The sequence below is a fragment of the Cajanus cajan genome, chromosome 3 (genome assembly GCF_000230855.2).
Source record: "Cajanus cajan strain Asha chromosome 3, NIPB_CcT2T_4, whole genome shotgun sequence".
Lineage (NCBI taxonomy): Eukaryota > Viridiplantae > Streptophyta > Magnoliopsida > Fabales > Fabaceae > Cajanus > Cajanus cajan.
Window position 1 is genome coordinate 67,175,142 of NC_138519.1, and position 60,948 is coordinate 67,236,089.

Here is a 60,948-nt window from a genome sequence, read left to right on the forward strand (position 1 = left end):
AGTTATACCGGTATAATTACAACCCCATATATATATATGGGGAATGCTAATGTACTCCCACCTATTTTTTAGTGGGAGTATGTTAGCAACCTACACCAATTTTTTAGGACAAAAAAACCACTCATTTATTTTGATTTGGTTAATTCGTACAAAGGATATTATAGTAATTTAATTTAATTTTAAATGAAAATAAAAATATTTTCTCTCTCTTATTAATTTCATTCTCCAATTCATTTATTTTTTCTATTAATAAATTTTTATTTGTTTAGAGAGAGAGGAGGGAGACATCAAGAGAAATGAAAGAGAAATGAGTTAAAGAAAGAATTTAATAGGAGAGAGATAAATAAGTTAGAGAAAGAATTTAATAAGAAAGAGAAATGAGTTGGAGAAGAAATTTAATAAGAGAGAGAAATGATTTAGAGAATGAAATTAATAAGAGAGAGAAAATATTTTGTTTTCATTTAAAATTAAATTAAATTACTATAATATCCTTTGTACGAATTAACCAAATCAAAATAAATGAGTAGTTTTTTTGTCCTAAAAAATTGGTGTAGGTTGCTAACATACTCTCACTAAAAAATAGGTGGGAGTACATTAGCATTCCCCTATATATATATATATATATATATATATATATATATATATATATATATATATATATATATATTCCTGAAAATCCTTTCTTTCAAGTTTTGTAGGTAAAACTTGAAAATCCTTCCTAATAAATTTTATGAATGAAATTTGAAAATCCTTCTTACAAGTTTTTTGGGTCAAAATTAAAAACTTCTTCCTTGGAAGTCTTTTAGATAAAACTTGAAAAGCCCCCTTTGCAAGTTTTTTAAAAATGAAACTTGAAAACTCAACACAAATTTTATGGAAAAACTTGGTAAACCCTCCTCCATATGACTCATTCTCTCTTTTAAGAGAGTGACTCTTTCTATAAGTAAGATGATTTTCTCATCTCAAAATTTTTTATTTATTTATCCAACATCTTAATTTTAAAAGAAAATAATTTTTTAAAATAAATATAATATTTTTAATTATAATCAATATCTTAAAGATATATAATATATCTCTATATCTGAAAAATATCTTAGAAATTTAAATTAATTTTTCAACATATAAATATAAAATAAGAAATATAAAAATACTGCAAATATAAAAACTAAAGTATAAAATGTAACACACGGACTACTTCAGTGACCTATCTGCCCTACGTGATTAACCGTATTTAGTGACTTATGATTTCTAACATTTGGATGATTAGATATATGATTTTCTTACTGAAATATAAAATTGAAAATTTTCTGGATTTTATTTTATATCATAAAATAAAGACAACATTTTAGGAAAGTCAAATTGAACAAGCAGGTAACCCTAAACGATGACATAAGGAAGGAAATGGGGTATGGTAAGGACAGCGAACGAGTTGTTTCTCGTGCCATCTCCGAACTCTCTGGGACCTGGACCACCTTGATCTTGACACGTGCCGACACAACCCATTACTGATTGTGACTTGTTGGTTCATCAACGCCTGGTGTTCTCCATTCGCGAACCTTCCACGTTGGCATGTTTTCACCTCATCGGGTCCATCAACGGCTCTCAATGTGTGAGCTGTAATGCACCGTCGTATCGTATCCCTTGGTCCCACTCCCACATGAATATTCGCCGGCAAAACTAGATTTGCCTTTCAAACCCTTCACAAAAGACAATAATTATATCACTCTAGCTTTTTCGCTTCCTTAATTTGCACTTCCCTTACCACTTGATTTTTCTCTCACATGCAAGCTACTGCTACTGAATAGGGACGCAATCCAAATTTTATAAAATTTAATTATATAAAAGTCACAAGCATCATTAATTGTTCACATCTCTAGATATAAAACTTAATTTAACAATATAAGCATTAAAACTTAGGTATATCTAGAATGAAAATCGTTAAAACTTTTTCGATTGAGATTCGGGTAACATGGTTGTTGATGTTTCCACAAATATATACCTAATCACATGGACTATGTCATCCTACTCAGATAGTAGTAACTTTTTTTTTTTTTTTTTGGAGGGGCAAGGAGATGGATGGATTACCACAAGCAACTTTTACGAGTACCTGCTACGATAATCCATGTATATAAGAATTCGTCATTTAGTTGTCCTTTTCTAGAAGTAAATTAAAAGTACATCGCTGTTTGGTAGCATATATGCCACCATAACTTGTGATTCAAATGAAAAGGGTACACGAAGGGTTGAAGAAATTTGTGAACCACAATGAATCCTCAAACACAAGGAATACAAGCCAATGCTAGCTAGTGAGAAATCTCTAGATTTTTTTGTTTCACTTTTCCTTGAAAACCATATCCAAAACAATGTATGTATCTATTATACGGGTTTATTCATTGATATATATTTTGAACAGGCACGTCGATATTATTATTTTTATCATCTAAGAAGAAGCGAAAAAAGTTGATTATGTATTGTTATTATCTAAACTTAGATAACCTTAGCTGTTCTCCCTTGTCGTTTAATTGAAGCAATGTAATAAAAAGCCAAATCAATTTCCAATTTCTCTCCTAGCCTTCAAAGGATCGGAGCAGTACTAGAATGCAGGTAATCATCAAAGGTAGATCGCTGAAAATACCTGAGAGTTATCAACTTTGAATCTTAATTTGATTATTAAAAAAAAAAAGACTTGAACGTACGACATCAATAACTAGCTAGGAATATTGAGCTAATGAGCATTGCATGTTTTAAGCATTAACGTACAATTGTATTTACAGTTCCAAATAAGTTTTCATGTCAAAATATATACGCCAAATTATTCATCAAGCATAAATTAAGTATCAACATGCATGGATTTGGAACACCATAATCATATATTTTGTTCAAACTTAAAACATTGATTATCATTGTTCTTAGGGGTGGGCAAAATGAACTAAACTGAACTGAACTTATAAAAACTGTACTGAACTTAAAAATAGTTCTCATGAAATGAACTAAATTAAATATTAATTCAGACGAACTGAACTGAACTATTTTTTTGTATCATTGAACTGAACTGAACTATACTATAAAAACTTGAACTGAACTGCAATTTAAATTGCACTAAATTGTTATGATATTTTGAATTGAACAATTTTGACTCATTGATCTATCAAAATAGAATACATTTGCCAACATTACTTTATTTTCCATTTTATTTAAATTTTTCAAAGAAAAAAATATAAAATTAAGTCAAACAAACTCAGTAAATTTTAAGCCTAAAAATAAGTAGTCCAACATAGCTCAATTGATCCGTTAGATTCGACAAAAATTGATATAATTTTTTTTTTGGATCACTTTTTTTTCTTCTAAAGTTTTGGTTATTAGACTATCGAGTTAATCAATTAAGACATAACATGTTAGACACATTTAATTTTTATCCTTTTATAAAAATAGTTCAATTTTTATAATTCAGTTCAGTTTTATAGTTCAGTACAGTTAACTTTCCAACAGTTCAGTTCAGTTCAGTTTTTTTTTAAACAGTTCAGTTCAGTTTTTTTACAAACAGTTCAGTTTTTTATAGTACAGTACAGTTCAGTTCACCACCAATTCAGTTCAGTTCAGTTTTTTTTGCCCACCCCTAATTGTTCTGATATGTTTAAAAGTTTGACATCACTTAGTAGTTGAGACTAGATGTAGTTTATAAATACCTTTTTTCTTAACTTACCGAGACATATTTTCAATAACAAAATCGTGACGGTCTAACGAGCTCTAGTGAATAATATCTAGCTTATTGTAGCTCTAATTAATGATATCAGCAGTTTTACAATCGAAAACATTGGGTTAGAAGGAGGGCTTAGGTCGCTATTGTCCCTTAACCTTGATTGGGGACTTGTTGGTATGTCTAAAAGTCTCACATCATTTAGTAGTCAAAATCAAGGGTAGTTTATAAACATCCTTCTCTCTTTATGTGATCTTTTCTTATTTCTTTTATGGTATTATTTTAATATGTTTCTCTGTGTGAAAAGGAAAAGAAGACTTTTTTTGTTCCCAACATATATAATGGTAGCTAATAGATGTTGTATTTATGATTACAATTTTAAGTAGGTATTGTTAATTTAAACTATTCATTTTAATTTAAGAGTAATATTTATTATTTCAAATTATTCATTCTAAAATTATAACAAATTGAGAACATAAGGTCCTTATTAGTAATTTCTTTGATGATAGTATTTTACATAATATACAAAAATATAAAAAGATCATACAAATTTATATAACGTTGTTTGGCCCTTCATGTTTACATTTATAACATCTCAAAATGAATATGCATTATCTAATACTACACTAGTGCAAAAGAGGTATTTTACGTAAGTTATTTTGGGGTTTTTATGTCGTACAAAAATCTGACGTTAAAGCGGGAGACGTAAATTTATGTCGGTTGTGATCGCCGACGTAAATTTACGTCGAACATTGCCAAGAACTGACGTAAAATTGTTGCAAGACATAAAACCAGAACAACCCATTTTGTTGGCACTCGTTGTGTGTTAATTGTGCATCTGGAACAGCCTGTTCTCAAACCAGAACAGGCCGTTCTAGTTGGAGAACAGGTCGTTCTCCCAAAACTATTTTAGAAGAAGTTTATCTGAACATGGTAAAACCAGATTCAATTGAGAACAATGTATAAAAACGAGCTATCCCAAGATTAATTAATTAGAGCTCACAAGGATACCAACGTTTTGAATACTAGGGTGAAGGAAGAACATATTATAGGCTTTTCAGAGTTTTCAATTCATTTGCAAAGCAGCATGGAAGAACTATACTTCCTAAAAATACACATATGCTTATAGTAATAAAGTTGAGGGAAAAGCATACTCTTGAGATTGCAAAAAAGATTGTCAGTGACGAACTGTGAGGCCGCAGTGCCACCATACTAGATTCTTCTTCTTCTTCTTACCATTCTATGCTATACGCCTACATCGCTGCTTATAATGGCTTCGCCGCCACCCTCGACCCTCAACAAGCCCACGCGCTGTGAGCCTCCGATTTTGACTTGGGCGTCTACGAAAAATATATATATTTTTTAATTCAAAATTGTATTAAATAATTATCCTATTTAAAGATATTAAATCAATCATAATTATGTAAATCAAAACAAGTTCATTCATACAAATAAAGTTTAGGAGTTCAAATTTAAAAATAACATATAGTACGATCAGTAGAATTAAAGATTGAGGGGTTTCAATACATTCTTAGAATGTAAACTCATAAAAAATTTAAAAAAATTAATTTAATTATAAAATGAATAATCCAAATTATATTTATAAAATAAAAAGTAAGATAAAATTATAGAGATTAAAATTATAAAATTTTAATAATGTTATAAAACACTAAAAAAGAAAAGAATTAATAAATAATAGAAATAAAAAAAATTATTAAAATTACAATATAGAAATTCAAAAATTTAAGACAAAAATATACTTAAAAAATAGTTCAAATTAAAATATAGAAATTCAAATATTTTAAGTGAAAAGATAAAAATATACTTAAAAAATTATTAAAATTAAACTATTTAAATATATAATCATATTGTTACAAATAAAATTAGAATATATAAAATAAAAATCAGTTAAGGGTATGATTATCTATTACTTTTTAGACAAAATCAGTTACAAGATTACGTATAACTTTATATTAAATGTGAATTTTGTAAATTCAACCGTTAAATTAAAAATATTTTACTCTTAAATCATATATACAAAATGTTATATTAATTGAAGATGATTTCTTATAAAACAAAATTAAATCTGTCGAAAAATTTATATTTTCGATGAGAAAAGTTTTGTAGGAAAAGATAATTTTTTTAATGAAATATTTTAGACAAATTTATATTTGTCCAAAATGTAAGAACTAATTTTAAATTTGATATGAAAATATTATGATATTATTAGATAAGATTTTAAGTTAGTATTTTATTAATGGTTGATAATTAAAAAATAAAACAAGGATAAATACATTTTTTGAATTTTATATGTTTGATTAAAGATAACTTACAAAATAATTCTTGGTAAAGTTATTCCGCTCAATAACTCATGGCGTGTGTTGAATTTTATCGATCCAATTAATTGTTAAATTAAAAGTTATTAAATTTTACTAATAATTAATATAAAAAATTAATTAGTTTTTGAATAAATTATTTGCTAATTAACAATATAATTGAAATATTAATTATTTTAAATTATTTAACTAAAATCTTATTGACAATTTACTATATGATCTTAATATTTTTGTATAACTAATATCTGGTTTTAAATTTGATATGAGAATATTATATATAATTAGATAATATTTTAAGTTAGTATTTTATTAATAGTTGATAATTAGAAAAAAAAACAAGGATAAATACATTTTTTGAATTTTATATGTTTGATTTAAGGTAAATAAATACATTAAATTAATTAATAATTTATTTAAAATATTAAAATTTAATTTATAAGTATGTAATAAATAAATATTTATAATTTTATAAATTATATTATCATTATAAATCATAAAATAAAATAATTTAAATTATAATTTTAAATAAAAATAAGTAGATGTTAATTATATAAAATAAGTACATATAAATAAATAATAATTAAATATATTATTATTATTATTAATTATTATTATTTGTAATATAAAATTATTATATATTATTATTACAGTACAAATATGAGATTGTATATTTGAAGATGACTTAAATGAATTAATTTGTACAAGTTATATTGACAACATACATATACATTTCGGTAGCCTACTAATCAGAACTTCACAGTTAAGCGTGCTTGACCTGGAGTAGTACAGGGATGAGTGACCTTTTGGGAAGTTTCCCAGAAATTGACCTGGAGTAGTACATGGATGGGTGACCTTTTGGGAAGTTTCCCAGAAATTGCACAAATAAGGATAAAACACGCTAAACAATGAAATATCGTGAAATAGAACCCTTGAGAGGCCAAATATAAGGGTTGTTACATTAATAAATTTATTAAAATTAAAAAAAATTATAATTTTCACGAAAAATTCCTTCAAGGTAATTTCCCACGGATATATCCGTGGGTAATATCCGTGGGTAATTACCCACGGATAAATCCGTGGGAAAATCTGTTAGAAAGTTACACACGGATAAAAATTCGTCGATAAATATTTCAGGCGAGCAATTTACCGACGGATTAGTGTCCGTCAGAAATGCACTATTACCCACGGATTTTTGGCATTTCCCACGAATTTTGACCGTCTGTAAAAACGAATTTTCTTGTAGTGTATATAAACAAATATTTTTTGTTTATCCTATTTGAACTCTAAAACTAGCTATATTTATATGAGCATCACCATATAGACCATCAACAACATCAATATTCTATTCTTGATGATAGGGAACTTTCATTTGATCTAACATTTACCACATATGCATCCCACAAGACAATAATTACATTATACACAAGTCAATTGAACCAAATAAAAAAAATCATAGAGAGAAAGGGATATGCATCTCACAAGACAATCATGGCATTACACACAAACTATTTGAACCAACTAAAAATTATCAAGAGAGTGGAGGCAACTATATATACACCATTACTAGCTTTCTTAAACCAAATTATAATGCATAAGAAGTTTGATATCGAAGCACTAAATCACGTAGTTGAGACATTAAAGTTTTCTTATGTTTATTTATAATAATCTAAAATTGAATTTGATATTTAAAAATATATATTCATTATTTTACTACACTGTTTGTTTCACTACAAGAAAATGACGATTTTGCGACGGTTATATGGCCTACATTGCGACGGTTAGAACTGCCGCAAAGACAACATTGCGACGGTTTGGGAACCGTCGCAGAATCGTCCATCACCAGGCAATTTTGCGACGGTTATCAGAACCGTTGCACAAACCGTCGCAAAATTGGAATTGCGACCGTTTCATCAACTGTCGCACCAAATGCCTCTATATTAACATTGCGACCCTTTCATCAACTGTCGCACCAACTGCCTCTAAATTAATATTACAACCCTTTTTTTACCCGTCGGAAATTATAATTTTTTATTTTATTTTAATAAATTTATTAATGTAATAATCCTCATATTTGGCCTTTCAAGGATTTTATTTCACGATATTTCACTGTTTAGCATGTTTTATCCTTACTTGTGCAATTTCTGGGAAACTTCCCAGAAGGTCACCCATTCCTGTACTACTCCAGGTTAAGCACGCTTAACTGTGAAGTTTTGATGAGTAAGCTACTGAAATGTATATGTATGTTGTCAGTATAACTTGTACAAATTAATTCATTTAAGTCATCCTCAAATATACAATCTCATATTTATACTATAATAATAATATATAATAATTTTATATTACAAATAATAATAATAATAATAATAATAATAATATATTTAGTTATTCTTTATTTATATGTACTTACTTTTATAATTATCATCTACTTATTTTGATTTAAAATTATAATTTAAATTATTTAAAATTTTTTTTAATTTATAATGACAATATAATTTATAAAATTATAAGTATTTATTTATTACATACTTATAAATTAAATTTTAATATTTTAAATAAATTATTAATTAATTTAATATATTTATTTACCTTAAATCAAACATATAAAATTCAAAAAAAATGTATTTATCCTTATTTTATTTTCTAATTATCAACTATTAATAAAATACTAACTTAAAATCTTATCTAATTATATATAATCTTCTCATATCAAATTTAAAACCGGATATTAGTTATACAAAAATATTAAGATCATATAGTAAATTGTCAATAAGATTTTAATTAAATAATTTAAAATAATTAATGTTTCAATTATATTGTTAATTAGAAAATAATTTATTCCAAAACTAATTAATTTTTATATTAATTATTAGTAAAATTTAATAATTTTTAAATTAACAATTAATTGGATCGATGAAATTCAACACACACGATGAGTTATTGAGCGGAATAACTTTACCAAGAGTTATTTTGTAAGTTATCTTAAATCAAACATATAAAATTCAAAAAATGTATTTATTCTTGTTTTATTTTTTAATTATCAACCATTAATAAAATACTAACTTAAAATCTTATCTAATTATATCATAATATTTTCATATCAAATTTAAAACCAGTTCTTACATTTTCGACAAATATAAATTTTTCTGAAATATTCCATCAATAATATAGCTTTTCCTACAAAAAATTTCTTATCGAAAATATAAATTTTTCGACAGATTTAAATTTGTTTTTATAAGAAATCATCTTCGATTAATATAACATTTTGTATATATGATATAACAGTAAAAGATTTTCAATTTAACGGTTAAATTTACAAAATTCACATTTAATATAAAGTTATTGAGTGGTGTAACACTTAGTAAAATTTACACGGATGTAATTATAAACCCCCTCATATATATATATATATATATAGGGACGGATGTACGTTTGGAATAGTGGGTACTTGCCCCACTACTATTTGACATATACATAATTTTTTATCTAAAAAAATAATATATTTTTAAAAATAAAAAATTATATTCTAATAAAATAAAAATATAGATTCAGAAAAAATGTTTATTTATTTTATATCTATCAAATTTTTGAAAGAAATTAATTCTCATGTAATAAAAAAAATTTCTTAATAATGAATTAATTTTTTAAAAAAGTTTAATTATAATATATATATATATGTATATATATATATATATATATATGTCTTAATATTAACATATATAATGTAATATATTAAAATAAAAAGTTTTTTGATAAAATAAAATTTTTACCATGCATGTTTATCTTTTGTGTTTTTTATTTATTGTATACGTTGATTGAAAAAATCAAAATAGTAAAATTGTATATATTGATTAAAAAAATCAAAATATGAAAAATCAGAAGATTTATGTTCTATTTAGAATTGTTATTATAAGATATATTTTAAAATAAATTATCATCTAAAAATATATATTAGATATTAAAAACATATTTATATCATAAATAAATTAAACTGGATTTTTATAAAATTTAACATATTTATTTTTATTTTTAATAGTGTTAAAAAGATGGACATTTAAAATAAAATTTATAAAATTTAACATTGTAAATTATTCAATAATATGTGATGTGATAACTCAAAAATTAAGTTATAAAATGATAATTATACTTATTTATATACTCTAACACATCTTACATACAAGATAAATTCATAAGTTTGTTGAAAGATAAATTTATATTCTAGTCACGATTTTGAAATTATATAAAGAAAAAAAATCGTGTACCTCATGTTAAAGAAAGTATATATAAAATTGTTAATAAAATATAAGTTCATTAAGATAATATACATAATACTTAAAAAAAAAAACTTTTAAATTCTAATAAAAACAAATGCTGAAAATTTTGCGACGGTTTATGACTAACTGTCACAATGTTAAATTTGCGACGGTTTATGATTAACTGTCGCAATGTTAAACTTGCGACGGTTTATCATAAACCGTCGCAATGTTAAACAAATTTTGCGACAGTTTATGATAAACCGTCGCAATGTTAAACAAATTTTGCGACGGTTTACGATAAACCGTCGCAATGTTGAACAATTTTGCGACGGTTTTGAAAAACTGTCGTATGAAGGGTCGCAATATCAAAGCGACGATGGTTTCTAGATAACCGTCGCAATTTGTCCGTCGCAATTTATCATTTTTCTTGTAGTGTTTCTAATGTGATGAAGGCAATCACTGTATAGGATCATGCATGTTAATTGGTAATGTTGTCACAATGTTTCTCTTTCACACACTTTCATTCTACAATATACAATACACACATCCACACAAATCTAACCAAGGATGTGACGATGTTTTTAATTGGTAATGCAGCCACCGAGGTTGGGGACATCGACGATATTGCCATCAAGGTTAGTTATCTTGGCAGGGTCGAGGATATGGTGCTCCTAATGGGACTTCTCGCAGATGAGTTTGTTGATCTTGTTGTTGAGGTTGCGAAGACGGTGCTCCCTGAGGCCCTCATTCTAGATCACCACCACTTTGAGCCCAATCTTGTGTATGATTCACTAGTGCCACTAGTTGGCTTCTTCATCTCCTCCTCCTTCATCACGATGAAACGATTCAATATTGACTACACCTTCTCCTCGTCGTGAGCCATCTTTTTCGGGAATGGAACCTAGCAGAATTAGGTTTTTGATTTTATTGATTGGATTTGGGATTTGGATGAGATGAGATGAGATGAGGGGGAACAAGGGAGATTGAGATTGCAAACATAGAGGCGCAAACAGATACAATGAGGAATGTGTTTCATTCATATTTATGGGACTTTTAAGATTGGTTAAATTTTAACCGTTCTTAAAAGATATGTCTGATACAACTTTTAAGACAGTGTATAAAAGAACCGATTTTAAAAGTGATATACAAGATCAATTCTTTGTATACATGATCTTAAAAATTATATTAGACATACATTTTAATTTCAGTTATAAAAGAACTGATCTTAAAAGTACTTTTAAGATCGATTAAATCACATTATTTACAAAATTGTCACCGTGACACTTTTAAGATCAATTCCTTTTTAACCGATCTTAAAACTTCGATTTTAAAATTTATTTTTTGCACTAGTGAAAGGATTTGCTTTCTCCAAACTTTAACGGTCAGCGGTAAAAAAAGACATGCTCGTTGACTCTTTACAGATGATCGCAACATCCAAACATAAGATCCACACTCCAACCTCTAGCTTACTATTAGTTTACGTCTTTCTTGCCTTAACAAAAGTGAGGGAAACGAACTACACTAAGAAGAGAACAAATGGCTTGTAAATGAGATATATCTGTGAGTTATAAGTCATCTATTTGCACTCGGGACAATATATTGTCCCTCGATTCGAGTCTTTTTTTTATTAAAAAAAATACCCGCATCCACATAATTTGGTTACAATAAAAAAAGGGTCAAATTTTCAAAGTATAAGATGACGTGTAACACTATTACATGTATCACAACATCATTGGTCTAAAAATATAAGGCCTTCAGAATCCTCTATCAATTTCCTACCTTTTATATTTGAATTAAATTAGTCCTTTTAAAATAATAATAATTTTTAATTTTATGAGATTTTAATTTTATAAGATAATTTTGAATTAATTTTTAACTGAATTCATAAGAGCTATAAAGATAATAAAAATTATATGAAAAATGTCTTGTAAAAAACTAGAAATAATATAAAATTATAGTTTTTAAATTTTTAATTATCTTTTAAATTTATTTTCATGTAATTTTTATCACGTATATAATACTTTTTAATTCAAACTTTACTTGTATCTAATAATTTTCATATAAATAAATCTAACGAGACAAATTTTAAGTTTTAAATTAGTCAAAAAAATATTCAAAATTATGTCTCAAAATTAAAAATAATCATTATTTTAAAAAGACTAAATTGATCCTAATTTAAGAGATAAAAGACTAAATAAACATTTTAAAACATAAAAGATCAAAATAAATCTAACAAATAAGATAAATGACTAAAAGTATAATTTAGTTTAAATATTTTAATATACAAAAGTTTTCTAGGTCAACGCAAAAAAATTAAAAACTTTGTAATTAACATTTAGGTCAGTGTGGATCATACAAATATGAGACTAGTTGTTAACATATGATGAAAAAAAAATATAATTCTAATTAAAAATATAGATGATATTGATTTTTATTTACTATTAATTACTTGGTAGATGACAATGAATTTACTTTTATATATCACTTATCTAAGAAAAATAATATTTTCATCTTATTCGTATATATTTTTATATAATTTTTACTTGGTAGATGCCAATGATTTTACTTTTATATACTTCTAACTCGATATATCTTAAATTTTATATTTTAATTAAGTTAAAGTTAAACTTTTTTGTTTAACTCGATTAAATAAACGTAGAAAGTTTAGAAAACATACATTTTACACAAGTCGCAAAGTTATTAAGCGGTGTAATACTGAGTAAAAATTACACCAGTATCGTTTGAACCCTCTCTTAATTAAATTGTTACGTCTCTCTCGGCTCGTTTAAATTCTTATACCAATCATTAGAATGTATATACTGAATATGTAAGGGTCCACTCGTTTAAATTTAAAATCGTATATAAAACTAAGCATTAAAGTATTCTAAATATATATGCCACCCAATCACGTGAAAGTCTTGAAAGATGTAACCTATTTCAAAGGGAATCGTATCATATAAGACTCTCCAATTAAAAATGCTTGGAACTTGATTCTTTATAAGGGTAAAAAAGGCTAAGGAGACATATAGACTGTGATTACGGAGAAATTAAGTTTATGAATCCAAAGAACAATTTTAATTATATATATATATATATATATATATATATATATATATATATATATAAAGTGAGAAAATTGTATTTTACAAAATAAAATATAATAATAATCATTAATTAAAAAATCAATAGTTGATATTATAATTGATTTTAAATTTTATTTTATCACAAATCTTAAATTCTTATAAAATCGGAGATTTAAATTTTGTTTTTAATATTGTAATTTTATGAATAAAAATATATTTAAGAGATTAAACTTATGAATAATTAATTAGATATTAGTATTTTTCTATTTTAAATAAACAATTCCATTTGATTAATAGGAAATGATTATTTTATTCTAAATGTTTTATATCACTTTTGTTATATCAACCCAAAAGGGAGAAAAAGTGATCATATATCTCGTACTAGTTTTGTTACGTGATCCACACAACAGAGGATGTTTATATATTATAATTTTCACTCAAGTCAGTAAATTATGATTTTCTATTTAACATGTTAACAGATATCTTCCTCGTATTAGACTATGCATAATCACTATCAAAATATTGTAAGTGGAATATCGTCGAGAGAATGAATTATTAAAAAACTTAAAAATAATATATTTTAAAACATAGAGTTACAGTTACCACCAAATTCTTTTTAGTAAAATGTTGAAAAACCTATTAAATATGTCTTTAAAACCCAGACATTGGACGAAGATTTGAAAAAAAAAAACAAAATAATACAACATTCTTTATATAAAATAATTATATCTATTTTATTAAATAAATTATTAATAAGATTGAAACTATTTATCTCACCCTGAATTATGATTTAAAAAGTATTTATGATAATTATTTTATTTATTTAGTCAATTAGTAAGTTTATTGGTAATTTTTTTAAATAATTTAATTTTAATAAAGGAGATGATTGAATTAAATATTCTTTTTTATTTGACGAGAGTGGTCTCTCTCGTATGTATCTTTTAGTTCAATGAAAAATAATGAAATTTAAAATAATTTACGTATATAAGTAATAATATATTTAAATATATAAATTATATTTATTACTAGAATTTCTCTTATTACATGTGACATTTTATGCGAATTTTGCATAAAAATTCGCAAGAAACGTTGTTCCTACAAATTTTTCTGTAAAATTTTATATCTAGGCAATATCTTCATGGACAATATGTTTTTGCGAATTTTAAAATTCGCAGGAAAATTTCTTGCGAAATTTTTTTGCAAGAAAGCTTCTTGTGAAATTTTCTGCGATTTTTTTTTGCAAGAAATTCTAAAGAAGAATTTCTCACGAAAAAAATCAAAGAAATTATTATTCAGATGTAATTTTTTGTACAATTTCTATTAATAATTCTTCAACTTTCAAATGCTTACAATAAATTCATCCGAAGCATTAAGAAGGTTGCTTCCATGCCTCTAACATGTGATAGATAACCTTTTAAACTCTTAGATTGTAAATTATAGGTCTAATACTCAACCATACAAAATCAACCTGTAAGGTGAGTGTTGCCCCAATTTATATACTCTTTAATTGATTTATTTCTAATCGATGTGAAACTGAGGAAAATCTTTTAATTCTTAACTTATAAATTCATGTATATAATTTTTTTTAATTTTCCTGGGGATTAAAATTTTCAGAAAATTTTGCAAGAAAAGTTACCTGCAAAATTTTTCTACCATTTAGTAAACATTACTTATGAATTTATTTTTACAAGAAAATCCGCAAGAAAAAGATAAAATTCTTACAATATTTTTTGCAAATTTTTACCATGGAAAAAAATTTCTACGATCATCAAAATTATAGCAAAATTCGCAAAAAAAAAATTTGTAGATTATTTTTCATAAAATAATTTGTAAGAAATTTCTGTAAATTATTTTTCACAAATAAATTGCAGTTTTTTTTTTGTAAAATTATTATTGTAAGAAAATTTGTAAAAAAAATCTACGAATATTTTTTTATAGAAAAATTCATAAAAAAATGATAATTTTCTAGTAGTGATTTAAAATTTAATAAATAAATATTTTAAATATATAAATAATAATTTAAATTTATGACAAATAATTTATATTATAACATAAGATTATTTTTATTTATTGATAATTTATTTAAAAATATTAAAATAATTAATAAATAATAAAAATGAATAAATAAAAATCAAATTAGATATACTTAGCTTCATATTCTCCTAACAGTGTTTCAAACTTTGATAATCTCAGACCCCTACATCCTCACTCTTGCATTAGATTTTGATTTAATTTCTAAAAATTCTTTCGTCCAATAATAATAATAAATCAATCATAATAATAATGATAATAACTTACTTCAATGTGTCAATGCTTAATGAGCACAATGACTTGGATTAAAATACCAAAATAATATTATGTGTGTGCAAATATCATAGATTAAAATGGTATTAAATTTAGAATAATCATAAAATAAAAAAGTAGACTCATTTTTTTTAACTTTCAAAATTGAATGAAGATATACAATTTGCTCACACATAAAGAACTTTAGAATTATGGAAAAAACAATTAAGTTGACAAAAAAAGATAAAATTGAAATAAAAGCTTTTGTGTATTCATGAAAGAAAGGTCTTACATGTATTTATAAAATTGATAGAGAAATAAAACTAAAAAAAAATAATTGACTCAAAAATAACAAACTCTCTCCCCCCCTCCCCTTCCTCAAGGTGAAGAAATATATATTTAGTGTTCCCAACTTGCATGAAGGGTTGAAAAGGATAATGTAGGCAAAGTTTTGGTAAAAAGAAAAATTAGTTAATGTTGACTTTTGACACGAATTAACTTTAGAAAGTTAGATTGAATAGGCTTGTGAATAAAATGATAGCCAATACCTATGTGTTTGGGACGTTCATGATGAGCAAGATTGAATGTCAAGTGGATTGTAGACTAGTTATCACAAAAAAAAGTCATAACAAAGAGAATGAAAATCTCAAAGTCTAGTAATAGTCATTTTAGCCAAACTATCTCACTAGAATCAGATGATAAAGATCAATATTTAGCCTCTACAAAAGATCTAGAGACTTTAGGCTACCTTTTAAATTTCAAGGATATTAAGGCATCCCATAGAAACACACAAAAATTAGTAGTAGACTTGTGAGTGTTTATACAACTACCCGAATCTGCATCTATATATGCTGTCAAATGAAGAGAACTATGCATGAGCTAGAAAAAATAAACCTTGGCCTAGAGCATACTTGAGATATTTTAAGATGTGGTGCACTTCATGTAAATGAGTAGTTTGAGGACTTTGCAAGTATTGATTAAGTTTATGAACAACAAAGTTGATGTTGGGCCTATGAATAACCAACTTTATCTGGACCCACAAAAGCAATGAAATGGACGTCTACTATGAAGAGGAGGAGCACTCAAAGTATGGAGTCAATACCATATAACAACAAGGAAGCTTGAAGCCCAAACAAGTTGGTTTTAGGATCCCAGAACGGGTTGTTCCAAAATTGGAACGGGTCATTCCAAGCTACTACAAAGACCTACAACCCTAATTGAGAACGGGTCGTTCCAAAACTGGAACGGAGTGTTCTAAAACTAGAACGACCGTTCCAAGTCAGTAAAAATGACCTAAATGCCTAATCTGGAACGAGCTTTTCTGAATTTAGAACGATCCGTTTTAGGCTCAAATTTAACGCATAACGAGATGATCCAGAACGGGCTGTTCCAAATCCGGAACGGGCCGTTCTGGTCAGGTCTGACATCTATAAATAGCAGACTCGGGCACTGTTTTGGGGGGGAATGCAGTGGAAGAAAAAAATTCATCGAGAACTCCTTATAACTCGAAATTTATCTCTCTTCTTCTCTCTTTGTATTTCTTGAGATCTGTGAGGCATTTGTATAGTGTGAAAGGTAGCCAAAAAGCACCTAATAGATCCTCATTTTTAAAGATTCAACGCGATAACAAGTTCAAGCCTCCCATTTGGTATCATATTCTTTTCTTGACTCTATTTCTTTTTTTTTTATTTGTTGAAAATAATTGCATGTATATAGTGAATATGATTTGTTGTTTTCAAAGTCATTGTTTAGAAAGTATTTAATATACAACAAATAACAACGTCGATTGAATAATATTTTTATCTTCGACGTTACTTGATTTTAAGAGTTTAATGATTAACCATTTGCTAACTTAAATTCTTATACAAGTTCCTATTTTTTTTTTAAAAAAAAAGAAATAAAGAAAGAGGTTTATTTCACATATAAATTATCTTCTTGTATGCAACGATTTATGATGTTAATTGAGTAACGTTTCTACCTTTAGTATCATGTAAATCGTAAAAGCTTATAGAATAGTCATTTGCTATCCTAAGCTTTGATGCACAAGATAAATTAAAAAATTATCATTTTATGAAAACAAAAATGATTATTAATAACATTAATTGAATAACAATTCTATCTTTAATGTTATTTCTAGGGTTTATTGATTAGTCATTTGCTGACTCAAATCTCTATGATTTTCTAATAAAAAATACAAAAGAAGTATTTTTCTCATTTATATATATATATATATATATATATATATATATATATATATACATTTCTGAGGAGTAAATTAAATATTTATAAATTTATATAATTTTGTGCAATTAATTAAATGTATTGTGTTTTTACAGGCGTCGTAGGGTGCTAATACCTTTCCTACACGTAATTGACTTTCGAACCCAATTTTGATTTTAAAGATTATTTTTAAAGAGTTTTCTAATGTTTTTCCCTTAAAATAAAATATTGGTGGCGGCTCCATTGAAACATATTTTTGTGTCACATCCTGTCATGATCCTGGTTATGATAGGGCCTAAAAAGGGTCAAATACATGAGTGTTCCTATTAGGCATCTATACATGGAAGGGTATGCAATGGAGCATCATTAATGGTTGACAACTTGATACTTGGATGCCTAGGAAGTGAGGAGGGTTTACAACCCAAGAAACTTGTGTCCTCCAAAAGAGATAAAATTTTCGTTGAGAAAGGGAAATGCCTTTGTTGAACCTGGCAATCTCTAAACCTAGGATATATTTAAGGGGGCAAAAAACCTTCAATTTGAATAAAGATTGGAGTTGGTGTTAGATCTCATCAACATGTGTTAAATTATTAAGACCAACCAAAATTATGTCATCAATGTAAACTAGGAGAACTACCATAAAGTTTAAGTCTATCTCAATCTTACAAAATCGATTTGTAAGGTGGTGATATTTTCCTCTTATATACATTATTATGATTGTATATTTAGTTGAGGTGAGCTATCCAAAACACCCTCTCACATCAAGGAATGGACATCTTGAATGTGAAGTTTGTAAGAATGGACGTTTGTAGATGATTTGATAATAGCTCGATAACAAGTGGCCTAATAAATCCATCAACAATCGTTAAGATAGACTCTGATACCATATTGAGATATGAAATGAAAACTTTTATGTATTTATGAAAGAAAGGTTTGTACACGCGTTTATACAACTGATAGAAAAATAAAACTAATGGAAAGAATAACCAACTCAAAATATCAAACTATATTTGCAATAAGAGGATTTTTAGAGGTTGAAAACTCATAAAAAAAAGGGAAAACAAAAATTGTGGGTATGGGATTCATAAACCTTAGGCTATGTTATAGAGTCTCAATGAACAAAAATATATGTTTATATGGAAAAGTTTGACAAAGAGAAAGCTTCTCAAGTTTCTCTTATAGGGTTTTCAATTTTAGGTGCAATGATCCAACATGTTACTATACTTAATATAATATAGTTATTATGCAATAGAAAACATGAAGCAATCAATTACACTAGGGTTCTCATGCAACAATTCCTGGATATTCATGCAACAATTATATGTATAGAGTGTAAAAAAATAAAACAACTCCTACCAATGTAATTGGAAAACATAAAGTCTCCTTTATGGGGTTACATATAAACATAATACATATATATAATATACATCAAAATATACAAAGTACTAAAAACATAGAACCCTATTGTTGATCAAACATCTAAATACAAGATACTATATTAAAATAGTATCACAAAACCAGGCCATCTCTAGCATGACCCTCTACCAAGCAAGACATTTAACCTAATATTGTCCTACTTTCATACCAAGTATAATCATTAACAACTAGGAAAAGAAAACGTAAGCTTGTGAAAGAATCAACATAACAAGAAATAATGAGATCACAATTTATAGCAACATAAACAACTTAAATCAACAAGTTAGCTCAAAGTATAACATCAACTACAATCATCATTCACAACTTTCAACTTTCTTAATAGAAGCAACTTCATACAGAACTTAACAACTTTAAACAACTAATGTATCGTCATATATATCAACTTATGAAGATCTCTTATAACTAATGAGATGAGCATTCTAAGTGACTTAGTTCTATTGAACCACAACGTCTGACCTATCGCTTCCAAGTCATGTATATACAACTTCAAGCCACCCAAGCACCTGTTTAACAACTTATTTTGATTTTTATAAGTCACCACTTAAATTAGGAAAATGTAGTATTACTGTCAAAAATATAACAACTTAGGTGTGAGTCTACCATGGCTTTAACATACATAACTAAGTCTATATGAAATTAGTTCGCCAACTGTCCTTTAACTACTACACACATTTTCAGTAATCAGTTAATAATTTTATCCCTTGACTTCATACCTTACTCAATTGGTCACTTCATAATTAGCCTGACTCGACCTAGCTTCATACTATTTCACAAAATTTAGAGGAGACAACTTAAAAACAACTTCCCATTCAAGAGGCAATTTACTCACTAAAGAGTTTTCATCTTTGGACTCTCGGAGTACCACAAATTATATCCACACAATGGGATATTTTAATTTCTAAAACAACTTTATTCTCCTCCAATTTTTATGTATCTCAACTTAAAAATGCATCACATGTTTATACAACTTATCAATTTTAATCGTCATACAACTTACAAATCATTCAACTTTCATTCATAGGCAACTTACAACTTAAAACATCAATATATATCATCTTAGATCAATATATAATGGATAAGAATCATACAACATCATATATCATGTACCTAATAAAAATACTTAATATATTATCAACACTTAGGCAACTAAAACAGCAAATTTTCCTTTAATAAACCATGCTCGAGGCATTCTTTCAATGCTCAACATCATTGAGGCAGAGAGTCTCTAGCTCACCCACACCCACGCCTGACGTGGATGAGGCAAAGAACTCATATGTTAATCACGTTCGATGTAGCTAAACCTACGTTAGCTTTTTCCAAGTAGAGAGCATGTGCTTGATCCATAGCCGATGCCACAAAACTCATGTTCAACATCATTTGGGTAGGGAGCCACTACCATATTCATGTTTGGTGTCACAAATCATGCCTAGTGTCACCAAGTCATAGAGTTCCTCAAGCAATCACGTCTAACACCTTTCATTCCATGTTTGACATAACCAAGTCAGAGAGTTCTTAACTAATTAATGTCTATGTATGTGTGTGTTGTACAGTACATTTAGAGGGGATACTTTGAGTGGTATTTATAAAAAAAAAACTAACATATCTTAGCTGTAATGTAAGGAACTATCCATCAAGATATTGAGTTTCATTTAATAAGCTAACATTTTCTAATAAATATTTTTTCATACACATATATTAGAGATCAAATCCTAACTATATACCTAAATAAAAGTGGTGAATGGTAGAGTAGTATGCATAGAGTCCTAAGTTCAAATTATAATATTGTCATTGTAATTCTGATGAATAAAAAAATAATAATAGAGTTATTTATAATTATATTACACTTTGTTAATATGGGAACGATACTTTAAAAGGGAAAAAAATGAAATAATGTGATGGTAATATATAGGTGAAAGAGTTGAATATAGATATGAAAAATTAAATTGAAAATGTGACTTAATAAGACTTAATAATGTGTATATATATAAGGAGAGATTCACTTATTCTAAGACTTGGACTTATTTTACTTAATCATTCATATTTTATATTAAATTTTAACGATCAAACCGTTAAATTAAAAGTTCGTAATACATAGATCAAATTTGTAAAGTTTTTAAAATTTTTTAAAAACTATTTGATACTTTATTTTTTTAATTCAAATTAACGAATAAATAGAAAAATATTTTATACGTTGATTTGAATTAATAAAAAAATATTAAATAATTTTTTAAAACTTTACAAAATTGGTCTAGACATTAAGAATTTTAATCCAATAGTTGTATCATTGAAATTTAACATAAAATATGAGTTATTGAGTAAATTAAGTTTAGATAAACTTACTCTTGAAATAAGTAGATCCCTTTTCTCTCTCTCTCTCTCTCTCTCTCTCTCTATATATATATATATATATATATATATATATATATATATATATATATATATATATATATATATATATATATATATATATATATATATTATCATTGAAGATCACAAATAGGGAGTTAGTGGTTTTCATCGGTTTTACCGGAGTTCAGTCTCCTAGGGAACTTGTCACTGCCTTTAAAGAATAAAAAAATTATGGCTTTCAATTCTATTGTAACCACAAACAGTGTGTTTGGATTAGGGGTGTGCAAAAAATCTAAATTGATCCGAACCGATCCATAACTGATCCGATTCATATTGAAAAATCCGATCCATTTCGGAAAAAATCCAAACCAAACCATTTTATAAAGCCGTTTCAGTTATCCGATCCATTTTTACAAAATAGATCGGTTCGGTTCGGTTTGATTTTTTAAAAAAACTGATCCATATATGAGTAAAAAGTAGATAATTGTACTATACCAGACTGATCCAAATTCAAAAAAACCGATCCATATTTTAAAAAAACTAAACCGATCTACTTTATAAAAAATGGATCGGTTAACCGATCCATTTTTATAAAACAGTTCGGTTCGAATTTTTCAAAAAAACTAATTCATCAAGTTTGGATATAATTTGTTGGTCCACATTCTCCCTTTAATTCAGGTCAAGTTGCTATAATTGATGCATAAGCTAGAGATACTTGCTTCTAAAAATTCACTTTACGATTGGTTTAAAATGATTTTCAAACACGTTGATAGCCTCCTTGTCTTTGGCATATATAGTAGATCGAGGAGAGCAAGTTTTAAAAAAAATGAGTAATTTGCATTCTGAATATATAATAGTGATTGGTATATTCTTGGGAGACATTTTTTAACTTTTTTTTTAAAGACCTAAGAATGAGAATTTTATTAAATAACACAATAAATGTTACACGTGGTACTAGTTTTGGTATTACAAAAAGGTCAGTAGTTTAGAGGGAAAAAAAAACACCTAACCAAAATATGCAACCATAATACAACAAATATAACCTACATGAAATTAAATTAATTAGTCTTTAATTTAGGTGTTGTTAATATTTAACGAAACTTCCCTAAACATTTTGTTAGCTACTTCAAATAAGATAGAGTATAATATTTGAATAAGTTTTGAAGTTTAGTATAATATAAACAAACAGCAACATAGTAGAATTTCTTATAAACTAAAAACTTAATGTGTATCAAATACACCTCAAAAATAACTTTAAAGAAACTAGTTTTTATCTCTACCTTTTTTTTTTAAGTAATCAAAGACAAATTATTCATTAAAATCACAAGAGTTGAAGATAAATAGTAACTATTTTAAAACTACCCTTCGAATAACTTGACACACACGAAGACATGAAAAATTATATTTGATCTCCATTGATATAAAAAAAATAATAAATAAAAATAAAATAAAATTGGTCATTGAATGTGAATTATTTCGGATGACAGAGATATTTTTTAATAATTTTTTGTGAGTGAAAAATGCAAATCATCACGTGGGGATATTTAGTAAAGTATTAGTTTTTTTTTTTTTTTTAAATCCTTGTGTTATATATAGATGTTAAGAATGAGTTAAAGTGAGATAATAGATATCCAAACTCCCATGTTTACTATTAAATATGTATATCCAAACTCACGTGACACTTGGCTGGTAGAAATTTTCGTTAAAATTTTAAAAATCTCATTGCGCCATGCATGTTTAATAACATAATTACTTCTTGTCCCATAATTTTTTTTTTGAAAAAAAAACTACATGTTTGATATTACAACTGCAATCTACCTTATTATGCCACAGTACGAAAGTCTCATGTCATGTATGTTTGATATCGTAATATTATTATATAACCTTTTTAACTTAAATGATTGGCCCCTGCATAGGTCCCGCACATCAACTCAAGTAAGTCTCCTTCGTTAAAGATAGACGTACCAACCTTTTTTTTTATATTTTTTTTATTTTTAAATATAAAATAACGAAACAGTGTCCAAATCCAATTGTCAAAATCCATTCTAAAAGTTCTGAAAAACTTCTTAAATTGGCATTGCAGATTAGTGAAACTGAAAGTACTGTTTGATCATTTTAAGTTTGTATGGGACATGGAATGTGAAATGTTGCATCACATACACAAATTTTTAGAGAGAAAAAAATATTAGCAATATATTTTTTTATTATAGTATTAAGTAAATTTTTATATAAAAATATTATAATCAACCAATTAAATATTAAAAATAAATTATCATAATTATTTGAGTTTGAAATATAATCAATCAATTAAAGATTATGATAATTAAGTATGACTTTAAAATTAATAATTATAAAATTCAACAAATAATATAATTTTTTTTGTTTCATACTAGTGTTCAAAGACTAATTTAATTAAATCGGAAGGTAATTTAAGTAAAATTTAGTTTAGAATTATTTATGTCAAAAATCAAATTCGAGTATTACTTGAAGAATTCAATCTTGGATTCAACACTTTAATCCCTATTTAAAAAAATAATATATATATATATATATATATGATAATTTTTAATTATAAACAAATAATATATGTATATGATAATTTGTAATTAAATGATAACGTAAAATATTTTTACAGGATCATTATATTTACTATTTTTTCTATATTAAATATTTTATTTAATCACAAATTTATCTGATATAAAGAACACGTTAATTTCACTACTCTTTAGACCAAAATACGCAACAGTGAAAAAAAAAATTAACACAATCACACACATACAAAGATACCTATATTTTTTAGATTAACGTATAACTTTACACGTATAAAATAATCATATTAGGAGTATTTAAAATAAAATTCGTAGTTAAATTTTTCTCTTGTTTTATCAACCATCTAAACATAAACACGGTCCATGCCTAAAAAAAACATATAAAAACTCCTATATTTTTATTTTTTCTATTCTTAAGGTTAAATTAGATTTTACAATTTGTTTGAGTGAAGTCTGTATTTCTCAAATTGAAGGGTTGGAGAGTATCCTTGTGCAGTTGTGCTCCTAGTAATAATATTTGTTTTCTTATAAAAATATACAAGTCCTTTTTAAGGTGTCTTAACATTTTAAATCCCTTCATCTAAAAAAAACAAAGCAAAACTTTTTAAATCCCTAACCCAATTCAAAAACTTGTTTAAAAATCTAACTTTTTTAGTAAGATATTTTAAATGTACAAGGATTTTGGTATTATAGGAAATACTGATAAAGAATGTGTTTGTTTCAAGTTATCATATATTATTTTTGGAAATATATGGAAATGAAATGTATTTTTCTATATTTGTTATAAGATTATAAATTTTATTTTTAAATATCACTAAAAAAATTATCACATAATGATACACCTTATAATGACATCGTATTTGTCATTAAAAATTATTTTTATCTATACTATAAGTACAATATATGTCAATATATTGTTAAAAATATATATATAAATTATAGTGACACATAATATATATTGTTAAATTTTATTTAAAATTATATATATAGTTATATATCAAATAAATTTATACTTACACATATTGTGTATTTATAATAACACTTTTATTATGACATTATATGTAACATTTCTTGTAATACATAAAATATTAATTGTCAGAAAAATATAATTTTTATTCCTAAATTTTATTTCTAAGAAACGAGATAGATAAGTTGATTCTCATAATTAAGTAAAAAAAAAAATTATGACATTATATGTAACATTTCTTGTAATATATAAAATATTAATTGTCAGAAAAATATAATTTTTATTCCTAAATTTTATTTCTAAGAAACGAGATAGATAAGTTGATTCTCATAATTAAGTAAAAAAAAAAAAAACTTCATCACAGTTAAATTTTTTATTTTAACTTTCTTTATCCTCACTCTCGCAAAAATATTTATCACTACTAAACATATTTTTTTAAAAAAAAATACACAAGAATATCATTTTCATCATATATTTTTTAAAATATTATTTTTGAAAATAAACTTGAAACAAACATCCTTTAAAAATTAAAATCAAAAGTGGAGTATATGGAAACAAGCTTTATTGTCTTTTTATTAATAAAAATTACAATAATAATAACATGTTGAAACTAAATTCTTATTCATTCTCTTCAATTCTATCAATACACCAAGACTAGGGAATTTACACTATCATGTTTTATTTGTGGTATCATATTAAAAATATTTATTTAATTATTAATTATGATATTTTATTTTAATTAAATGAGTTGGTTTAATAATTATGTTAATTATTTTTATATGAATATGTATATATTATACGGTTTATAGTTAAATATTTTATGTTATTATTATTTTTATTAATTAAGGGAAGAGTTTTTTGTAACTATAATTAATATGTTCTAACTATGAGATTAAATGGGAGTTAAGTTTTATTTTTTTAAAAAAATTTTTGAACAATTTTCTTTACAACTCCTTCTTTATTTCATGTATGCTTGCACACTTCAAACTTCGGAAAACTTGAGTATGAGGGAAATCATCCCAAAGATCTAAGTTTGTCTTCTAGCACTCATTAAGGTAAGTGAGAAGTAAGTAATCTTGCTTTGGACATGGGTTGTATGTTAGGTAATAGGATTAACCCTCAATCTTATTTCTGTTGTATGTGTTGCATGTGAGGGATTTATTCAAAATGTGTCTTTGTCTTCTCTATTACTCTTTAATGCTTTAATTGGTGTTAATGGTATGTATATGCTTCTATTTTCATGTTTTTGGTCTATAATCGTCTATCTTGGTGTTCTTGTGGGAAACCCTAAAGAAATGCATTAGTGATTGTATAAAGAAGTTATTTGGATATGTAATTATATGTGTAATGCATAGAGTCTTGTTTGTATCATATGCATAATGTGATATGATAATGCATATAGTCTTGTTGACATGCATCATATGCACAAATGTTTTTAAGGGTATCAGGGTATGATATGGAATACACCTTTAGGAAAGACTCCCCTCACGGAAAAGCTTAGGAATCAATCCTTAGCGACAGTCAGGTTTGGAAAGCCCAGTCTTATCCATTGTGTGTATGGGATAGAACTTGTGCGACTTTGCTGGACCCAGGTAATATATCATTCTAGTGAGAGTGTATTGAAAGTATGATCCAACATATACTGCTAAACTACACTATGTGTTGCTTGAGACAATACACCATGTGATGTTTTTACTAGTGTCACATACATGATTAAATGTAATATGTGTCCATTACAAAGTGCATATGAACAATTTGTTTTATTGGCTTATTATGTTATAGATAATTGTAGCATGTTTGTTTTAGAGCTACATTCATGTTTTGTCTCTTATTTGTATTTGGTTATTTGGCTACAGTCTATATCGTGAGCCAAAGTGAGATGTTTCTCACTCTTCTTTGTTTTATGTTGTTCTTTTGATTTTGTTATAGGCGATCTTCAATATGATGTTAAGAATGTTGGTGATAAAACTCAGTCCTTTACATTTTGAGACAATCCTTATTTTAATATAATTTTAATTAATTTTGTTGTTTTAATTTGAGACAAAATGTGATATTTTCTATGTTAAATACAATATTTTTATTCATGACAAGTGTTCCTATTTAATTTATTATTATATCCTATGATATGTAAGGGTAGAAAGTGTAACATTACAAGACTTAATGAATTGCATAGTTATTATTATTTGACATATGCGAGGCAATAAAGTATATTACACTTGTAGGATATTGGGCTAGCTTGCTTTTTCAACCTTAAAGGCTACTGTGGATCAAACCATGGTTCAGAAAAAAGTTTAAAATTTCTTTTTCTTTTCACATGTATTTTTTTCTCAGAAATAAATTTATTTAAGATAAAGTCTATATTAAATGTACACTAGTACAAAGGGGTAATTTATATATGTTATTTTAAGTTTTTTACGTTAGAAAAAAGTTTGACGTTAATGTGAGAGACGTAAATTTACGTTGGTTATGATAGCCGACGTAAATTTACGTCGAACATTGCCAAGACCCGACGTAAAAAAGTTGTAAACAAAAAAAAAAACATAACGAGTGCAAGCAGAACGGGCCGTTCTGCTTGGAGAACGGGCCGTTCCACATAATATTAACTAATATATTAACAAAGGATGATCCACCCAAACGCAAAGAAGAGGATAATATTAACTAATATATTAATAGATCAATACATACATTTATTTTTAACAAATTAGTTAATATATTAAGAAAGAATTTTCCAAACTAACCTCAAACGCGAGCCCAATGCAATCGGTCAAAAACTCAAGAATCACTCAAATGCCCAAATGTACACTCAGATGCAATACACTCAAACGAAAATATTGACTCAGAAGACTCATTTTGCACATACACTCAGGATATATATAATTCAAAGCTCTTAGGGCACGGGAGAAGAGAAAGTGGCGCAGGGGAAATTTGTAGATATTTTACATCGGACCTCATAGGAGCTAACGTAAATTGGAAAATCTACGTCGGATACAAGCTATATTCAACGTAGATTTTCAAATTTACGTCGGCTCCTATGAGGTCTGACGTAAAAAACTTGATTATAATTTTAAAAATGCCACCGCATTTTTTTAACGCCAGATTTTTCTTTGTCCGATAAAAATACAGTGACATAAATTTCATATTTTGTACTAGTGATGAATGCACTTTTCAACAAAAATTCGAATATCAGTAGATCGGCCATGCAGTGATGAGAACTAACTACTTCCACTAAACTAACCCCATTAGTAAACAAGTTTAAATATATAAATTTAAATTTTTAAATAAATTAATAAATATATTATCACAATACATTATAATAATATTTTAGAACACTAATCACCCTATTAAAGTCAAATAATTTTTTTATAACCATGTTATTACTAAAATATATCAACCGTTTTTACCAATGATTATTCTCTTTTGAAAAATTTGATTAATTACTTTTAATGAAATCTTCTCTATCAATAATATTTTTTTCATACATAATACTCAAATTCGAGACTTTATTAAAGAAATCGAGTCACTCAGACTAACAACTTGTTGATAAATTAAATAATTTTATTAATATTTAATTTTTTAATTAATTAAATAAAAATAAGCTTAATAAATTAATTTGATCTACAATAAGTTAGATGAATTTTTTATTTTTTATTTTGCGTTAAAAATGAGTTAGATGCATGATAGGTCATCCACGTGTAACTCCACTTTTTTGCTCCCTGGATATGTTCTGTGCTTTTTGAAACGCGATAAATAAACGATATCTCTTTTTCATTGCCTTGCCCCCTCCGCAGTATTCCATACAGTAGCAGTGCTGAACGTTTTGGTTAAAATAAAAATTAAATATGAATACTTGAAATAATGATTATATATGGAGATTTCTCCTTTAAATTTGATTAGTTAGACAAAGACCTGTGCCCCCATGATGTGATGCTGCCTCTATATAAGCCAAGCTTAACTCAAGCGGAACATTCATTGACTCCAATACCCATCAAACCAACACCAACCACTTTCTTTGCGTCATTTCCATATAATCTAAAGACAAGAAGCTGCTACGCAACACTGTGTATGGAGATTTTCGCCATTTTCTTTTGCATTCTCCTCTTCCTCTCGTCCCTTCTCTCCTACCCATTCATAAAGAAACACAAGAAACACGAACTCATACCTAAGCCTAAGCTTCCCCCTGGCTCAATGGGTTGGCCTTACATAGGAGAGACCCTTCAACTCTACTCTCAGGACCCTAACATCTTCTTTGCTTCAAAGCAAAAAAGGTTCTTAACATATATATATATATATATATATACATATATGGTCCCGTCCACATGAATTAAATTATGATCATTTTTTTCTAACTTTCTTTTGCATGGAGCTTAAGCATGCTAACTTAATAATATTACAAATTCTTAATCAGATATGGAGAAATTTTCAAGACACACATACTAGGTTGTCCATGCGTGATGCTGGCGAGTCCCGAGGCTGCACGGTTTGTGTTGGTGACTCACGCTCACTTGTTCAAACCTACATACCCCAAAAGCAAAGAGAAGCTAATAGGCCCTTCTGCATTGTTCTTTCACCAAGGAGACTACCACACTCGCATCAGAAAGCTCGTGCAAACCTCTCTCTCTCCCGAAACCATCAGAAAACTCATCCCCGACATCCAAAACGAGGTCGTTTCCTCCTTGGAATCGTGGGTTTCCGCTGGACGAGTCATCAGCGCCTTCCAAGAAATGAAAAAGGTTGGTGTACATGTCTTTGACATGATATGATGTGTTTCGAGTTTGTGAGCCTCATTTTGCTGTTCTAGTGGGTCTACTTTCGGTTCACCTATTGTCTTATTCGATGCTTTTATTGCATGGCGTTCAACTTTTTTGTCATTTGTTGGTTCCTCATTAATTTTCTTGTCATCACTGGGTCCTCCATTATTGTTATTGTACATGGTGATCGCGGTTTCGTGACTCATGGTTTTGCTTAACTCTTCGCAGTTCTCTTTCAATATCGGCATCCTCTCTGTCTTTGGTCACTTGGAAGGAAATTATAGAAATCAGCTTAAGGAAAACTACTGCATAGTAGAAAAAGGGTACAATTCTTTCCCAAATAGGATTCCCGGAACTGCATACGCCAAAGCACTCTTGGTAAGTAAGCTGCAGTCATTCGTTTATTTCAGAGGAATCCCCGTAAGAATCTGTTTGGATAAATTTTTCTAAAAGAATGGTTAGAGAGAAAAATGAAAAGTGTTTCAATAATTAAAATTAGTTGCATACTTTTGTATTAACTCTTTCAAAATATGGTTTTTAAGCCAATTTTATCTCATGAAGAGGTTTCATTCATTTTTTCTTTTTATTTTTTCTCCTTGAAGTACTCACAAGAAAGTTTATCTAATCATGTCATAATACACTCTCTGACCATCTAACAACACATTTTTAACTCTATTTTGTAATATTCAATAAATTTTAATAAGTAAAAAATGTGTTACAATAAGTGTGTAAAAAAATGTGATGATAATACGTGTCTTTATTTTATGATATATGGTTTCTAACTCCTGGTCTAAGAAAATCATTTGATACTTGAGATCAGATTCTGTGTCGTTTCTCTCTCTGATGAATATTTTTTGAAATGATTTGAAGGCAAGGAGAAGAATCAGAGAGATTATAAGTGAGATAATTTGTAAAAGAAAGGAGCAGAGATTGATGGAGAGGGATCTATTAGGCCACTTGCTGAACTACAAGGATGAAAAAGGACAAACGCTAAGTGATGGCCAAATCGCTGATAATGTGATTGGGGTACTATTTGCAGCTCAGGATACTACAGCAAGTGTTCTAACCTGGATTCTCAAGTATCTTCATGATGACCAGAAACTTCTTGAAGCAATAAAAGTAAGAATAGTTTTTGTCTCCCAAAAGATTTTCCAAATCCGTGTAGGCCACAAGTGTTGAAAAGTTGTGCTAATTAATGAGTCAACGGAACTGTTTTACAGGCAGAGCAAATGGCATTATATGAAGCTAATGAAGGAGGGAAGATGCCATTGACATGGGGTCAGACCAGAAATATGCCAATTACTCATAGGGTATGGTATATTATATACTGCTGTAAATGTGATTCATAACACTTCCATGTCTTGGTTTAATTTGAAAGCAATTTGGTGAATATATTTCTCATTATTGCAGGTGATTTTGGAAAGCCTTAGGATGGCAAGTATCATATCATTTACTTTTAGGGAAGCTGTGGTTGATGTGGTGTACATAGGTAAGAATTTGAACAGGAATATTCTTTTAACTGTACACTTAAGGGAAGTTTAATTTTCAAAAGCTTTTACTATTTCCTACATGATTTCTAAAATGTTCTTTGGTCCAACTGTTGAAGGATATCTTATACCAAAGGGTTGGAAAGTAATGCCACTGTTCAGGAACATCCATCATAATCCAGAATTCCACCCTGCTCCTCACAATTTTGACCCATCAAGGTTTGAGGTACGGGATGCAGATGCTGATGCTCAACATCAATTTGTCCACCACTTAGTCAAACAAATATTTAAAAAAACAAAAAAAGCGAAACCCTATATATTCTTCTGATTCTGAACAAATATATTTCAACTGTTTATGGCTGCAGGCTGCTCCAAAGCCCAATACTTTTATGCCATTTGGCAACGGAGTGCACTCTTGTCCAGGAAATGAGCTTGCCAAATTGAACATGCTGGTTTTAATTCATCATCTAGTAACCAAATATAGGTAAAGTTTCAACTTCATTTTCTCAAATTTTGATATGTTTTTTCTTGTAATTCATTTACATCATCAGAGTGGCCATTAACCTCATTCAATTATTTGGATGGCAGGTGGGAAGTAGTGGGATATCAGAATGGAATCCAATATAGCCCATTCCCAGTCCCTCTGCATGGTCTACCTACAAGATTTTGGAGAAAGGAATAGAATCAAATGTGTCATATGATAAAATCTTCCTTTATTCATATATAAAATTTTTAGATATTCCTTGCCACCCCAATTTAACCAGCCCAACCTCCTGTTTTAGAGGGAGGATTCGAACATTGGTCTCTTCTTCCGAGTAACATCATGTCTATCCTATTTGTAAAGTAAATGGTGGCATAGTTTAGTATCATTAATTAGTCTGAGCTTGTAAGCGGTACCAATAATAAATGTAATCAACTAATGATAATTTAGTCTCTGAGCTCTATTGTATGGTCCTATAATGTAACCTTCTCTAAGTCGAAAACTTGTCTTGGATTCCAGTTTATTGATTTTCCAGGACACTGGACCCTGTATGGTCCCCCATGATAGTTTCAAGATTAGTCATGGATCTATAGTACGAAGTATAGCTTCATTATTGTCCTTCCATCTCACTTCTCATACCTGTTGACAATTTTAACTTACAAAGAATGGTATATCAGATTCAGAACACACATAATACTAAAATGGGTTTTGCAACGTGCATAGTTTTAGAGTGGAAACAATTCCAGCACCGATCTCGCGAAAAAAATTTACACTACCATAATCAACTCAAAATGCAACGTGGCTATGTTCGCATGGTTGATCTTTCACATTGCTTCACGTAGTAGTCACAAGGTGTGATCATGAAAAAGCCACGTGTTGCTAATTAATTAGCCGGCTGAAAAAGGAGATGCCCTAAGCCAGAGGGATCCAAAACCTTTCTAGGGCATTAAGCCTGTTCAGGTTTGGTGGAGAGGCGGGGACCAAAATAGTACATCACATTATTGGACCTTATGGATTGGTTGGAGATTTTGAAGCTATTGCAACTGTGTTTGCATTTAAATAGTGGACTAAAAGTTATTTTCTGAAGGGCACCGTCTATTTTGTGGTACCAGCACTAATAGTTTCATATGCTACCAACTAGTGTCTCTATCACAGTTCATATTTTATGTCATGGCTTTGATTCCCACCTGATCTTCTTTCCCTTTAAAATGAGAAAACTACCTGTCTAACAAAAAGGTAATTATTTATAATAATGCGTTATATTATCCTAAAATATCATAAAGTAGTATAAGGGAACTTCTCCCTTGTGACCACACCAGCTTCCTTGATTTCTAGTCTAGGATTACCCTTTCTTTTTATCTTAAAGTATGTTTGAATACAAGTCAGAAAATTTTTAGAACTTTTCTATTGAAAATAAAGAACTATTTTTAATACAAAGATTTTCAAAAACACTTCTAAGATTATATCAAAACAGGCTTTCAGTCTCTATTCATAAATTTATATTTTGCCTATACTTCATAATAGTCTCCGTATCCAGCTTCCTTGAATTCTAGTCTAGGATTACCCTTTCTTTTTATCCTAGTCTCTGTTCACAAATTTCTGCTGTGCCTATACTTCAAAATAGTCTCCTGATCGTGGTCCCAGAAATGGAACAATCTCATAGAAGCAAAAACCATCACTACTCAAACTGTTTATGAACCACAATTTATTTGAGTGAAAATCCCACAATTTGCGTAGGAGAAAATTTAAACAAAATAAGCGAAAGATAAATATGATTTAGATTAAGACAAATATCCACAGATATGATGAAGATAACTGAAAAATGTCAGTTTGCAATTAATGTCTACAAACAACAGAACAGCCAAAATTTTACAGTCGCCAGGTAGAGAAAGTGATTATCAAGTCATATGTAATTCAACACAACATTGCAGCTCAAAATGTAGTGGTCCTGCCAACCAAAAAGAGAGTTAAAATTAAAATATGGATAATAGGCATTCAAAAGCAGGTTTCTTTAGCAATATTCAAATTAAACCACTTACCTAAAATATTACATTATAGACAACAAGGTTGCATAGAAGGTAGACATCTTGCTTTATTACATGGCTATAGTATATCTTGTAGCATGTTTTTTCAACACTATCAAGATCAAATGAGTTTAAAAAATATATATATGCAAGTGAATTGATACACATCCCATCATCATGCTGTTATATACCACAATGTTCTTTCAATTTCATTACAATAAAAACAATCGTACAACTACGCATTCACATGGCACCGTCAACGTCATTACTGTGTCTATTGAATCACTTTGACATTCTCACCACTAGCTTCATCAACAGTTATTCATGTTTATGACCTATTGGTGTAAGAGGTAGCCTTTTTATGAAGTGTACATTTACAGAAGCAAGTTTTCCAAGAACATTCAAATAATGAAATAAACTAATTAAAAATTGAATAAGTGATGACTTACTCATAATTTGAAACGATTAAAACAGTTAAACCTAAGTTTAGGGTATTGCCAAAGATGCTAATTGCTAAATAATTTACTGGCTTCTCAACTAACTTGGGCAACAACAGAGCAACAACGATAAAATACAATTTAAGAAATATCATGCTTGTTCTACATAATCTTCAAAAGACAATTATAATTACGTTTCAAATGAGAAAAATATCAGTAGATGATTCAATAACCAGAATATGCCATGCTGAAATATTAGTGATCCAGTTGGCCACGCACCTATGGAGGATACACACATAGTTTTCACAACCCCACTTTTTTCAGAAGAGACACGATACAAAATTGCATACTATCAATAATCAACAGTACAACATATCATAAACGAAAGCTACTGATAACTATTGTCAGTTTGTTGATTGTAGTCAGACAAGCAATACTCCAGAATTATTGCCATACATTGACAGTTTCATGAACAATAAAAAAATAAAACTTTAACAAGATATGACAGTTATTAATGCTAATTTTACACTAACTCTCAGTCTATCAGGATCTAAAAGCATTATCTGCTCAAACATTAAATAGCAATCTCAAATATTAACACAGATTCAAAATATTATAAAAGAAAAATACTTTAAGAAATGGGTAATTGCCTTAGAACTTAAAAAGGGATTGCAAGCTCATGCACGAATTTCACAAAACTATAATACACAATTAATGTTAGAGAAAAAATTGAGACAATAAGAATGATTGCATTTCCTCATCTTATCAATTGCAAGCCCTTTCCATAACACTATTGCTTCAACAGTTCAAGGATTATATACTACAATTTTTTTTAAAAAAAAGTTGGCCAAAATTACACTTGCAAATTGATTTCATATTTATGTCTACTGTTGAGAAGACATTTCAACTACACATAAAATCATTCAAACTAGAAACCAAAAATCAAATAGTCATGGGGCCAGAGAATACATTTACTATGTGATGCTCCAGGAATGCTTACGTGGAAGTACTTGAAGATGCACCAAGAAAACAAAGAGGAAATAATAAACAGTCCAACATGTAAATAAGATACATCTTTTTCATCGCAAGAAGTGTACAGTCTAGAAGGCATTATACTCAAACCATACTAATACTCAATCTAAACTAGATGAAACGAACAGGAGTTGGAGGACCTTAGGGCCTACTGAGCCAAGCCCAATACCATGTGATTTAAGCCAGCTCGCAACAAAACTGTGGGAGAAAATCAAACACGCCTTGGATCAAAGATGGGAATGCATAAAATATGACAATGAAAATAATTGAAGATACAAGATATATGCCGTTCAGTATCATTTTCCTATGTCCACCGAAATGCTCCAACACAATTCTCATTATCTTAATAATATTGTAATTTATTAAGTTGTGTAAACTTGAAAAACCACCCCATGTTGTATATTGCCTTACAAATCTGATTACATCATTCAAGTTACAAGAAATTATAAACACTTGCTTCACAAGAGATACTCTCACTACTTGAGTGATTACTCACACTTGTAGATTCCTTACTCCTCTCTTATATGTCAGGATTTCTCCAAGTGTCCTGATCATTGTGAAAATCTTATTTGACATTAATGTCTCATCCTCCATTCTTTGGGTATTACCAAACAACAATAATAGATTTATTCCATTAGGTGAGATTGGCTACATAGATCACTCAATATACCTTTGGGCTTGATTAAAAAGAAAATTCTCAGGGACTTATTCACCAAGAGTTCCCTCTTAATAATTTCTTCCAATATCCTTGAAGTTCATTTACCCCTTGCAAGGCTAAAAAGCCATGTGATTTACTCTCTTCATTGGTGTTTCTAGTGGCCTTCTTTGTACCTGGCAATACCACTTTAACCAATATTTGTCATCTTTTCCTTAATAGATCTGCCCAATATCTTTTTGTATTTAATTGTTTCATATACTATCCTTACTTCTATAACCACACATTTCATCTTGATATTTTGTCATCTTTTCCTCAATAGGTCTCACCAACATCTTTCTGTATTAAATTTTTCTTATACTATCCTTACTGCTATAACCACACATTCATCTTAACATACTCATTCATACTGCTCTCACTTTTTTCCCTTGTTCCTTTAAAGTCTAACATTCACTGCCATAGAGTATAGTAGGTCATATAATTCTACAATAAAATTTTCCTTTGTGCTTGACAGGTAATTTGTTATCAGTCAATCACAAGTAACCTCTGATATCTTTCTCTATATAACTACCCAGCTTGTATCCTGTGTGTATACTTCATTAATTTCCCCATTATTTTGTAATATTGATATTAGATACCTGAACTTATAAACTTGCAGTATGGCTTTGATATCACAAAAATTGCCTAGAAGGATTCCCTGTCTTTCTCTTTCCTTTATTACTATTTTTATTTGGAAATTTCAATTGATTTTCACTACACCAAGCAAACCAATCAATCTTTGCTCAACCTTGCAAGTCCAACAATTAATGGTCTAAGTTCGATATCAGGCCATCCAAAACTCAGACCCAAATTAGGACTGGTAGTGGACTGGCTTTGAAAGGTACATCTACAATGGTTTTGGACACTTAGAATCAGAAGATTGCCTGAGTGTGTAACAGAATCCCCACCCAACATCATGGTAATGACATTTGGGTGCAACCTACACCACCACACAAGAAGGGATGTGTGTCTATGACTCGTTAGTCCTTATATAAAGGATACCTCAACAGTACTCAAAAATGTCATTTCTCTAGCTTAAAGACTTACTTGCTCCTCTATCTGTTTCGCTTGCTTGGATGCCAAAGTGTCTTTCAAGTATTACAGAAACTAGCCAATAGTGGAGCTATTGGTGTGACAAATGTCACCCGAAAGTCTGAAACCACTCTACTAGGCTTGACACAGGAACAACAGTGGTTGTAAGTGTAGTGGTGCAGGTGGAGGAGACAACAGTTGTATTGGTAACAATGATGATAATGGTGGTGACTAGTGAGTGATTGTAGTGAATGAAATGGACAACAAAGGGTGGGGTTAATTTGTGACCGTTACTTGTTTAATCTAGAAATAATAAAACAAATAACTACCAGGCATCCATTTTGACAATTGATAATAAACATACTTCATTTAAAACACACTCACACAAACCAACATACACACATTTGGTCGAACATAAATTGTTTTCATGGGGCTTCTTCTCGGCATTTTCTTTTTCATAATCATATTATTGGTATGAAATATTCAATTGCTTCCTTGATGACTAATCTCTATCGGGAAGACTTATTTTTGTTTAAGTATTCTTTCCGAAAGACAAAACGCAAAATTTTAACAGCTAGACACTAAGAGGGTAAGAGCCAACAGACCCCTCAATAATATTTGTCTTTTTTGGATTAGGGCCAGAGGTAAGAACTATTACGAAGATTCATGGATAAGCTAATCTTGAATTATTTAATTCAACTGTCTTTGGTTACTTGGAGGCAGTTAAAGAGGGCAACTTAAGGAGAACTACTATATAAATTCTACAATTCTTTCAATTTTATTATTTTTGGGGGTTCAGGGCATAAACCCACCACACCCAGAATGTTCGAGAAAAAGACAACAAACATGGAATCAACTAAACCAAACTAGAAATTTAAGTAACAGGTAGCAGAAACTATGGAGGGTGGAGCAAAAAAACTCTTTGCTTGCTACTAGAAACAGCCAACGTAATTATAATAAGTATCACATGCGTAACGTAAAGCAGTTACATTACTAACACGAAACCTTCGAACTTTTACCTGGAAGCTACCACAAGACCCCAATAACAAACCAGCATTGACACCACCCATTTCTAGTTTTGCACTTTGTAATTGCAGAGGGAGGCGGTTAACCCATGACCCATCCTTTTCACAACAACGAAAACGTATAAGCAAATCACCTTTGGCAAAGCTACAAGAACCTAGAATTTAGCACGACCCGATGAGGATAATTGGGAAAGTGTATCCACTATTTACTATTAGAAGAAAAGAATAACTTCGCCTGAATGGGTCCATTGATGAAACTGAGTGGGGTACAAACATTTGGTGTCTTTAGGTGGATAATTCTTATTTCTATTAAAAATAAAATAAAAAATAAAATTAAGAAATACAAATATATTAATTTAATTGATATTATAATATATAATTATTCTTGAGATTTTGAATTTAAATTTTAAGTTTAATACTAAAATAAATATCCTCTTTATATATTAGAATAGATTTAATAAAAATATTTATAAATTATTTTCAGATCTTAAAATTTTAGATTTGAGTTGTGTGTATTTATAAAAAAAATAATTTTTAATATTATTTATTATTATTTAAAATTTTAAAATAATAGTCTAAAAAATATATATCAAATTAAACTACCGTGATTATAGATAAAATATAAAGTTATAAGTGTAAATCTAATATTTGCCATAGTAATTTATATGAATAAAAACAATAATATATAGTATTTTTTTAATGAAAGGAGCAAAAGCTCCACAAACAAATTCAAAACCATTCTTATTGACCGTGTTTGGTACTTTTCCCCCCCAAAAAAAATTAGGCTAATTAAGAAAGCTATTTATTATTTAATTACATTAATTTTATTTAAAAAGTAACTTTATATTCTAAAATATCTTTTTTCTACACTTGGCATTAAGAATAAAAAAATTATTAAAAAATACAATTTTAATTAAATAAAAGAGTGTTTTAATAATAATAGCATTAAATTAGATAAATTTAATTGAGATTTACTAATATTTAAAACACACAAATATGATTTTTCAACAATATTTAAAACTAGGGAGAGTAATTATACTTATGAAATTTAATTGAAATATATTTATATACGATGTCATTCACATATATATAGTAAACTGAGTTAAATATTTTTTAATCCATAATCATTTTTAGAATTAAACTTAATTTCTAAACAAAAATTTAACTACACTTAGTTGTTAAACTTTTTCTCCAATAATATTGGTAGTCTTCATTATTAAACATTATCGTTAAATAATGATGTGACTATTTATTTTAACAATAATTTTTTGTGATTTTGACATTTAGTATCATAGAAACAAAAAAATATATATTTTTCATGCACAATGTTAGGTCAAGTGTTGCAATCCTCACACTATGTGTGACATTAATGAGTTGTCACTAATGAGTATAAAACAAACTCATTTACATGGGCAACAGTAAAAATGACAAAAATGGACTTTTAAGAGGACTTAATGTTTATTGTAGTTGCTCAAGCTTCTCCCATGATTTCTCTTTCTCATTCCATTTTTCATTCATTTTTTTGTGTTTTTCATGAAATGAGGAGGTAATTTCATATTTTTGGGGTTAAGTGGAGTTGGGTTCATCAATTGATTGAAACACTCGCATTTGCATGGAATTGGGTTCCAATACCCCCTTTTAACCTCTTGTTTGAACAAAGTAGACAACAAACACTCGTATCTCTTTATTTGTGGGTATGAATGCGAGGTGTTTGCATTGTTTTATTTGTTCAGCCTTTGATGAATATGTGTTCCATTATTGCTTTGTCTACATCCATTCATTTATGCACAACTAACATGACCCATCTTGTGCAAAAGTCTTCAAAGATTATTTTTTAGGACAAATAAGGAATGATATATATGAATCTCCAACCAACCAAGATAACATGTTCAAGTTTAGAAAAAGAATGTGGGAATTAAAAGTGAATGCTACAAAAGATTTTCTATGTGAGTTCCTTTTGTAAAAGGATTAAGTCTACAGTCAATAGGTTATGAATGTAAGATTGTGCCTTATTGTTTGACCAAGCAGTCTCGTAGGTGGTGAAACAATAACTAAGTAGCACAATTGAAGAGGCTGTAGATGTGTACATTGACAAGGAAGGATATTGCCCCACGCACGTTGTCAAGGTTGGAAATGAAAAATGATGAGATTAGGCTTCAATAGTGTTAGAGTTCAACATTCATTCTAAAAAGATTTATATTTAGGCCACACAATCTAAGGATGAAAGAAATCGATAAAAGGGAGAAAAGGTTCCATGATATACCATTCAAAGACGAGCTTGGAAAAAGGTAAACAAAAAAATGGGATATGGAGATATGTAGAAATTTTTTTTCTATTTTTTATATCAGTCACTAGTTACATTATAAATTCTAATCCTGATACAAGATGTTTAGCCTTTGATTAATAATTAGTGTGATAATTTTTTGAGTCGTTACAATTTATATCTATATATAAATTATTATAAAGTTTAGTTTTGTATAATAAATATATAATTTGTGCATTACACAAATTTAAATACTAGTCAATTATTTAATTTTGTATAATAAAAATTAATTAGTTTTTTTAAGAAATAATTATTAAAATAATAATTAATTATTAATCATTATCTTAAATTATAATTAAAAAAATTACCTACAATTCTAAAATATATATTTTAAAAGTTGATAATACTTTTTAGAATAAATAATACATGTCCTAATAATTACACTTACATTCAATTATAAATTGTGGCAAGTTCAAACAAAAATAAATATAAATAAAATGCATAAATTATAAAGATATACTATAACTCGTGAAACGCATTTTGAGTTTTTAAATAATTTACGATTAAATTATAAAGTTGCTAAAGTTCTTAATTTTTTTGTTTTTTAAAATTTGGGGGCAAAAGACAGCGTTGTTATTCAAGGTAAATATTTTTTTGTTTTTGAGTGCAATAGATACTTTGAATAAATTTTCTTACATTTACTTTAAAAAATCTTTGGATTGAATATTTACTTTGCACAAAGAGACAAGTGAGAGTTGGAAGTTACGAGGGTTTCTGGTATATTTTACTTGACCAATCATTTAAAGTTAAAGTGGTTAAATTAAAAGTAAAATAAGGAAGAGGAAAATGGTTGGAGCAATGAAAGTGCTAAATTTTGGGGGAAAAATACATTACAATGCCACGTGGGCTGATGAAAGGTCCCAGAATGGGCCCGCCGAAAAATGAAATTTAGATTCAATTGAATTGAAAGATCTGACGAAAAAGAGGAGCTATAAAATAAAAGGCGAGAAACAAAAAACAAACAAACCCTCCCAATATTTGTGTTTTCCGTTGCAACCTTCCTCTCTCGCTCACACTTTCCCTCCGTCGTTTCTCTGCACACATTTCTGCTGCAGCAACAGTTCGCAGAGAAACCACTGCTCCGTCCTCGAAACCAGGTACGAACCCGATCTCATTCGTCGTCCAACGCGATTGCATGATAATTTCCTGCGTTTCTTCAATGCCATGATCTCCGAGCAGCTGATTCCGGCGTTTCTGTTCAAACTGTAGCTTTCGCAATCCGCCATGGATTTCATGTGGAGCGACAATGCGACGCCGCACGCTTCGCATTTCTCCGCCGCGATCTACTTCGCTTTCGCCTCTTTTGCGGCCAGGTTCTTCCTTGACAGATTCGTCTTTCGCGTAAGATCCTTTGTTTGCGTACCGAAATTCTTGTTCCCTGTCGGGTTGGATTGTTGTTGATAGCTTGTTTCCGTTTTGTTAGAGATTTAATTAGATACATAATGAAATGAAATGAAGAGAAACATCTTAGTTCTGGATTGTGCTTGTTTTATTGATTCTCTTGTTTTAGGGTTCATTGGAAGAAACTGCTGAAACTATCTGTTTTATTAGTTATTCAGCACAAATTCTCTTGAGTTTTTTTCCCCCCGTTTTTTGGTTGCATTGAATTGGTGTTAGTTTACTGGAAATTGTTCAAATTAGTTAATTAAAGAATCTTTAACTTGACCGGTCAGTTGGAGTTAATCGCACAATTGAAAATTGAGCCATCAATGTCTTAAGTTTAGAAAATATTCTAATGCAGTGCTGCTCATTATGCTGAATTAAAGCTGTCTATTGATATTCATAGATTCTTTTTGACATTTAAGAGTAATTTTTAGCTTGTATAAGGCAAAAAATGAGTTATACTTCCTCTCATGTTGGGATGCAGATGGTCACTCACGGTTGCTTATATTGCCGATTGATGAATTGAGTGTGCCATTTGTGCGTTATCTTGCTTTCGTTCAAGTCTTCTCACGAATGATATTACAGAGTTGATTTATGATTTCATCTTCGGTTCCCTATACAATTTGGGGTTTGTTAGTAAACTTTATTTTATCAATGGAACAAAGGTGAAAAAAAAAAAATTTGTTGTTAAATGATTTTAGAAGAATATCCCTTTTCTCAAAATATGTGGAGAATAGATGCTGTGAACCATGCTATTTTTCTGTGTCTCGGAGAGACACATGTTAGAAAGTAGGAAAAGAAAGCACTTAACAAATATCATTTTGGCTTCCTTTACCTGTTTTCTTGTGAAGAAGTACCATAGTGTAGTGCAATCTCATACCGGCTTTTCAAGATGATAGGTTAAATGTTTTCTAAATGCAGTTAGGGTTTCATTTAATACTTTCTTAAAAGTGTTAAAATTGAGGATATTGTAGGAGAATATGACATTACTTTCCAACTAGAATAAAAAATATTAATGCCTTTATTTTTTAAACATATTCCTTTCTTGATATTTTTAAATATTGTTGTTGTCTACAGAGGTTGGCCATTAGGATGTTGACAAGGGGAAGAGCCCCTTCACGGATTACTAAGGAAATGCAAGCAAAGATTGGAAAATGCTCCGAGTCATTGTGGAAGCTAACATATTATGCTGCAGTAGAAGCATTCATTCTTAAAATTGCCTACCATGAACCCTGGTTTAGTAACACGAAATTATACTTCAAAGACTGGCCAAATCATGAGTTGAAGTAAGTATTTTATGTAGCATGATGAACAAAATCAGTCTAGTCAGTACAAATGTTTTTCCCAGATATTGAGTGGCTTGCATTTGTTGACCTGATGATTTTGTGTTTCTTTGGAAAACGTCCACATTGACCCTTATTTTCATCATTGATTTTCTTTACATAATTCATAATTTATGGAAGATCTGAACCTATTCATAATACAAATCTGGGTTCGCATGCAGTAATTGTTATGGAAGAGAGGAATTTGAGTAAGAGGTTTTAGGAAACCAACAATTGGTCCTTGTTTTTTTTTGGTTTGAAAACTTCAAGAGACCTAAATATAGTCTTTGGTTTTTTTGATGGACGACTAGGTCCATGACAATAAGTTTTCAAGTGTTTCCAAAGCATTATACGAATATATTCCTCTATTTTTTAACAAACAAATGCATGATGTAACTATTTTATATGATTTCTACTTTATATAGGCTATGATTAATTTAGCTCCTTGCTTCTTCTGACTCAATGCCATTGGTTGCAACTTGCCATTTGGTTTTATAGACAGTCTAAGTCCAACTCAAATGGGGAGAACTTGTAATTGTAGTTAGAAAGTTATAATTCTATTGTACTCATATATGAGTTGTGGTAAATAGAAGTTGGCATAAATTTATATTGCACCGTTTTATGTCTTATCTCAGGAGTTCCCTGGTGCTTTACTACATGTGCGAGTGTGGGTTCTACATTTATAGCATCGCTGCTATTCTCACATGGGAGACTCGAAGGAAGGATTTTTCGGTGATGTTCACTCACCACGTAATTACTGTTTTACTTATTGGGTGCTCATATCTAACAAGGTAAATATCTTACCCTTAATTTTTTAGATGAAGAATATACTATGCCTATTCTACATAAATCTTAAATTTGGAACTTGGTTATTTATTGTTGTTATTTTACGCAAGCATGGAAAATCTAATTTGGTGGCTCATATTTGATGCTCATGATTGATGACACAACTTAATCAGCTCTAGAGTATTTTTAACATTTTATGTCTGTAATAGAATTTAGTCATTTTGATGTTTTTGTTGCCCAAATAATATTCATAATTGTAAGCAGTGTTCTTAAAACCAATAACTTGAAACTTCTAAACATAACTTGAGAATCTTTGCAATATTGGTTGGAATTGAATGTATTCCTTTCCACCAATCCAAACATAACTTGAAACTTCTAGTCCTAGATACCTTTTTTAGAGCATTAACAAGTTGCTTAGCAATCTTTGCAATATTTTTATGTCACTGGCATGTATTACATAATTACATTTGTAACCTTTCTGTATATGCATTAAAACTATCTGATGTCAATACTTGTTAGATTTATGTCTTAGATTTGAGTTTCTGTAAATGCTTGGAAACTGTAATAGAACTGAGAAATGCTTGACGAGATCTTCTTTTTCTAAATGATAGATTTGAATGTTCTTTCTGTCTGCTCTCTTCTTCTGACTTGAACTTTTTTCAGGTTTTACTATATCAGGCTGAATGATTTTTTAGATAATCAAAATTGAAAAACTGACACTAAAATCTTTGATAGAAATTATGAAGAGGTCACTTACACATGCTGCATTTACAGTTTTTTTAGGGTTGGCTCCATAATCCTAGCCCTTCATGATGCTAGTGATGTGTTCTTGGAAGCTGCCAAGGTTTTCAAGTATTCTGGAAGGGAGTTTGGTGCAAGCGTGTGTTTTGGATTCTTTGCAGTTTCGTGGCTCATACTGCGGCTAATTTTCTTTCCTTTTTGGGTTATTAAAGCAACAAGGTTTGTCTTCTTTTTTTAATCATATTCATTTGACTTTGTTTTTAAAGGCACTTATTAATCACATTTTATCATAACTGGGTTTCCACTTTCCAGCATTGATCTGCAGCAGTGCTTAAACCTATCAGAGGGTTTTGATATGTCACTTTACTATATTTTTAATACAATGCTCATAATGCTGCTCATCTTCCATATATACTGGTGGAAGCTCATATGTGCGATGATCTATAGGCAGCTGAAAAATAGGGGAAAAGTTGGTGAGGATATAAGATCAGGTAAGCAGATTTCATCAATACATATCGATTGTATTATTAGAATATGTTTGGATACTCGTTAGAAGTGTTTTTGAAAATTTTTCTATTGGAAATAAAGAGTATTTTCCAATAAAAAAACTCTAAAAAATGTTTTTAAGCTTATATCCAAATAGATTCTTAATATTCAATTATTCTTTTGTTTGGGAACCAGTCCACTGTTAGGATATGTTCCACGGAGTTTATTCATTCTATCTTGCACCGAATAGTATTCTATTATTCTTTTGCCGCACAATCTAAAATCTAAAATGTTACTTTTGGGTTGAAAGTTTTGCAATTCCTGTATCTTTAGGGATTCCAGTAGCCTCGTTACCAGGAAGGCGGGAATTAAGTGTTTCAGATTTCCGAAAAAAATATAACCTAGAGAAATTATTGGCTTGTTTTAGATTGTATAATGTGTGTGATCATGGATCAATGTTAGGGCTACCGAGTTGAATTGCTAATTGCAAAATATTCTTATGTTATATCCCTCCCAGTTCATGATATGTTATGTTAATAGCTATGATTGCTATCACGACTGTAGCTGGTTCTTGCACTCAATTTCCAGCGTCTACAGATCTATACTTTTGTGATAAATATGTACTATATTTTAGTTGAAGGAGTTTATTTATTTTTGCAGATTCAGATGATGATTGAATAGACAAAGGGTTTTGTTGAGTTTTCTTTGTTCCCACTGGTTGGTGGTAGCTCTGATGATACTGCTTTGACTTGTCTATAGATTTCTATGAGTTCCAGTTGGCCAAGACAACCAATTGAGGAGATCTGAATTTTCGTTAGTTTCAAAATTTTCATTGATTACCGAGTAAAAAGGGATTAGGGAACCATCAAGCATACTCTGATTCTTATATTTTTGCTGTATAAATGATAGGCATTCCTGTATAATTGTTTTTCCAAACAAACCCGTTTAGGTTAACCAGGGGTTGAATGAAAAAGGAGAAAAAAAGAAAACTTACAGTCATTCTACTTCTGAAGTTAAGCATTTTAGCAATAAGCCGTAGACTGGTGCACTGTACTGTTATTGTTTTGACTTCTTTTTATAAAAAAAAAAAATTTGTCTTTTTAAGAGTTTTTGAAAGATAAAATTTTTCCTTTTAAGCTGAACCAAATATGCTATAATTCATGACTTGCCTTCCTTGTGGATCCCATTTTATGTAAAATTGTGACGCAGTTTAACTGGAAATCCCATTGTTTAATGACCTGGTCAATTATTGATATGAAAAAACTCCCATGACCCAAAATGTTTGCAAGAATTTTTTTCTCCTTAAAAGCATTTTTTTTTGTAGTATATGATTTTTTTTCTTTTTCAAAAGTGTTTTGCCAGCAAGAAAGTCTTTTGTAATAAATAATTATATTTTTAACTTTTTATACTATAACTGCAATAGTACATGTATTTGTATTTAAATTTACCACACAAAAAAACACAGTTCTTAAAAGAAACTAGGAATTTAATACCATTAACTAATGCTCCTATTTCTTTCGTTTATCTGTTGTTTTCTTTATAATGTATGCGCAGTCGTCGCTACTTCATTTATTTTATAATCCTATTAAAACAGAATTACTGCTTGAAGATGATCTTTGAGTAGGGTTGGTAACTTGGTACATGAGACTATGTCTACATACAGGCCCTTTAAGTCCACAGCCCGAATGCTTATGGATCTATTTTCTTAAAATCTGTATGGTCATAGCAATTTCTTAACATGGCCCGTGAAGTTTACTGTCACGGGTTTAATCCTCGAAGCTTGTGAGTTAGTATGCCTCGCATTAAAATTTAACAATATTAATTATATATATATATATATATATAATATAGAGCAGGGTTCAAATAATACCGGTGTAACTTTTACTAAGTGTTATACCGCTCAATAACTTTATATTAAATATGAATTTTGAAAATTCAACCGTTAGATTGAAAGTTCATATCTCTTAGATCATATATGTCAAATTTTGTTAAAATTGAACAACAACTTGAAGGTAATCAAAGTGTTTATATTTTAGCATATTTTGAAATTTATATATTACATCAATTTTGTTTTATGAGAATGAAGTATCAAATCATCTTAGATTAATATAAAATTTGATATATATGATCTAAGAGATATGAACTTTCAATCTAACGGTTGGATTTTCAAAATTCACATTTAATATAAAGTTATTGAGCGGTGTAACACTTAGTAAAAGTTACACCAGTGTCATTTGAACCCTCCTCATATATATATATATATATATATATTTAAAATACTAAAACTTTGATATTTGAATTTTTAAATTTTCAAGAGATGAAAATTTAAAATTTTAATGTTTGGTTAGTGCATTTAAATTTAAAATTTTAAAATATTAAAATTTTGATATTTTTATTAGAATGTATAAACATTAAGAAACTTTTTTTTTTTATTTACTTAGAATGTGGTTCATATTAGAACCTTTCTTTTATAAATAAATTCATATTAGACCATAATAGCCCATCTCCCAGCATAAATCTAACCCGCAAGTTATTGCAAAAAATTCTGTTCATGAAGGATCTGCATTATTATTATTATACGAGTGAGAGTATGGATGGCAACATGATAAAGGCAGTACTAACTATCTTTCCGTCGCCTGTTACATTTAGTGTGAGTATTTATTTAATGGTATCTACGAAACTTTCATATATTAATATTAAAAATTAATTTATAACATATTTATATTAATAATTATAACACATATTTAATATTTTTAATTAATTAAACTATTTTATATATAATAATATCAAAATTTATTATTTTAATATCAATCGTTATTATGACATTATTATTATTATTATTATTATTATTATTATTATTATTGTCATAAAAAATATTCTCACCACCATTTTATTAAAATAATAATAATTTATGATAATTAATATAAAAAATAATATTATAATAAATTTAATATTATTTTATTTATTCTCACTAAATAATATATAGAACAAAAAGTTATCGTATACCTTCTATTATTCTCCTTAACCTATACTTTATAGTGTGTATCAAACAATCCTAAACTTTTTTTTTTAAATTCAATTTTTAGTCTTTAAATAAAAGTTTGATTGATTAAGATCAATTCTTTTAATGCATAAAATTAATTTTTTTAATATATGTGAGATTAATTTTTTTTTCTTATAATAGAGAACATATAAAATATATTTTACTAGTCTTTACACTTTTTTATGTTTCTTTTTAAGACAATCACTATCTCCGACATTGATTATCTTTATTCAACAATTTTTTGTATGTTTCTTTTATGACAACCATCACCTCCAACATTAATTACCTTTAACACAACTCTAATAATGAACCATATTTACATAATAATTACATGATACAGAAGCCAAACAATCACATCACAAAAAAAAACAACTAAACTAATAGAAGGAACAAACCTACAAGTCAATCAATATAACATTTATGTGTGAATTTGTCTCATCAAGTATTGAATTCATACATTACAATCAAAAGCCATGATTAAGCAATTTACAAGCCTTTTAAAATAGAGTTAATTTTTTATATACTGTTAGTATTATTTAATGGAATAATAATAAAATAAATAACTTTAAAAGATATGATTGATTGTCAGTGTAAAAAACTTTACATTAACAATGTATAAATGATTAATTCTTAAAAATATAGCTTTGATTTAATATTTTATGATTTTTGAGCCTCTGGTGGTTCATTAGAGTTTAGGGTTTAAGCACCCAAAAAAAATATTTATGTATGTATCTACAACAATATTTTTTTCCTTTTTTTGAAGTATCTGCATATAATTCTTCTGAATTTGATAGTAAAAGTAAATATAAAAGCTTGCAAGTAAAGCGACGGATATGTAAGAGTGACAAAATAAAGCAAGGGACATTTTTTTTCCACAATTGAGACACAAAGGAGAGATCCGAGAATCCTTTCGTTACTACTTGTTATCACGAACCTATTTAACTTGGGAATTGATCGACCTATATAAATAAGGAAGTAGCTTTGTTGCAATTGGGATTTTATATATATAGGCATAAATATTTGATGTGGATTTTTCCTTATCTGGTGTCAACAGTTAAACATTATATGCTCCAATTTAACTAGTACTTTCATTTTATACTTATTGCATTTTATTCTTTTTTCAATTTTTAATTGTGGACTATCATTATATGCAAATCACGGTGTCATCAAAATTAAGGTGGGATGAATATTGTTTTATTTTTTGTTTTGCGAATGATGTTAGTTTGAAAACTCATACATGTAAGCATATGAATTTTCCTTAGTTCCTTGTTTAGAAAATTTTATTAGATTAAGAATAAGAGTCATACGAATGTGTTGCGTCTTGACATTTATATAACTATTATCAATGAGTAACATGATAGATTAATATAACTCATATATCTATATATATAATTATATATCTAAAAGATGTATGTTATCTTGGTTGTATATAATTTCTTTGTAGTATAACTTTTGTTAGTTAATTTTAATTTTATTTTTCATTTTTGTAGTACTTTCCTAGTTGCAATTGATAATGACATTTTAAAGATCAAATCACTGAAGTTAGAGAAGATTGATGTTTATATATCATTAATAAATGTTTATTATAGGTCAATAGTATGTTGTGCTTGCATATTGCTTTATGAAATTATGCCACTACTCGTATTGATTTTAATCTCAACACTTCCTTTTATGTTGTTTCTAGTTGATGACAAATATATTTTCTTTTTATTACAGCATCAATTGGCCATGGAATATTCTAAGACTATGGAACTACATGATATTGGACAAAAATTGGTTACCTATGTGATTGTTGAGTTCATGACAATATTTAATATGTTAGGTCGTCTTATACACATTGCCTTTTCTAGAAGCTACATTGTATTGGAAAAATATTGATTGTGATTGTATATATTACTACAATGGTAGCAAACAATTGTAATATGTTAGGTCCATATAAACATTATAATCTTTTGATTTTGCTACCTACATACTTAATGTATACTTTATATATTTTATGAATCATGGTGAGAATTTTTTACTTATTGTTATAGTTGTTTGTCTTGAATTATTTTTGCCTATATAGCACTCTAAAAAATGAGAATGAACTATAAAAATTAAATAAAATAGTAAAAATAAAATAAACAAAGATAACACTTCATTAGGTAAACACTATCTATGCACTAAAACATAAAAAGGTGTGCATTAGAAAATAGAAAGCACTTGTTGTAAAAAGTATTTTCTATTTGAGGATAAATATATAGTGTTTTGCTTACCAAGCAGGTCCTATCTTTATGTCATTAGATAACACTTTTTCAAAAGTGCTCTCTATTAATAGACATCGTTTTAATAGAAAACGATTTCTATTAGTAAAATAAGACTTGTTTATGAACAATTTTGGCATAGTGAACTAAACTAATTTTTGTTTTTTTTATTTATCCAAATTAAAATGCCAATACTAGGATTTTAATCTAAAATCATGTGCATTCTACTCCACCTTATCACTAAGTCAATCCTAGTGGTTCAAACTAATTTTTGCTTAAGTATATCTACTAAAAGTTATCGCTCATGACCTTTACCGTTGTCGTCACTACTTACCACCACTATCATCAATTATTAGGATCGATTCAATTATGAGGCCAATAAGACTTTTACTTTTGGTCTCGTTCAAAAAAAAATTGTGCATTAATATTTATAGAAAATTTTCAATGTTCATAACTCAAAAGTCACCTTTTGTATTTTTAAAAGCTCACTCTAAGAGGTCTATCTCTAAAAGATATACAAATATAATTATTTTTTTAAAGACCCATATCTAAAATATTTCTATTTTTTAATCAAAAGATATTATTATTAATTTTAATAAAAATATCATTTTAATATTTATTTTAGGCCTAACAATGTGTTGGCTCTGTCTTGTCAATCATCACTATTGATGCTGCAACTCATCACCATTGTTGCAACCCACGCTTAACATTACCCTTAGGGCTAGCAACAAGACTAAGCGAGGCAGGACAAGTAGTAGAACCCGCTATCTACCCCATTTAATGCGGTTATCCATTTAGCGGGTATCCATAAATATTTGTTTAAGTACAAAATTTTAAATAAATAGGTAAGAAAAAATAAATTAAAAATAAATAATTTTAAAAACATATATTTATATTAAAAAATATTTTTGTAAGATATATGTACTAAAACAAATATTTACATATATATATATTTATTTATTTATTTATAGTAAAAATCAATTAAATTAAATTATTGTGTATATAATGAAAAATACTTTTAATATTTTTGAAGTGTGGGTACTCCCACAAGTACCTTATTACCAACATCCACCCCATTATTAAATGAATAACTATTTAATTATCTATTTATTACTCATGACAGGTTTTATCCATGGATATCTACGATACGAATATTTTGTCATCCTTAGTCGTTGTAACCCATCGCCATTTTGTCCTTACTATATATCGTTGTTTTTTATGTTACTACTATTGCTACTACCATCATTATTGTTGTTGTTATCATCAATATCTTTGCCACCATTTTATTAAAATAATAATAATTTATGATAATTAATAATGGAAATAATTAATACTATAATAAATTTAATATTATCTTGTTCGTACTCACCAAACAATATATGGAACAAAAATTTATCATATACCTTAAGCATTTCTCCTTGACCTATACTTTATATTGTGTATCAATAGCACTCTAAACTTTTTCAAAATTCAATTTTAGTCCCTAAATAAAGGTTTGATTGGTCAATATTGATTTTTTTTAAAGTATATAACTAATTTCTTTAACATATGTGAAATCATTTTTTTTTCTCTCCTTATAATAGAGAACATATGAAATATATTTTAGTGGTATTTACACTCCTCTATGTTTCTTTTATGGCAACCACCACCATCAACATTGGTTAATTGTACACGAACCCAATGATGAACCATATTTACACAATAATTATGTGATAAGGAGGTCAAACAATCACATCACAAAGAAGCAACTAACTTAATTCTTGCTTAAATATATCCATTAAAAATTAATCACACATGACTTTTGCCGTCACCACCACCGCTTAATTATCACCATGTCACCAATCATTATTATCGTTACAACCTACGTGCACGTAGGAGGTATTTATTTCATGAAATGATATTGTATTTCTAAGAATATGATTTTCGAGAATGATATAACAAAGAATGTTATTTTGGGAATAGTTCAAAATAAGTTTGGTTAGATTTAAATATTTATAGGAATATTTTAAATTTAAAATAATTAAATTAAAAATAAAATTAGAAAAGAAGTTATAATTGAGTTAGACAATAACTTCTTACATTCTTACAAGAATGTAAATTTCTTATCCCTCACTAGGAGAATGAAAATGGCTTAAATACATGAGATAACTATTTTTATGGAAATAAACAATACTCAAGAGTGAGATTTTAAAACTTGTAACAAACATGAAAATTTGATATTCCCAAGCTTACATTATTAGGAATAGTGTTTTAATCCATGAAACAAACGCTCCATGGAGTTGTTGTCACCCATTGTCAACTTGTTCTTATGTTGTTGTTGATGTCATTGTCACGCTACTATCATCACTATTGTTGTTGTTATCGTTAATATTGTTGTGACTATTCATTAAAATAAATATAACTTATGATAATTAATATTCAAAATAATACTATAATAAATTTAATATTATTTTGTTTGTGTTCACTAAATAATGTATAAAACAAAAAGTTGTCATATATCTTAATCCTATGTCGTTCTCTTTGATATATACCTTATAGCATGTATCAAACACACATTAAACTTTTTCAGAATTCAATTTTTAGTCCCAAATAAGAGTTTAACTAGTCAAGATTCTTCAATTTTTTTTCATTAAGGTTTTTAATCTCCAAACAAAAGTTTGAAATCCATTATTTTATTTATTTATTGAGATTTTAGAGGCTAAAACCAAATTTTAAAAAATTTAGGAATTTTGACGACCAATCAAACTTTTGTTTAAGGATTGAACCTTAACAATAAAAAAAAATTAAGAGATCTTGACCGGTCAAACTTTTATTCAAAAATAAAAAAATAAATTTCAAAAAAATAAAAAAGAAATTATTAAACCTCAATAATAATTGTTTTCTAAAATTTTAAGTATACGTTTTTTCTTCTTCTTTCTTTTGTTAACACTTGTTATATTGAAAGACAAGCTTACATATAATTTCAGGTACATTAGTTTACTTAAAGATAATTTTTATCTATTTACTCATTAAAAAAAAGTTTTTATTTGTTTAACGGTCTTTTTACAAGTACGCTTTTAAATAGGATTTTTAAAATGTAAAAAAAAATTAAATTAGGACTTTAAAAAGTCAAACCTAATTAAAGACGCATATAAGGTAAGCAAGTTAGGCTTTCAGTCTTATATTTGTGAATTAGGTTAGGCTCGGACTTTACAAAGTCTAACCTAACCCCCATTTCAATTAGGGAGTTGTTACGGTACCCTAAAAAATGGAAGGGTTTTAATACATTTTTCTATATAAATTTATAAAAGATTCTTAAAAATATAATTTAATTATAAAATGAATAATCCAAATTATACTTATAAAATAAAAAGTAAGATAAAATTATAAAGATTAAAATTATAAGATTTTAATAATATTATAAAATATTAAAAAAAGAAAAAAATTAATAAATAGTAAAAATAAAAAATTATTAAAATTATAATATAGAAATTCAAAAATTTAAGATAAAAAGATTAAAAATTTACTTAAAAAATTATTAAAATTAAGCTATTTAAATATATAATAATATTATTACAAATAAATTAAAATATATAAAATAAAAATAAAATGACTAAATAATTTAAAAATAAAAAAAATAAAATATCATAAATATTATTTAAATAAATTATTAAATATATAAAATATAAAAAAAAAACTGTACCGGTACCCTCTCAAATAAGATGGGTACCATAGAATTTCTCTTTGAATTATATAGTGAATTACACTCTTTTTCTTTACTCCCATTGGTTTGAGAGTGAAACATTTGAGTGCTTTCTCTATAATAATTTTAGATAAAATTATCTTCCATATATACTTCCAATTTTTGAAGATGGAACTTTAGTAAGTTGAGTTTTTATTTCTATAGACATGTATTAATTAATCTCCTTTAATATATTAACTCTTGTTCCATTTTACAGCAAGTTCATAAACGGATCTCTTTTTTTGTTTGTTTTATTTTTGTAATATTCCATTTTAGTTCTTTTTTTTTTTTTGAAGGGACCTTCTAGTTTGTTGTGTTACATTAAATCTTCCTGTGATCGATTATTATGCTAAGAAAGGGAAACGTTACAAGGTAACTATATTCAGTTTCAATATTTAATTGGACTTGAAGAACTGGCCTAGTTTAGAGAATTATATGTTGACAACTTACAAAAACCGTAATTGTTTTTGTTCTTTAGAGATCTTTTGTTTACTTAGCCTTCAAAGTGTATGATACTAGTTCTTCTGAGTGGGAAAATTCACAGTGGGTTTGACTGGAATGATGATTGACCTTGAGATTCACTTGTTTGCTTGTTATACTTTATTATATATAGATGTGATGTAGTATACGCCATGGAAATTATTGAAAAAAATAAAATAAAATAAGTTTCTGGTCAAAGTATTTTGCGTCTCTTTCGTACTTAATTTAATGATTTTGGTTTTGCCTTCACGGGAAGAAGAAGACATGAGGTAGAAGTTCGAAATTGGTGATATTGTTTCCTAAGTTTTTCTTCTTTTTTTCGATGAGTCGTTTTCTAAAGTTCAATTTATGTGTCAGTTTAGCCCTCTGGCATGATGAATACAACGTAATAAATATCATCTAAGACTTGATCAAAAATTAAAGCCGCGTACACGTATACGTATTTATGATTAATTTTGAGTATTTTCATCACTTTCTTCTTGCAGGCCCATTGAAGTAAGTTGTAGATAGTGAAACATATACGTATTAGAATTTCATAGACGATGTACTGATATACATAGAGGATTTCAGGAATCTATAATTAAGAAACTTATAATAAATATCTAAAACATTAAATAAAATTAATTGCCAAGAAAAACATGAGATCCCACCTTATATTTAATTAGATTTTTATTTGTTTGTTTTACTATATTATTTGATTAATTAATAAAGATTTTAGGTGTTTAAACGATTAATAAAACTCAGAATTAGTAAAGAAAGAGGGTAAAAGAATTTAAAATAATGTTGAAAATAGAAAAAAAGAATATGGAAATGGAAATGGAAAGTCCCTTGCATTGACAGTGAATGAAAATAGGGACAAAGTTTGACCTCCTTAATTAGCTGGTTTTGCACAAAGGAACAGGTCAAGAGTCAAGAGTGAAGTGAAAAGTGGTAATGCAGATAATCTGTGTTCCTTGTCAGCAGCCAAAATGATGCCACGTAGCCACAAAAATCCTAACTGTCACCCTTCTGGCACACTTTATTGATTAAAAACCCACGTGATGAATAAAATCCAAAACCAAACCCAATCCGTGTATTAACGGTGTGCACAACTGGCACTGAGCTGCCACGTCACCCCCAAACCGTATATAAGCAACTCCACCCTCTGACTCACACCAGAAAACCTTAGACGCGCCAAACCAAAGACAAAGACCAACAACACTTATCCATCCATGTCTTCCTCCTCCTCCTTCTCTCCGGCCACACTCACCACCGAGCAGGAACTCTCCGTCATCGTCGCCGCCCTCACCAACGTCGTCGCCGGCTCCACCTCCACCTCCACCTCCCACTCCGAGTTTCGCCTCCCGGAGGCCCTCGCCGGGCCCAGCCTCGCGCCGCCGCCCACCGCCGACACGTGTCGCGAGTGCAACATCGCGGGCTGCCTCGGCTGCAACTTTTTCCCCGAAGAGAAGAAGAAGCAGAAGCGGGCCAAGAAGAAGTACCGCGGCGTCAGGCAGAGGCCATGGGGGAAATGGGCCGCCGAGATTCGGGACCCGCGCCGCGCCGCCCGGGTCTGGCTCGGGACCTTCAACACCGCCGAGGAAGCCGCCCGGGCCTACGACAGGGCCGCTATTGAGTTCCGCGGCCCACGGGCCAAGCTCAATTTTCCCTTGGTCGACGAGTCCTTGAGCCAGCAGCAGCCCACCCAGCCAGAGAGGGTTATCGTTAACGCTAACGCTAATGCTAACTCTAACGCTAACACTGAAGAACAAATAAAGGAGGAGAATCTGAATCTGAATGAGGGTATGCAAATGGATTCGCTGGCTTTCGGGAACAAGGAAACCGAATTCTGGGATAGGATTGGCGATGCTGATTTTCACCAGCTCATGATGATGATGGATCATTTTGCCGGAGATTCTTCCGACTCTGCCACTGGGAACACTCTTAGTTCCTGATTTAATTCATTCATTCAGCAAAATATTTACTGCATGTGTGTTTACAAAATGTACAACTCGATCGCTTTAGCCTATTTGTTAATTACCTACCTCTATTTCTCTATATCTTCCTATTTCCTCTCCATTCATATTTTTTTAGCTAGAGACGAAGCTGAAACCACAAATCAAGAGTTTTAATGTTTGATTTCGCCACCCTAGAGTTTACTCTCTAATCTATCAAATTACCTTTTTTTTTTTTTTTTTTTATCAATTATGTCTCTTTAAGTCATCACTAGTCACTTTCAACTCAATTTTAGTATGGGTGTAGCATATTAATCTTGAATTTTGAAAAGAACAAAATTGTCCTTATTATGATGATGTTGAGGATGTTTTTCTTTATCGAGTATATATATCACAAGTGACAGTCTAACGCCTAGGTTAAGAGAGATTGTAGTAAGTGATGTCGGGGACAGAGGAGCACGTACAGTGCTGAATGTGCTTAGGTAAAGAGAAAATTTAGGGGCAAAAGTTTGACGTGGAGCCCACCGTGCAACACCTGAAGATGTAGATGTCGTGTGGTGTGCACTGAGAATATGGGATGGATTCTCTTACCAAGTTCTGAATAAGTAAAACTTACAACTTTGTAGGGCCGCGTGGTATCCACGATGATGCCATGTCTACATACAAGGTATAATTGTTGGGGAAGCACGTTTTCATTTTGTCACGTTTTCAATGTGCTCAATGTTTCACGTGCTGGTTTAGGGAGGGGATAAAGTGAGAATTAAGAAAAGCTAAGAGCCCAATAGGGAGCGAGATATTATAATAAAACGTAGGATTCCCACTACCCAAAGCTATTGACGTGTGAACATCAAAAGGATGGTTAGTAACACTAACTTGTGTGAACTGATATTTTATTAGCTTCTCTTTCTTTCTTTTCTTTGATCTTATCTTCTTCAATTCCCGATCTAATTATTTATTTTTGTCTTAATATTTTTTTAATCACGTTTGTGGTCAAATCCAAATGCTTAATTACTCGTTTCTAACAAAGAAGGACATGACATACTCACTGACGCAAACATCTTTTTGTCTGGTCTCAGTTGGTCGGATTGATATACTAAGTTAATAATAAACTTATAGCACAACAATTTTCAATATAATTTTATTCTAAGCGATGATATTCAGATGCATAATGCATTTATATATTATACTCTTTATCAATATTACTATTTTATTTTTTTATTGTTATAATACTATGTTTGGTTAAAAAAGAAGAAAATAAAAAATTACAAATAATAATATATTTTTATTTTATTTGGCCGAAGACAAAAAAATAACTTCTAAAACAAAATTTCAAAAAAAATTCTTCCACTTTTACTCAATTTAAATTCCAATTCTTTTTTATGAATAAAGTCTACAACTTTTTCCCGAATTAATTATATATATATAGAGAGATAAACCAATATTGTTAATATATAAAAATAAATCCTCTTGCAAAATTATTTTTATTAAATAACAATGACATATGCTAGTGACCATTAATTTATTATTATTGTTCTTACCTGAGATCGGTCGAGAGGGACGATCTGCTGAGAAAGATTGGTGAACCTCCTTTACTGGGTACGTCGGCTACTCCGAGGTGGGGGTAGTACCTGCAAAAAAACTCCAATACTAAAAAGTTAGTCCTTTGGTGTAGGTGTCTCATGTATATATATAGTGCACGTACCTTGATGTCAATTAAGGCAAAGATAAGGTTGATTTGGGCCTAAGATTGACTGCGGTCCAATAGACAGTGGGCCTTTGCTTTGGCAGATGTCATGCAGCTCTTGTCCAATGTGTGTGATACCGGGATGCTGAGTTTGAGCTCAGTGTCCGATACGGATAGTAGAATTACTATTTTAAATTTCAGAGGATTGATTTTAAAACATGTGTCACGTTAAATTGAAGAGTTTCTAAAATTTGGGTAATAATTGATATATATGAATAAACAATAAAATAAAAGGTGGAGGCAAATTCGGTGAAAGAGCATAGATATTTACATTACGGATAATGGGTTTGACGCCGCGGAAAAGACACAGTCTCAACTCTCAATCAAGCTGTACTCTGTATTCACTTCTCTTTGTTACGTCATTGTTAAAACAAACAAAGAACATGACGTCATGGCCAAATAAGCGCGCATATATGGAAAAGTGACAAATGACAGAGGAATCTTCCTATACGGGTATATGTTTTTCCGGAAACAAATCCAAAGAAAAAAATCCAAAAGAAAAGAAAAAAGACAACAAAAATGAATAATTGACTTGTCAACATTATTAAAAAAATTAAAAATTTCAATATATTTTAGTCTCACAAATATTATTTTATTTAATTTTTATATTAAAATTTTATTATTTTTAAATGCTTGACAATTCTAGTATCTATTTTAAATTCTTATTATCAATTTTAGTTAGTTTAGTGGTGAAATGATCAATAAAATAAAAAATAATAATCAATATAATTGAGATAATAAAAAATATTTTAAATAAAATTATTAAATTATTTTTAATGACACAATTAATTAGCTAATATTTGTATTATTTTATATAAATAAAATAATCACATATATTTTTAAAATTTTAATATATTATGAAAAGAAATATTTATTTTAAATTTTTTTTATTTTGTGATTATTTTTAACTTGTTATCCAAACCTTATTTCTTAATATTTCTTTTTGGTTTTGTAATTTAAATAACTAATTGTATAATTGTGAGTAATTATATTTTTAACCTCAATATTTGAATTATATATTATTTTTTATTTTGAACATTTAAAATCTGTATTTTTAGTCCCTGAAATATATATAAAAAAAGTATTGTTATTTTGATTTCTCAAATTTAAAATTTATCTTTTTAGTCTTAAAATTTTAAAAATAAAAATATTATTTTAGTCCCTCAAGACTATAAATAAACTGAACTGAAACTAAATAATGATTTTTAATATTTTGAAAGTAGAATACAAGTTTTAAATTTGAGAGGATAAAATATATAGAAACTAAAAAAATAAATAGTGCATCAGAAGAGACAGAAAAAATATATGATAATTTTTATACTGATTCGTCTTAATCATCGAGACTACGTCCAGTTTTCAATCCAACTAGATTGAGTTTCACTATCTTAAAAAGATATAAGTACTCTTTTAACAATCCACTTATGATTTAAATCTAAGTATTCTTTGAATTGTCTCTTTAAGCAATCTACCCAAGTATTCTTTCAATACAAAGTCTCTTCAGGCTTCAACATCAATTATTATTTTACAGTTAGGTTTCTCCAAGCTTAAATGAGTATTTTTTTACATGCAATCCTTTATAAGTTTAACAGTATTCTTTATTGACAAACCTCTTCAGGCTCTAATGAATATTCTTTTAACAAATAAACATTTCTAAGTTCAACCCTATAACAATAATTATATATGGATAAAATCTTACAAATATTGTTTTGTCTTACAAACCAGACATCATACAACCAATTTAGAACAATATCTTTAAAAAAATAATTAATAATTTATACAAGAGTTCTCTCAAAAAGTAAAAAATATTGTTCTTTTTTCTATTTTTGAAGTTCCTTATACAGTAGCTCGAATGAAGATGCTCATTGTGAAACCTTGAGAATTCTTCACAAGCTTATTTCATCTATCTTCATTATCATATCCTTTTAAATGAGAAGTGTTTATTGTAGCACTAAATGCTTATATTAATTGCATTCAACCAAATTATCAGTTCTTATTTGATTAACGAGATTACTTATCAATTTTAAGATACAAGTATCGAAAGACCAAATTTAGGTAACTTCAACAAAATAATTTCGACGTCAAACACACAATTACCAACATTATGAAAAATTTTAACGATAAAAACTAAAAACATTAAAAAACTAAAAGTATAAAAATTTTAAAAAAATATATATCTTAAACTATAAAGATTGACAAAGATTATAAAAGATAAATATATATATAAAATAAAATAAGTAAAATTACATAAACTAAAAAAAAAGTAATGTTTAACTTTATTATAAATTCCAGACTACTGATTAACATGTATCACGTTAATTTGAAAAGTTTCTAAAATTTGTCTAATAGTTGATATATATCAGCAAACAATTAAACAGAGGGTGGACACAAACCAGTTGAAAGAAAAGGCATATACATATGCCTTTTTACGAATTTTTTACTTATATAGAATTTTTTTTAAAAAAAATTACTAAAAAATCATTTGTTCAACTTTATTTATATATTTAGCATCATTCACTGTTCACACTCAGAATTCAATTTTCGGGAAACCGAATTCTGAGCTTCAAAAAAAAATTTTTTTTGTGCTCAGAATTCGGTTCCTGGGAACCGA

At 28.5% G+C, this 60,948-nt stretch overlaps 3 protein-coding genes and 1 long non-coding RNA gene across 5 annotated transcripts; 3 read left to right on the plus strand and 1 right to left on the minus strand.

The window, feature by feature from the left end:
* Nucleotides 1-29,109: 29,109 nt before the first annotated feature.
* Nucleotides 29,110-32,503, plus strand: CYP707A4 (cytochrome P450, family 707, subfamily A, polypeptide 4). The gene is made up of 9 exons (XM_020355404.2): nucleotides 29,110-29,439; nucleotides 29,580-29,904; nucleotides 30,151-30,300; nucleotides 30,793-31,041; nucleotides 31,143-31,232; nucleotides 31,333-31,411; nucleotides 31,529-31,635; nucleotides 31,775-31,893; nucleotides 31,998-32,503. The coding sequence occupies exons 1-9, from the start codon at nucleotides 29,237-29,239 to the stop codon at nucleotides 32,089-32,091; spliced, it is 1,416 nt and encodes a 471-aa protein (XP_020210993.2). The 5' UTR covers nucleotides 29,110-29,236; the 3' UTR covers nucleotides 32,092-32,503.
* A 1,142-nt stretch (nucleotides 32,504-33,645) lies between these two features.
* LOC109803121 (uncharacterized) lies at nucleotides 33,646-38,751 on the minus strand. The gene is made up of 2 exons (XR_002240139.3): nucleotides 38,129-38,751; nucleotides 33,646-33,838 (listed from the first exon to the last, which is right to left on the minus strand). It is a non-coding gene; the product is annotated as an uncharacterized LOC109803121 (long non-coding RNA).
* Nucleotides 38,752-41,393: 2,642 nt separating this feature from the next.
* Nucleotides 41,394-46,279, plus strand: LOH2 (LAG1 homolog 2). Of its 2 annotated transcripts, XM_029272273.2 has the most exons (7): nucleotides 41,394-41,554; nucleotides 41,667-41,798; nucleotides 42,918-43,126; nucleotides 43,798-43,953; nucleotides 44,723-44,908; nucleotides 45,002-45,180; nucleotides 45,836-46,279. In XM_029272273.2, the coding sequence occupies exons 2-7, from the start codon at nucleotides 41,682-41,684 to the stop codon at nucleotides 45,850-45,852; spliced, it is 864 nt and encodes a 287-aa protein (XP_029128106.2). In that variant the 5' UTR covers nucleotides 41,394-41,554; nucleotides 41,667-41,681; the 3' UTR covers nucleotides 45,853-46,279. The 2 variants fall into 2 exon arrangements, with proteins under 2 accessions (XP_029128106.2, XP_082927253.1); XM_083071127.1 differs by lacking the exon at nucleotides 41,394-41,554 and having other exon boundaries at nucleotides 41,667-41,770.
* A 9,525-nt stretch (nucleotides 46,280-55,804) lies between these two features.
* Nucleotides 55,805-56,846, plus strand: LOC109799734 (ethylene-responsive transcription factor ERF109). The gene has a single exon (XM_020360360.3). It carries the CDS (start codon nucleotides 55,874-55,876, stop codon nucleotides 56,594-56,596), a length of 723 nt encoding a protein of 240 aa, XP_020215949.1. The 5' UTR covers nucleotides 55,805-55,873; the 3' UTR covers nucleotides 56,597-56,846.
* Nucleotides 56,847-60,948: the final 4,102 nt, after the last annotated feature.

Excerpts from the sequence above, each read along its gene's own strand:
- CYP707A4 (XM_020355404.2), top strand. The coding sequence starts at position 29,237 with ATGGAGATTTTCGCCATTTTCTTTTGCATTCTCCTCTTCCTCTCGTCC. Across the intron at positions 29,440-29,579 it reads TTTGCTTCAAAGCAAAAAAG|ATATGGAGAAATTTTCAAGA; the intron begins GTTCTTAACATA and ends ATTCTTAATCAG. Across the intron at positions 31,894-31,997 it reads CATCTAGTAACCAAATATAG|GTGGGAAGTAGTGGGATATC; the intron begins GTAAAGTTTCAA and ends TTTGGATGGCAG.
- LOH2 (XM_029272273.2), top strand. The coding sequence starts at position 41,682 with ATGGATTTCATGTGGAGCGACAATGCGACGCCGCACGCTTCGCATTTC. Across the intron at positions 41,799-42,917 it reads TTGACAGATTCGTCTTTCGC|AGGTTGGCCATTAGGATGTT; the intron begins GTAAGATCCTTT and ends TGTTGTCTACAG. Across the intron at positions 43,954-44,722 it reads GGGTGCTCATATCTAACAAG|TTTTTTTAGGGTTGGCTCCA; the intron begins GTAAATATCTTA and ends CTGCATTTACAG.
- LOC109799734 (XM_020360360.3), top strand. The coding sequence starts at position 55,874 with ATGTCTTCCTCCTCCTCCTTCTCTCCGGCCACACTCACCACCGAGCAG.